Source organism: Salvia miltiorrhiza, chromosome 6 (assembly GCF_028751815.1).
Source record: "Salvia miltiorrhiza cultivar Shanhuang (shh) chromosome 6, IMPLAD_Smil_shh, whole genome shotgun sequence".
NCBI lineage: Eukaryota > Viridiplantae > Streptophyta > Magnoliopsida > Lamiales > Lamiaceae > Salvia > Salvia miltiorrhiza.
The window spans coordinates 20,744,360-20,805,307 of NC_080392.1; the positions used below are offsets into that span (position 1 = coordinate 20,744,360).

Here is a 60,948-nt window from a genome sequence, read left to right on the forward strand (position 1 = left end):
TATGACATGAGTTCAATGCTTATGGTACAAGCTGCAGCTTCAAGCATGTTCTCATGAAATCACAACCAACAATTGCAGAGTTCAATTAGCAGCGAAATACCAGAAAATAAGTAGCTTAAGTGCTCAACCAGAAAATTCTATACATCTCCCAACATAAAAGCACCAACTGCTCTTACTAAATCCTGTGAATCACATTGCTATCAAAGTTATCCACAGCTTTTGACCAGTAAGAACAAAATAAAATCAAACAACGGAATTGGTCAAAGCCGCATCATAAATAACACTTATGCTCACCACTTTAGAGCAGGCCGTAATAAGTGATCTCATCTTGGATCACAAGGTGAAAATCAAAAGAAATTTGTCTAAGAAGCATTCAAATTAACAATTAAAGCTCACCACTTCAGTGTAAAGGTTGATAAGTGACCTAACTTCCGCCTCAGCAGTATGGAGGAAACTTGTTAAGACCTGTTAAAGCCAGTTCAACAATTCCACAACTTTATACATTGGGTTTAAAACACATAAGACATCTAAATAATAATATGCAAGGTTAGTCAGGTGATCAAAACCATCATTGTGAATTGTTTGATCATGATTGCTGATTTGCAAGTTCCTACAGATGACAGAATAGATCAAGTCTCTACTGTAAATCAAACAAAACAGAACAAAGGCCATGTTGCAATACATCAAGATTTTAGATAAATTCAAGGCTTTTGATTGAGCTTGGGTCTAATCATAACGGTACCTCCTAATCTCTTTTGCAAATACACACAACCCACCTGAATTTAGAGATATCGCAGACCCCTCTTCTCCCCACTGCTATTAGATTTTACTTATTTTTAATTTCTCTCCCTAATGCTTTTAGATACTTATGATCTCATAAAAATCGCTGTTGGATTCCTCTTGCGCACTCACAGTTACTAAGTGGTCCTACAGAAACCAATCTGTTCTCTGGAGTTCTGTTCAATTCTAGTAAACCAGATTTAAGCCAATTTTAACTTAAAGAGCATTTAATTGGTTCTAATTTAGTCAATACCCAATATAAACTATATCATGTTAATGCTCACATTCAACTTTATAGTACACAATTCCTATTTAACAAAACTGCAATCAGTTTTTAATTTTAAAACGCTTATTGTCTTTAGCCCATCCCTTGACCAAGGCTGCCTCAGCAGAATTCTAATATGTTTAGTAGCTGGTGGTTTCAATTTCTCTCATGTGTTATTCTAGGAAAAGGGTTTTCATAAAATCTTGTAACAAAGATTCTGTTATTCTAATCCCTGCCATTGCTGCTCCAACCTAGCCAATCTCTAGCTGTAGGCTGTCAGGATGGCAGCCACGGTCGAACTCCCCATTCTCCAATGCTTCTTATCCCCCAATCAAATTCCACGTCTAATGTTGATTGACATTGGAATTTTAACCCAAATTTAACAAAACCCTGACCCTAGCACTATCCCACACTGCCTGCAGTTAATTTCTTCACAGGCAGAGTCAACGCTACGTTGCATAACATATAGGACAGCTGCTCTTGAATGAAAAAACTCTAAGAAATCAAACAAATTACTTCATCTCTCTTACAATCAATATCAAGGCCGAATGCCACCAAGGATGAAGGATACCAAGGGACCCAAAAACAAAAGTGGAATTTCAGTATATTTCATTATTTGAGAGAATTAACTAAAGCACTTAAGTCATATTAAATTTATCTCTATGCCGCAAAACACAATGAGGAAACTTACAATGTATTCATAAAAGATATAAGGTTAGGTTCAAGTAGCAATTTTAATAATTGAGGATGAGAATGTATCAAAACATTATGCATTCTGACCTTCCGAAAGCCTGAGGATACAACACCGTCATTCTCTGCTGCAAGTAGTTCCTGTTCGACCTTTTCAAGGCCTTTGGTAACAAAACTTCCCTCTTTACTCTTACGGGAGATGACGCGGACATAGCAGTGAGGTTCCTAACATAATAAACAACCAGATTTGCAAAGAAAAATTAAAAAAAAAAACCCCCTTCAAGGCAGATTAATACAATGCGTAGAAATCATAGAGAAAATCAAGAACCTCCGAAAACTGGTTCATCACAAACTGATTCGTGAGATGGAAATTGAAAGAGAGAAACTGAATCTCCCAATTACACAGCCGATTGTTTGAGATTTGAGGGAAGATTCGGCGCCGATTGTTTGAGAAGAAGCGAGAGAGACCAACGAATTGTTTGAGATTTGTGGAAAGATTGAGACTGGAAAGTCATATTGTGAGAGAAATTGAGACTTTGAGAGATGTAACGGCTGAAGCCATGGATGGAGATTTTGAGAGATGTAACGACTGAAGGCATGGATGGAGATTTTGAGAGGTGGCTTTGACCTTGAGAGATGTAACGGCTGCAGCAGGCTTTGTAAAATTGTGAGAATTGTGAGTAAAAAGCCTTTCAAGATAATGTAAAATAAAGCATTGTGAGTGTGCCACGTGGGAGAGAGAAACAATATGGGGGTTGGAATATGAATTGCTTTATAGAATTGATAGATACTCACTAACATTAAAGTTGGCAGTTTTTCTCTCAAAAATGATGGCAGTTTTTGTTTTCTTTTTGAATTAACAATTTCGGCAGTTTTTTATCCCAACATTTTCGGCTGTTTTTAATTACATGATTAAGCAATTTTTTCCCATAAATTCCAATTATATCCTTGTAATTGAAATTATTTACATTTACTTTGCTTTTTATATATATAAAGATAAAGATGTTGCCATCCTATCTATCATTCTTCATTTTTCTTTACTCTTTATGCTTTTACTTTGGGTAAAATAATTACTACCGCGTCCGCGTTCCTCTTAAAAATTAAAGACTTACTATTATGGAATTTATTGTGCAAATAAACGAAATTTATTCAATAATTGGTATTCACTTTTACATACTAGATTAATTATATGAGCACACCAAATGTTTCTTCGTCTATAGATTTCAGGAAAATTACACATTTCTTTCAACTTTGATCTTTTAACGCAAACTAGTACGCCCATGAAATCGAAATTAAATGACATTTTAAATAAACAAATATAAATATTAATTACAATTGAAATAAAAATAAATGAAAAATATGGTTTAAAAATAAAATATCAATCATTCAATAAAATTTCAAATTTGAAAACATAATTTTAATTATGTACGAAATGTAATGATAATTAAAGTTATGAAATAATTTTAAATTATTTGATAATGAAAATTAATATACACATTATTTTAGAGTGTTCTACATAATAATTGATAAATAAATATTTTCATACACAGACATAAATAAATAGTTGTAAAATTTAACAAAGAGAAAGAAAATAATATTTTAAATTTTGATAACTTATTTGTTTTAAATTCATTTTTGATGATTTTTATATCATTAAAGATTTTGTTACGAACTTAAACTTAAGATGCATATTGAATTTTTTTTCATAAATCAAATTAGACGTTATTTAGAAAAGAATTAAAATTGTAAAAGAAAAAAGAGATGAATAAAATAATAAAAAAAATTGATGGAAGAAGAGAGATAAAAAATGATGAAAACAAATGGAGGAGAAAACTCCTCTTATATATATATAGATGTTTCAATCTTCAATCATTTATAATTTCGTGTCCAATATTTGAATATTTTAACAAACATATAATGGAGTTTAATTTTTGGTACTCGAAAGCCGACATGGACCGTGACATTTTTTCTAACCATTTTGTTATTTTTATTAAAAGATTCAAAGTTGAGGTAGAAATATGTTATTTTTCCTACATTCTTTTAATACAAAACTAGAAGCAAAAATAACTTTTTATTTATTTTCAAAATTTGATGATCGGCATACATTGAATTTAGGGTTAATTGTAGTTTATGGCCCGAACTTTTGAGCCATTTGTAAATATGGCCCGAACTTTAAAAAATACAAAAAAAATAGTCTGAATTTTGAATTCATTTGTAAAAATGCGCCGAACTTTAAAAATAACAGAAAAATGGCATTAACTTTGTAGTCATTTGTAAAAATAGCCAAACTTTAAAGTCATTTGTAAAAATAACACGAATTTAAAAAAAATACAAAAATAATTTGAACTTTGAAAATTTGTAAAAATGGCCTGAACTTAAAAAAAATACAAAAAAAATCGTATTATCAATAATATTTTACGAGAAAAAAATTATTTGTATGAGATTAAAATTCTTATGATAAGAGAATTAATTGTCATTCTTTATTATAAATATTCCTAGTGAATTTATAATTTTCATGTCAATGTCGGACTTTCCACGTTATCATAATTCGAATCCAAAAGTGTAAGCTCATGCCATTTTTATACATTTGATAAAAATTGAGTCATTTTTTGTATTAATAATGTTCGTGCCGTTTTTACAAATGACTTCAAAGTTCATGTCATTTTATTGTATTTTTTAAAGTTAATGTCATTTTTACAAATTACTCCAAAGTTCAGGCCATCTTTACAAATGATTTCAAAGTTCAGGCTATTTTTTGGTATTTTTCAAAGTTCAAGTTATTTTTGCAAATGATTTCAAAGTTTAAGCTATTTTTTTGTATTTTTTAAAGTTTGAGTCATATTTACAAATGACTCCAAAGTTCGGCCATAAACTATAATTAACCCTTGAATTTATAAGACTAGCTAGAATCATGAGTGCGAAAAACTTTTTTTGTTTTCAAAATTAGGTATATGAAGCAATAAAACGTTAGTCGAGCAAATTCATTTAAATGCATAGCCAAGTATAGTGGAAAAGATAAAAACAAAATATTCTTCAATGATGGAGTAAAACACCAGAAACCAAGAAAAGATGATTTATTCGAAAAGCAAATGAAAATTTGAAAATTAAGAATATAGGAATTGGGAAGGTAGCGGGAAGAAGAAAAGGGGTAGTAAAAGAAATGGTGGTTTGGCGGCAACTGGAATATGGTTATGAACGCCATCTGGGAGTAGTTGTATACATGAAATGCTGCTGAGGAGTCTTACCTACTTTCAATCTCTAATGCCAACACTTATTATATGAAAAATGAAAAAACCATTCTACTCATGCACCTATTATTAATCAACTTTATATATGTGTCAGTCTCAGCTATTAAACCAGATTTTATGTCTCACACACCTACTCAGCTTCCTTTCAATTATTTGAACAAAATTCTCAGAATCCCAAGCCTTATAGATAAAAAAAAAAAAAAAAAAAAAAAAAATAGTGGCTCTTATTATTATTAAGAGGGTGTTTGGCTGAGCTTATAAGCTCCTCAAAACAGCTTATAAGCTGTTTAAGAGCTTATAAACTTCTTCAAAGTGTTTGACAAAATAAGCTCATCAACAACTTATAAGCTCCAAAAATAAGCTCTAAGAGTTTATAAGCTCCCCAAAAAATAAGTTCATCTACCTCAACTTATTTTTTTATAATCTCATATGCAACAATCTTTTTACAAATATTTTTCAACTATAATTTATTATTTTCATCATATATCATTTAAGTTCATTTTTATTCGATTTTCTCTTTCTAAAAAAACATTTTCTCTCTCTAGCTTATAAGCTCAATTATCCAAACACTTTGACAACTTAAAAGCTCTTTAAAATAAGCTTAGCCAAACACCCTCTAAATAGGATCGCTTAATAATTGTGATGTTCATTGTTTAACTTGAGGTTGCTGCTGGTGCTGTTCTGGGATCAATTACAGCAATAGTGATTCATGCAATCGGGATAAAGCTTAAAGACTTTTTTTTGAAACAGAAGCTTAAAAGACTTTGTTTAGAGTTACTAAAGTCTTGTATTTCTATTTTTAAGAGAAAAGGTAGCTCAAAGTAAAATTTGTTGTTACTAGGATTATTCACCAAAGGACAATTCCTCTGTAACACTTTTCTCCTTCCTTCTTTCTATAAACGTTATTTTTTGAGTGCTGCTTATCTAATTTCCATACATAGTTCAATTGCATCATGAATCCAATCTCAGTATAGCAGAGAAAACTTTCTTGAGCTCCGAAAGCCGATCATTTTTTATCTCCGATTTTGTTTGCCATGCAATGTGCTCGTCGGGCCTCACTAGAATAGCTCCACTATCTGTCATCTGACAGAGATCCCACCATGATGCTAAACTAGGACAAGTTTTAGCATCTACGACGTCTATGAAGTTTTTCCACGGTGAAAGTGCCCTTTCGCTGCTGCTGCTGCGAGCTGCATACGTTGCTTTGTCTTGCCACATTATGCATACTTTAAGTGGAAGTTGAAATTCCTGAGCCACCTTGAATGCAGTCTGTGCTAGTTGATAGGATTCTTTCATTGGGGATATAATAAGAAGGAACTCAACATCATTCGCAGATACAAGGTCTAGGGTTGAGCAGATTCTCTGACAAAATCAAGATGAAATCATAAGACTGAGTTTTGCCTAAAATCTTACACACATTTTTACAAGTGGTGGCATACCTCTTTTGAATTTGACAATAGTTGAATGTTCATATGGGGCAGTCTTGATCCAGGATCCGAGGATGGTACGTAGTCCCGCCTCCGTCCAGTTGGCTTTTCTTGCGCATTTGAAAAACTATCGCCATCAGAAACTAGAGCTCCTGTAGAATACCTAAGGTAAAGTCTCATTGTTAGACAAATCATCATGGAGTGGCAAAATTTAAAGACACACACACAAACACTAGATCGCGTAAACTTTGGAATGATTGTGCTTCAAAAAAGTAGACCGACAACAGCCTCTAACAGGGTTTTGATTTTGAAAGGAATACTTTGAGGCTGCAATTAGAATGAAAGTTAGTACCTGAACCCTAGGTCTTCAGCAGGAAACTGGAGTTGAAGGCTTTTTCCTCCTTCAAAGATTTGTCTTAGTTTTGAAAGCCTTGAAGATCCAAGTGGGTTGTTTTCATTGAGAATAGAGCCAGAGAGCTGCATGCGGCCTATGCTAAATATTCCATTCAGAATTGCCCTTTGTAGATCAGACGGTAAGATGGAACCAAGATTTTCATTTATGGTACGATGTACTGCAAATTGAGATGAGGTGCAGGTACCCAATAAGTTACAATAACCGTTGACAGAGTTAATTTCAGAATCATAGATTTACCTGAAGTAGCAATACTTGGATCAAGCCCAAGAGCAGCAGGAACTGCCATTGCTGCTTTAAAATTTTCGACACTCAGTGCAGTATTATAGAGGGCAATCTGATATGTATCAGGTATCCACACAATATAAGTATCACACTTTTGTAGATTGTTGCTGTAGTGATATGCTGATTAGCACAATTTAAACAAGTAATACCTGCCTACGCTCTGTTTCATAAGTCAAAAGAATTGACGGTGGTGCTATTCCCTTGAGTACAGAAGCCAACTTCCAGGCAAGATTATGAGCATCCTGAATGCCAGTGTTCATTCCTAGAAAATATATCAGAAAGTCTTTAAGCCCTTCAAAAAGACCAGAATGTACTTGGATTGAATAACTGGTCCTTTGATCAATTCTCAGTAATTTTTCATAGGTGTCAAATTAAATTTTAATAATATGAGAAAATCCATACCAAAACCACCAGCAGGGGGAAAGCGATGAGCAGCATCTCCAGCAAGTATTACCCTGTTGTTAATAGCTAAGAACGTCTCAGCAACTTCGGCATGCATCACCCAAGGCTTTACATCCAGGACATTTATGTCTGCAAGCTCTCGACCAACCAGACTGAAAATTGTTTTCTCACACATCTATGGTACAAATAAGTCTTTAGAAGAACTGATTTATCATGATTAATTTTCTGACTATTGAGAGAAAATATTCTTAGCCACCGTGTACTTAGCGAGTGTGTTAAAATCTCACAAGGAAACCCAAGCTATGCTGGTAAAAAAGTGGACTGCAGAGATAGAGAGTTACCCTCGAGCTAAAATCTTCAAATCTCTGCTGGGGGGGATAAAAAGGTACCTGCATAACATCAACATGCCAGAAATCTAAGTTACTAGTGTCATAACAGCATGAGATAATCCATAGACATGAAAACAAAGCCCTGAAGCCAAGTTGGAATATACAGCACCTGCAGCACAAATTCTCCTTGCATCAGATCATGAGCAACAAGAACGCCAATGGCTTCAGTATTGAAGATAAAAAACAGCATGCCTGGTCTTTCATTCATCAAGTACTGTCCAAGGTCCTGACTAGTAAAATGTATGCTGATAAGTTTTTGCAGATCATGCTCGCCACTCATGCCTATTCCAACTAGTTTTCTTACTGTACTACTTGCACCATCTGTACCAATAAGAAAATTACAGTGGATTTTTTTTTCTGCATGCTTCCCTTCCTTTGTTATAGAAGCGGTCACAGTTAAACCATTTTCAGTGGTGTTGATGGAAGTGCATTCATGCCCCAATAATATTTGCTGCTCTGCAGGCTTTATGTCATCAGAGTTTAGCAAGTCATCGCTTCTGACATGAAACCCTATGTGCTTGAGCTGTTCAATTAGCAACCTTGTGAGTTTATACTGAGAAAAGTGGGCAACAGAAACTGGACTCACAATTCGGTCAAAATCTGCATACAACAAAACTTGTGAACATAATCAGCATTTAAAAGCGGCTAATAGACACTCCATGGGGTTTTTGGTTCATTCGAGTTATCAGTCAAAAAAAGGAAAGGCAAGGAACAGCAGAAATGAAGATTGTTGATATGCTACCCCAAATCAGTTAAGGGAACAGAACGGCCTGACAGACAAGGTACGGGTAAGGTGATAGTTCAATGTTGCATATCCATTATTTTGTTTACTAACATATCATTCTTGGAGTTGATGAGGCCATAGCATTCAGCTTCTTACTTCCCCTATATACTGACATTGTAGATAGAGGCTTCACAAAGAAAAGCATATGGAAATAACTATTAGTAAACTAAGTGCATCACAAGCTAATGTAGCAACAATCATTAATACTTAATTATGAAAGATAAAAAGATGTCGATGCTCAAGACAGAGGCTTATAGGAATGGAATGCCCAATATGTACAGTATACTAGCTATGAGTTCTTCCATTCACAAAAAATCTCGATAAACCTATTCAAGGAACAAGAATTCTCTACATATACAAGAGCTGCAGAAATAAAGGAAACACCTTTAGGTTGCATATGGTCAACTGAACCGAGAACTTGACCGGTGAGCGAAGTGCAGTATACAAACTTCCTCCATAAGTCTACAGGCGGTTGATGCCTCAAAATCTCATCAGCCAGTCCATTTAATTTGCAAAATACCTGACATGAACTATCTACTTCAATACAAACGCCTCAATATCTCGAAATAAAACCAAATAGTTGTGGCCATATGATTAAACCATAAAAAGGGGGGAAAAGCAAAACCTCCATGGATCGGTTGTTGATGAAATGAGCTTGAGGGTGCCTTGAGAAGCCACTGTTTTTCTCCAGAACTGCACATTTAACCCCTACCAAACACCAAAACAAATACTCCTACAACTTAAGTTTGACATCAAAGCAAAACCTCTGATAACTCAATCAGCTAACCAGGATAACAATAGTATGAATGAATAAATAAATAAATAAATAAAAATCGAAAATATTTCTCCGATGGTATGTATACAATTTACAAAATGCAGATGAAGCTCGTCATATATGAAAATTAAAGCATGTTGAATTACTCCAAGCATACGCATGAAAAGCTCTTCAAAATGGAAAATAATTGGAAAAATAGGAGATGTGAGTACTGAAATTTAACCTAATTTAGTGAGAAGAATGGAGAGAACAAGGCCAACTGGGCCTGCGCCGACGATCAAGACTGGCAAGCGAGAATCGTGGCCGTCGAAAGAGCTTGACAAGTCTCTGCGAAGATTATAGGAAGAGCAGAGGATGGCATTGTTAAGTGATCGGGTACGGTAGAATCCATGGAATCTCCTCGTGAGCCTCAGAGCTTCCATTGCAGCCACTGCGCAAATTTTACAACAGCAAATGCAGCAAATTTGGCTTCCGTAATTCTTTGGTCGATAATGTTCTAAATCGATGTATGTATCAAGCGACTCCTTACAAATACTCAAAATTAGAGTATCTGTGAGGTTGCCCATTTCTCATTCCCTCTCCTCTTCTTTTTCTTTTTAATTGGGCTCTTTTCTTTAAGGCCCAGTACCCGAGCCCACTCTCCTATCTCTGGCTCATTTCCAAACCCTAGCTCATTCCCACTCAGATATATCCCACCCCAGGTTCTCACTCTCTCTCATTTTTCCCTCTGCGTCGCTCTCTCTCTCAAACCCTAATCCCTCTCTCCCCCTGACTCTCCATCTCCTCCGCCGCTCCACCGCCCATCCCCTCGGTTCCTCCATCACCATTACTGCTCCCTACTACTTACTGCTGTCCAGCTCCTCCCTCTTCCCTCTATATCTATGGTACTCTCTCATACGCTGGGGATAACGTATTATCAAGAAGTGAAGGGCTCTGCTATTCCTTTCAAGTGTGATTGTTCATTGGATAATACGGGATTCCCTGCGTGGGTGGTGGTATCACCGGGCTTTCCAGACCATCGGAGCCCTGTTTGGTGGTTACCTGAGGAGATCTGAGCCTCCGGAGTCTTGACCTTGGCTCCTGCTGTTGGTGGTTCTGTTGAGATCTGAGAAGCTGCTCCGTCTTCCGTCCCTGGCCTTTGATCATTCAGCTGCCGGAAGGGTTGCTGAGTTTAAGGGGGAAAATCTGAGCCCCCGTGTCCCGAGGACACCTTTTCCCTCGGCAGAAACCCTAACTCCTTTATATCTTCTCTTTTCTGTCTTTGTATTGTTTTCTCCCTTCTTGTCTTTTCTGTACAGATAAGAAGAAGGAAGGAAGGAGGAGCTGAGAAGAAGGAGAAGAAGAAGTGCCTGAGCACGAAGTGAGACGGACCGGAGGTTCGGGAAACAAGAGGAGTAATCCCGGCAAGGCGAAGATACCCAACAGTGGTATCAGAGCCACGGGGACCTTGCCGGGGCTCCCTCCGAACACATCCCTCTCACCCCGCCGCCCTTTGGCTGCGCCATTTCGCTCCCGACGAGCAAGGAGAAGAGTAAGTCCGGCTCTTCCTCCTGAAGAGTCCGGCTCTGGTAAAGCGGCTGTAACCTTAAGCTCCTAGATTTAGGTTTGGTTCAAGGTGCTGCTTTTCTCTTCTTTTTTTTTGGGTAATCTTGCGTTCCTGTGATCTGTGTGCTTCCGCTTTGCTTAATCAGGCTGACCCTTGGTATTCCAAACCAAGTCCGGCCCTTACTGCTACGGTCCAGTTCGTCTGGATTCTCCTTTAAAGGAGTCTCCTCGTGCGAGTACCCTGGATAGCTTTAAGGGAAGGGTCTGTCAAGATTGGTTGTGTGATTTGTGTGTTCAAATCGTGTGTTTCGCTGATCTGTGAAGTTCTGTTTATTTCTGAGATAACTCTTGTTGTTATTGAGTGGTGCTGACTTTGATAAGTCAGCAGGGACCTCTAGGGTGACCAGTGTGACCCTTGCTCCACAGATAAATCTGTGCTGAGATCTGGGCTCTCCACTACTCTTTAACCCTAAGTAGCTCCCTCTGGGTCTTCTTGGACCTATCCTCTACTCTGTGTGTTTTTCCGGCTGTGTTCCTGTCTTTTGTGTTGATCTGCCTGGTTGTTTCATCTGCATTCATCATGAACAACATGCATTTGGTGCCATTCAATGGCAGGGATGAGTTTCAAGACTGGAAAACCAAAATAGAATGCATTCTTGTTAAGGAGAAGGTTAATAAGGCTTTATTAACTAAAATTGATAAGACTGTCACTGATGAAAAATTGCATGACCTGAATGATAATGCTAGAGCAACTATTCTGTTGAATTTAAGCAGTTCTGTTGTAAGGAAAGTGTCACACCATGCATGTGCTAAAGAACTATGGGATGAACTAAACTCCATTTATGCTGCACCATCTGAAGTGTCCACTTGGTCTTTACAAAATCAGTTTATGTCTTTCCAAATGGATTCCTCTAAAGATGTTGACACAAATATGGAAATTTTCAATAAACTGCTTCATGACTTAAAGCTTGCTGGAGATGACTCAATTGAAAAATATGCACCCCAGATTTTGTTAAACTCCATACCTGAATCATTTGTTGAGGTAAAATCTGCTCTAAAATATGGTGGTGCTAAAGTTACATGTGATATGATCATTAATGGGCTTAAGTCTAAGGAGAGTAAGCTGAAATTGATAAAATCAAAACCTTTGCATGGTGAGATTCTGTATGTTAATAAAAATCAACCCCAGAACTACAATAGGGGAAAGAATTTTGAAAAACCCAAGGACATGAGATCTGATAATCAGAATGGTGAAAATAGAGGTCAAAATCAGAACTCTGACCAAAAGCCTAGGAAAGTTTGCTGGAATTGTGGGAAACCTGGACATTTTATAAACAGATGCAAACTTCCTAAGAAGAAAAAAGAATATGTCCCAGAAGAATCTAATCAGAATGCTAATAATGTGTATGAAGAAGATGGTGTGTACATGATGCATGATTATGATTTTCAGTTCATCAGCTACTCCAATGCTATTTCAAAAACTATGAGTTCCAGTGAATGGCTCATTGATTCTGGTTTCACTTTTCATGTTACCCCATTTGAGCATATGATACATAATCTCCAACCTGTTAAATCTGGACATGTTGCTTTGGCAGATGGGCAGAACTGTGAAATCATGGGAAAGGGTGATGTCTGTTTAAAATTTGAAAATGGAAAGTTTCTCACCTTAACTGAAGTCAGATTTGTGCCAAACTTGAAATTCAGTCTGTTGTCAGTTTCTCAAATTACTGATAGCATGATAACTGGTTCTGTTGATCACTTAAGCTTCCAGTTTAAAAAGGATTCTATGCCTTACTTTTCTGCACTAAGGAAAGGAAATCTGTATGCTGTGAGTGCTGAGTCTGTACCTCTACATGTTGCTAATGTGATTCATGAAGATAAGTCTGCACTTTGGCATGCTAGACTAGGTCATATGAGTAATAAGGGCATGGAAATTTTGAAAAAAGCTGGGTCTTTTGGGAATGACAAAGTGTCTGACATATCTTTCTGTGAACCCTGCATCTTTGGTAAACATCATAAATCTGCCTTTCCTGTGACTACTCCCTACCCTAGAAAACATGTCAGTTCTGAAATCCTTGAATACATTCATGCTGATGTTTGGGGCCCTGCTAAGGTACCCACCCATGGTGGAAACATATACTTCTTATCTGTTATGGATGATTTTTCAAGGAAAACTTGGGTATTTCTCATGAAAAACAAGTCTGATGTGTTTGAAAAACTTTCAAAATGGGCTAATGAAATTCAAAATCAAACCAAGAAAAGGATTAAGTGCATCAGAACTGACAATGGTCTTGAATTTTGCAATCATTCCATGGATACTTGGTGTTCTGATTTAGGTATCATTAGGCACAAGTCTGTCCCTTACACTCCACAGCAGAATGGAGTTGTTGAAAGGATGAATAGGACTCTCCTTGAGAGAGTTAGAAGTCTACTTGTTGCATCTGGTCTTTCAAAACATTTTTGGGGTGAAGCTCTTATAACTGCTGTTTATTTGATTAACAGATCCCCTTCTGTTCCCTTGCATGGCAAACTTCCTGAGTCTGTTTTCTATGACAAGCCTGTGTGTTTAAATCACTTGAAAGTGTTTGGATGTGCTGCCTATGTTCATCAAAATACTGGGAAACTAGAACCCAGAGCTAAGAAATGCATTTTTCTTGGATATCCTGAGGGTGTTAAGGGTTATAGATTGTGGGATAAGTCTGTTCCTGGATTTAAAACATGTATAAGCAGAGATGTGTCTTTCAATGAATTGAATTTTCCTTGTCTACTTGAATCCTCACAATCTGCAACTCCAAGTGAGGTGGAGAACTTGAATGCTCAAGATTTTACTAGATATGAATTTATGTTCACACATGTGGTTCCTTTTGAGGTGGAACCACAGCAAAACACTGAACCCCCTCCTGTTCCTGACCCTGTTGTTCAGCCTGTACCTCTTGTGAATGAACATGCTGTGCCTAATCATGTTGAGCCTGAACCTATTATGCATCAACCTGTCCACAATGAAGTTCTTGAAAATGATTATCAACTCACTAGGGATAGAGAAAGGAGACATGTTAGGCAGCCTGCTAGGTTTGATGACTACAGCATGTCTTTATATGCCTTTAATGTGTTTAACAATGTGGATCAATCTGAACCTTGCTCATATACTGAAGCTGTTAACTCTGAAAATTCTGATAAATGGTTGACTGCTATGGAGTCTGAGATGAACTCATTACATGATAACTCTACATGGATTCTTGTTCCTAAACCTGCTGATTGTTCCATTGTTGAGTGTAAATGGTTATTCAAGATTAAAAATGAGGTGGATCATATTAGGTACAAAGCTAGACTTGTAGCTAAGGGCTTCACTCAAAAGGAGGGCATAGATTACAATGAAATCTTTGCACCTGTTGTTAAGTTCACCACTGTGCGCATTATGCTTGCTTTGTGTGCTCATTTTAACTGAGAACTAAAGCAAATGGATGTTACTACAGCTTTTCTTCATGGTGATCTTGAAAATAACATTTATATGAAACAACCTGAGGGTTTTGTGAGCAAAGAATTTCCTGATCATGTGTGTTTGCTAAAAAAGTCTCTGTATGGTCTTAAACAGTCTCCAAGACAATGGAATCTCAAATTTGATAAATGCATGCAGAACTTGAACTTTTCTAGAAGTCAATTTGATCATTGCTTGTATTACTCAAATTCTGAACCTCCTGTGTTTCTGTTATTATATGTGGATGACATGCTACTGCTTGGTCCATATTTGAAAACTATTGAGAATGTGCAGAAAAGATTGTGTGAAAATTTTGACATGAAAAATCTTGGTGATGCCAAGAAAATTTTGGGCATGAGCATAGAAAGAAATAGGGAGAAATCCACTTTGTTGCTGCATCAATCTGATTATGTGAAACAAGTCTTATTGAAATTCAACATGGATAATAGCAGATCTGTCAATGTGCCTCTCGGCTCTCATTTTGAATTAAGTAAAAAGCAATGCCCTAAAAATGATTCTGAACTTGAAGAAATGAGAAACATTCCATATGCTAATGCTATAGGTTCTGTCATGTACTTGATGATTAGTACTAGGCCTGATATTGCTTATGCTGTTTCTTGTCTAAGTAGATATATGGCAAATCCTAGTGCTTCTCATTGGGAAGCTTTGAAATGGTTGCTCAGATACTTGAAGTCTACTGTGCTTTATGGTCTGAATTTTGCTAAGGCTCAAGATGGCATTAAATTTGTTGGATATGTTGATTCTAACTATGCAAATGATAGGGATAGTAGGAAGTCATCTACTTCTTATGTGTTCACTTTGTGTAATGCTTGCATCAGTTAAACGTAATTGCCTTGTCTACTACTGAATCTGAGTATATTGTTGCAACTGAGGCTGTGAAAGAAGCTCTTTGGCTTGATGGTTTGCTATCTGAAATTAGATACATTGATGATAAACCCATTGTTTTCTCTGATAGTCAATCTGCCATTCAACTATGCAAAAACCCTGTGTTTCATGATAGAACTAAGCATATTGCTGTTAAATATCACTTCATTAGGGATGTAGTTGAAAAAGGAGATGTTTTGCTTGATAAGATTCCCTCTGAATTCAATCCTGCTGATATGGGCACCAAGTGTCTTCCAGTTGCAAAGCTGGAATCTTGCATGGAAACTCTGAATATTGGTCCTGGTTAATTCCTTTTGAGTCTTGGTGTGATAAGTTCAGCCTATGTGGCTGCTTATCTATTCTTTATCCTTGTTTTTTCTTTCCTTCTTTGCATGTTGAGTGTTGTTTTTATGCTGCATGTTGTACTATGTATGTGTGCCTGTTGTTGTCTCATGTTTGTTTTTTTTCTTTTTGTCTCTTTGCTCTGTTGGTATGTGCTTGCCTGGTTCTGCTTTGTTTTTTCTTGTTGCTTGCTCTGTGTGTGTGTCTTGTTGAGTCTTCAATGATAACCCTTTGGGTTTGAGAAAGGTGATTTACCCTGGGTTGGTCTCTGTGGATTGAGATTGAGATAAATATGCTTAATATTTTTCTCACCCTCTCTTGTCTTGACTTTGTGGCAGATAAGAGTAAAAATTTGGGCTGTGATGATAACTCCAACTCAATTGATGGCCCTTCCCTGGTGACAGAATGATCAATGTGCCAAAGGTGGAAATGTGAGGTTGGCTCATTTCTCATTCCCTCTCCTCTTCTTTTTCTTTTTAACTGGGCTCTTTTCTTTAAGGCCCAGTACCCGAGCCCACTCTCCTATCTCTGGCCCATTTCCAAACCCTAGCCCATTCCCACTCAGATATATCCCACCCCAGGTTCTCACTCTCTCTCATTTTTCCCTCTGCGCCGCTCTCTCTCTCAAACCCTAATCCCTCTCTCCCCCTGACTCTCCATCTCCTCCGCCGCTCCACCGCCCATCCCCTCGGTTCCTCCATCACCATTACTGCTCCCTACTCCTTACTGCTGTCCAGCTCCTCCCTCTTCCCTCTATATCTATGGTACTCTCTCATACGCTGGGGATAACGTATTATCAAGAAGTGAAGGGCTCTGCTATTCCTTTCAAGTGTGATTGTTCATTGGATAATACGGGATTCCCTGCGTGGGTGGTGGTATCACCGGGCTTTCCAGACCATCGGAGCCCTGTTTGGTGGTTACCTGAGGAGATCTGAGCCTCCGGAGTCCTGACCTTGGCTCCTGCTGTTGGTGGTTCTGTTGAGATCTGAGAAGCTGCTCCGTCTTCCGTCCCTGGCCTTTGATCATTCAGCTGCCGGAAGGGTTGCTGAGTTTAAAGGGGAAAATCTGAGCCCCCGTGTCCCGAGGACACCTTTTCCCTCGGCAGAAACCCTAACTCCTTTATATCTTCTCTTTTCTGTCTTTGTATTGTTTTCTCCCTTCTTGTCTTTTCTGTGCAGATAAGAAGAAGGAAGGAAGGAGGAGCTGAGAAGAAGGAGAAGAAGAAGTGCCTGAGCACGAAGTGAGACGGACCGGAGGTTCGGGAAACAAGAGGAGTAATCCCGGCAAGGCGAAGATACCCAACAGTATCTATTTTAAATGTTACTAAAAAAGCGAGTTACTAATCTATATCTATATACATATATAAAAGCTCAATACATCCACACCAATCCATTTTCCAGCCCAAACAAACCCCCATCTTTTAACCAATGTGTAATCTGAAAGTTGGCTAAATTTTGGTTAATACCCATTGTTAACATTATCCATGAATTAAAGCAATGAATATCAAAACTTTGGCTCCAAGAAAAATAAAGCAAGACACGAATTTGTTGGCCAAATATCACTTCATTTATACAGATTCTACAGCAATATATAACATTTCTCAACCTGAAGCTTCTGACACATAATAAGGAAATTAAGTTAATGTTTACGGTAAATAATTTAAATGGTGGTGGATCTAAAATAACTTCTAAAACACCCAAATAGCCTACCATCTTACCTTTTGTTGGAAACGGCTGCTGCAGCGGAGTCGCCGGACGGAGGCACCGAGGACAAAGGAGGCGGGGCGAGCCGGCGAGGGAGACGGGGCGGGGCGGCGCACTGCTGCTGTGCTGCCTGCTTGGCGCTTGCAAATCGCAGCGCTTAACAGAGATGTCCGAGGCGGTGAGGCCGTGGCCACGGGCGACCGGCGGCTGCAGAGAGACCGAGAGAGAGTGAAAAGGAAGAGGGCGGTGAGAGAGAGAGAGAGCGAACGGTGGCGAGTTCTGTTTTTCTGATAGTATTTTTATTATTTACTAGCTTCTTCCCGTCCAAAGTGGACGGAAATTATTTTATTTTATGTCATCATTTATAATTATTTTATATTATTTTTATTACTATAGTATATAAAATAATTTATATATAAATTATTTCTTTAATTAATTTGATATAATCAAATTAAATTAGTAATACAATATTTGAAATATTATTAATATTAATCACTTTCGCTAATTAAATATAGGTTGTGATTATAGAAATACATTTTTGTATAAATATTCATTTGATGAAGTTTATAAAAAGTTGATGTGGGATTGAAGATTTTAGAAGAAAAAAATATGTAAATTTAAAATATGATATGATGTATGATTGATGTGTTGCATCTGTTGTTAATCGTATATCGATAATATTTACTCTTTCCATCCCTCAAACATTTTCCTTTTTTTTCTCTCTATTTTGGTTCGTTCCCAAAACATCTTCTTAATCTATTTTTGGAAACAATTTCACTAATTATTATTCTTACAATTTCACTTTTTGTGGGACTCGTTCTCTACTTTCACTAACTATCACTCTTATAATTTCACTTTTTGTGGGACACATTCTCCACTTATCAAATAAATAACTAACTTTTATTAAAACTCGTGTCATCGTCTCTTAGGAAGATGTTTGGAGGACAGAGGGAGTATTAAGTTTGTTCAAATTCTTTAAATTTGACGGATAAGAAATAATTTAACTAAAGCATGTATTTTATTTATTTATAACATTTAGTTGAAGAATATCTTTTCTAAAAAATGAATTGACATTTGAATTGATTGCTTTTCGTGGATTAATTTATTGGTATACTTTATTTAAGTTTTAGTCACACTTGGAACAATCTCAATTAAGTGGGTATAAGGATTCCTATTCTGAATGCCATCATTTTATTAAGTTAAAATTTTCAAGTGAAAAAAAGGTGGATTATGAGGCATGATGAGTTCTTGTTGGTCATTGAGTTTATATATATAAGAAAAGTTGGTATGAGATTGGGAGGGATTTCAGGCGTTTGAAAATAGACGAATGGACCCTCGAAGTGCTAATGTGTTTTAATTTGGCTGAGTTCCGATAATCAGATGGATATGTAGGATTTATAATTAAATGAATATGTTGGATTTATCTAATAGTTTTATACAATTATTTAATAGTACAGACTTTATCTAATAGTTTTATACGATTATTTAATAGTATAGAATTTATCTATAAATTTATATGATTATTTAATAGTTTTTAAATGTAAAATTGATTAGAAATGTATAAATAAATAAAAATGAATGAGAATTGAGGAAAATTAGAATGAAGTGATTATACGATGCCACGTAGGATAAAATTTATTTTACTATAATGTAAAAATTGATTAGAAATATATAAATAAATAAGAATAAATGAGAATTGAGGAAAATTAGAATGAAGTGATTATACGATGTCACGTAGGATAAGATTTATTTTGCTACTATAATATATATGTAGGATTTTATTAAAAGTAATTTACTTGTAGATGTAAATGAAGTCCACAACGATTTACATGTATGAGACGTGTAAACTTTTTATAAATAGTAAGCAATCCTATAAATCTAAAAAGGTTAGCCTACAAGTTGTGACTCATCAAAGCTATGAAATTTGATACTTATAAATAAGGTCGTTTGGTTATAAAAGAATTACACAGAATCAAAACTAATTTAAGCAAGTAACATACCATTGTTGAAGGTAAGTTGCTAGTTATATATATTATTTACACACAAAACACATATATATTATTATTATTATTAAATATTGTTTTTTTTCACATATATATTATTATTATTATTATTAAATATTGTTTTTTTAACTATTATTAAATTATATTTAATTTCATAGAATTAGGTGTTGCACGACTAAGACGTTGACTTTGATTTGAATTACTCAAGTTAATTTTCAAAGCTCAAATATCAGGTGTGTGATTTATTTAAACACATGCCGTGGTTATTTATTGTCCATTTTAATATTATGTGTTTACCATATGTGTTATGACATATATTTTGAGGATATCGCTAGGGGCCCGTTGAATGAGTCCAGGATGGAAAGATCCATGGTATGCCACAATGCGATATAAATGTAAAAGTTAAGGTTGCAACCATTTAATTATCGCCAGGGGCCTGTTGAATGAGTCCAGGACGGAAAGGTCCTTGGTATGCCACCGTGCGAGCAAATGTTATGAAATGTTATGATCATATGTGTTACCATTTTATTAACGTGGACAATGATTGCATGTTCCCACACTGAGTGTACACTGTATACTCATCACATATTTAACATTTTCAGGTTTTAAAGGCTGGAGGCGCGTGGAAGGTCGAATGGCGAGTCAAATATTTTGAATTTAGCTATACTTAAAGATGTTATGTTGATTAAAGTATTTCAAATAAAATATTTATTTCTTTATTTTCACATTAAATATTTATTTATAGTCATGATTTTTCGCGTGCGTATTCTTTTAAATTTAAATTGGATTTGGGTGTCACACTCCGGCCATGACATCTGTTTACGGGGTGACAGCTCCCTGACCCACCGTAGGTGTGATCCTCGCAGGCCTCACGAACTCACCTCTGGGGACACTTGTTGGATATTATGGTTGTTGGATGGCGAACAAATTTCTGGCGTCTTGCCCAACCTCTCTGCTGATGCCCAGCGTGCATTAGCTGATCTCTTGGCGAAATTTCCCGAAGTCAGTACACCTGCCACGACCCTTCCTCCACTGTGAGCTCATGACCATCGCATCACCTTGCAGGCTGGTTCCCAACCGGTATCAGTACGACCTTACCGTTACAACCATACTCAAAAAGATGAAATGGAGCGCTTGGTCACCGAGATGTTAGCCGCGGGCATTATCCAACCCAGCAGTAGCCCGTATTCAAGCCCTGCACTTTTGGTTCATAAGAAAGATGGCTATTGGCGGTTCTGCGTTGACTATCGGGCGCTCAACAAACTGACTGTGCCTGACAAGTATCCTATCCCGGTCATCTAAGAATTATTAGATGAACTTCATGGGGCGCGATGGTACAACAAACTGGACCTTCGGGCTGGTTATCATCAAATCCGAGTTGCTACTGAGGATATCCCAAAAATAGCTTTTCGCACTCACTCGGGCCATTACGAATTTCTGGTCATGCCTTTCAGTCTTACGAATGCACCGGCAACCTTCCAGGGCCTCATGAATGATATCTTTCGACCCCATTTACGGAAGTTTGTGTTAGTTTTATTTGACGACATTCTTGTCTATAGTCGCTCCTGGACTGAGCATGTGGATCACCTCCGGGCTTCGGCAGGTTCTGCGTCTACTTAGCTCACATTCGTTAGTGATTAACCCAAAAAAATGTTTCTTGGCCAACAAGAAGTTGAATACCTCGGACATATTGTGTCCAGCGACGACGTGCGCATGGATCCAACAAAGATATCAGCAGTTTTACGTTGGCCAGTACCTTCTTCTCTGTGTGGGCTGCGGGGGTTCTTGGGCCTCACGGGCTATTACCGCTGTTTTATTCAGAACTACGGTAAGATAGCAGCCCCACTAACTGCATTACTTAAAAAGGACAGCCGTACTCGATTTTGGTGGACGGTGGAAGCTGAGGCTGCCTTTTAGACACTTAAATTTGCCCATACAACGACACCCCTTTTGCATACGCCAAATTTCTCCCAAGACTTCGTCGTGGAGTGTGATGCCTCTGGCCGAGGTCTCGGCGCGTATTAATGCAGAATAAGCAACCTATTGCCTATTTCAGCAAAGGTTTGTCTGATCGGGTATTATCCAAATCGGCTTATGAAAAAGAGCTTATGGCTCTTGTACTCGCGGTTCAACATTGGCGACCGTATTTATTGGGACGCCCTTTCATCGTGTGCACCGATCAACGTAGCCTGAAACATCTTTTGTCCCAAGCTCTCACCACACCTGCGCAACAGAATTGGGCCGCGAAACTCTTGGGCTATGATTTCTCTATAGTATACAAGGAAGGCTGCCTTAACCGAGCTGCGGATGCTTTGTCTCGACGCGATGAAGAGGTTGAGTTCTCCGCCATCTCACTGCCGCGATGGATTGATTAGTCAGATTTGCAAGCACAGCTGAAAGCCGACCCTTCTATATCAAAGATAATCAATGCACTGGAAGCTGGACAACCTGGTCCTAAGCATTATACTTTGATTTGAGGCGTGTTGTTTTATAAGGGACGCCTAATCCTACCCTCAGTTTCTGACTGGATTCTTAAGCTGCTGGTTGAGTTTCACTCCACCCCATCCGGGGGTCACTCCGGTGCTTTTCGGACATACCGACGTCTCGCCGCCAATGTTAACTGGTCGGGCATGTTGCGTCGCGTGACACAGTTTGTGGCAGCATGTGAGGTCTGCCAACGCAATAAGTATGAAATTAAGTCTTCGACCGGACTCCTAAACCCGTTGCCAATTTCAACCGTCGTCTGGGAAAACATTAGCCTCGACTTTATTACTGGGTTACCACTAGGGATGGCAATCTACCAGCGGGTAACGGATATCCGCGAAAATCCGAACCTATTAGGGTGGGTTTGGATACTATTTGATATCCACAGATAGTTTCGTGGTTGCAATTCACTATCCATTTAGTTCGTGGGTATGGGTTTGGATACTTACTATCCATACCCGCGAAACCCGTTTACCCGCGAAAAAATTCTATAAAATATGGGCTTTGAATATATATTTTGAGATTATGGGCTAGCATATTATATCTTAAAATAGGCCCAAACAGAAACTGAACTAAGGCCCAAATTCTAATAGTCTAATTTAAATTTGAATTTTGTTGAGCAAATATAGAATTTTGTTGGATCTTATATTTTAGTTGATGAATTTGAATTTAAACATGGTTCTTTGTGGATTTCAACATATGGATTTGAACTATGTTATTTGTGTTGATTTTTTTTTCTATTAAATTTGTTGTAAATTTATATTTAAATTTTGTTTTGTGAGTATCCGGTGGATAGTAGGTGGCGGGTATCCAGTGGATAGTGGGTATCCGGCGAATAGCGGGTGACGGATACCCGCCGGATAGCGAGTTCGTGGATTCCCGACGGGTAGCGGGTTTGGATACCATTTGATATCCATGGATAATTTTGTGGTTAAAAACCACTATCCATTTAGTTCGTGGGTATGGGTATGGATAGTCACTATCCGTACCCGATTGCCATCCCTAGTTACCACGTTCGGGAGGCATTGACTGTATATTGGTGGTGGTTTATCAATTTTCCAAGTACGGACATTTCCTCCCGTTACGTCATCCTTTCTCTGCCAAGAGTGTGGCTGACCTTTTTACTAAAGAGATTGTCCGCCTTCATGGAATTCCGGGATCAATCGTATCGGACAGGGATCCCATATTCATCAGCTCGTTTTGGCGCGAGCTTTTCAAACTGGCGGGTACTACCCTGCGAATGAGCTCGGCATATCACCCTGAGACGGATGGCCAAAACGGAAGTCCTTAACCGATGCTTAGAGACGTACTTGCGTTGATTCTCTTGTGAACGACCCAGGCATTGGAGCAAGTGGTTATCCTGGGTTGAGTTTTGTTATAATACGGAATTCCAATCCGCTGCCAGCACTACACCATTTGAAGTAGTTTATGGCCGGCCACCTCCAACCATCTCCCGAATTCTACCAGGGGAGGTGCGCGTGCAAGCTTTGGCTGAAACTCTACGTGATTGCGACGAAGTTCTTTCGCACATATCTTACCATCTCCAACGTGCGCAGCAACGTATGCTTCGCGAGGCTAATAAACATCGCCGCGTAGTGGATTTTGCTATCGGTGACCTAGTATATTTGAAGTTCAGTCCGTATCGGTAGTCCACCCTATACTCTGCAACTAATAGGTTGCTGGCCCCCAGATTTTTTAATCCTTTTCAAGTGGAGGGTCGAATAGGATTGGTTGCCTACCGTTTGAAGTTACCACTGCAATCTCGGGTTCACCCGGTGTTCCATGTGTCCTTACTGATGAAAGCTATTGGCGCAGCGCAAGCAGTCCCTACTTTGCCGCAGGATCTCTTGTATGTGGATCCCCCTTTTGTTCCAGAATCGGTGTTGGAGAGGCGTTCTATTTCTCGTGACGGGCAGCAGGTAGATCAAGTGTTGGTGAAATGGGATGGTTTGGCAGTAGAAGAGGCAACTTGGATGGATGTGGCGGATGTCAAAGGGCAGTTCCCTCACTTCAGCCTTGCGGACAAGGCTGTTCCGCCGGGGGAAGCTATTGATAGCGCACGACCTTGGCGCACGTATGCGCGCGGGCCGCGGGCTGTGGTCGATTGGATGGCTGATTAAAGTTTATCTTTATTTCTTTTATCTTGTTAAGTAATTTCTTTGTGTTGGGTTGTTATTATTATTATTAGGCCTTAAGCCCGTACATGTTGCATGGGCTTAGTAGATTAGGGTTTCCCTTCCTTATTATATATAGTGCGTATCATGGCAGTAGAGTTTTATCCAGAGATTAAAGATTGTAACAGCATGTTTGCTGTAGGCCTCCGTTGTGGAGGAGTTCATCTTGTTCAGTGAATTATATTATTAGTGTCATCTCCACCTTTACTCTATCAATGTTCTTATCAATTTTTTCTGAGTTTATTGATCCAAATCTCAGAATTGGATGATATTTCTTTTTATCAATTCAAGACTTGTAACAAAAGTTTTAGATATTTAAACATTGTTAAAAATTATCATTAAGCAGCTCATAAATTACTTTGTATTTCCATATACTAGTTCATTACAATTAAATTATGATGATCCTATAATCCATTATGCAGCTCATAAATTACACTAGTCTAGATATTTTTCAGGTCAAGTAAAGAATTAGAGTTTGGATAGAGGCACTCCAAAAGCTGTTCTACAGTACACATCAAAGATTATTCAGTAACACATAATTATGGATCATCACAAGGAAGATAATGAGAAAGCATACAACTGATCAAGTCATGCCATTATAAAACATTCGAGCAGAAGAGAGATATAACACCACATACGTCCAAGAGTCTGTAGCCATTCTACCTTGTAATATGCATACAGTAATTATGTGAAGCTTACATAAGTCAAGGGTTTCGATGTTCCCATGGGTTCATTAGCTCATCAGAACAAAAGAAGACTTGTTACTTAGATAAGAGCACAAATGCATTAAGAGTCTAGCCATAATGGAAATTAAAGGAAAATAATACTAACAATAACTGGTAGGAACTAAGGTGCAGGTATGCCCATGCCCATTGACAGCCAGACAACAAAGATAAAAATAAATAAACACTATGTATGCCCATTAAAATTAAAATGTTGGGAGGACATTTTTTCACTCAAGTCAGAAGAAATAGATAAAAAAACCTTAAGCCCAAGTACATAATAGTTGCTTAAATAATTCAATTGAACAATAAAGTTGGTGTGTACCTAGAGCTTCAGGAGATAGAAAAAAAATTTGACATTTAGAGAGGCAACCTACATGACTGAACTCACGAGCCTGCTTGCTTGGATACTGCAGATGAATGTCATAAAAGATCAAAAGTTAATGTCGGCCGCATACTATTAGTGCTACAATGAGGGACAAGATGAGGAAAAAGATAGGTGTAAAAATAGGTTATCCTAACGAAAATCTACTATCTAAATGAGCCAAGAAACAACACAATCTTACAGACCCCGTTTTCATCTTGGATGACAAACTGATCTAATTCAAAGCTAAAAAATGGTCAACAATCATATAGTGTTACCTTGGAAGGAACACAAATTCTTGATGTTGGTAGTACAATGTACAAGCAAGTGAAGATTATTAATTATATTAAACTTGTAATAACAAGAGAAAAAAAATCCTCAGCAACAAAAGAACCATCTTAATTAGTCAATAAAAATTAAATTTATTTATCTACGGATCAACGGTGTTTTGATCCTTATGCTCACCACATGAACTGATTACATCCAATAGAAAGAAATCAAGAATAAGGAAAACCACCGATAAGGAAAAGACTAAGACAATAATAGAGCCAAATTTTCGACTGCTGCAACAAACATGCATTTCAGATTACGCAGGGTTAAGTTAAAGCAAACAAATTAACTTACGACATTTCAAACTATTAGGTAGACCAAACAAATTATCCTGCAATTTATTAATGCAGGACTGTAGCATAAGAAGCACCAAGATGATTCCAACAAATAATCTATTAAAGAGAAAGCATGTAATGCGAGCTAGTTTTTCTCTTATTCTTATAAGCTTGCTCCATAACATCCAACGAAACACATTGATCTGGGTATGTAATCTACAGGTTGGAATGTCATACAATACAAGATCCAAGATGACATAACACCACTGCACAAATATAAAACAAATTTCAATCCTTAATTACATCCATGTAATTAGTTCTAATATTTACCCCCTCCAGAGTTAAACTTGGGGTCAAATTCTTCAGCAATGAAAAGGTAAGAATCTCTCCTCCACTTTACATCACCATCTCTTGCAAACACATTACAAAAAGTAAAGTAGATAGCACGCTAGGAGTGTACAAGTATACCATAGCTTTGTTATTCAGAATCAATTTCAAGAAAATCTATATCTATATATATTATATGAAAGAGACGTTAAAATTTTCTCGGCAAAATTTAAACAGTTTTTCTTCAAAATTTTAGATACATTTAAAAAAACGTGAATTTCAAGTTTTTCCTCCATAAACACCATGTTTCATAAATGAACTACCCAGATAAACTGTAGCAACCCACTACTTAAAGTTTTGACAAACTACTATAAAAAACGTCCAATTTACAATTTATAAATACCACATCACATTCATTTTCCATTTCAACTTCTTTCTGCACTTCTTTTTTCTGAAAAAATCACGCAAATTCGAAGCAACCCGCTGTTTAATGCTCTCAAAGTATCAAAGATTGCTCCTTTAAATCGGTGTTCCAAGGAATTACAGCCAAATTAAAACTCAAAAATTCAAGAACCCATGAGATTATAGCTTCATGGATAGTGAAGGAGAAGGCAAATGGGATGTTTGAAGGCATAAATGAGTTACATGTTTGCTAATGCTTTTAAGGTGGAGTCGAGGGGGAGCTACAAAGGCTGGAGAGACAGACTTTTGTGTGCCTGAGTGGTGCTACAGCTGCGGTTGTATAAGGTAGGGTGGTCCATACGACGATGAGTGATAGGCGAGAGAGATGCGACACTACGAGAGAGACAGGCAGTGAAAGAGATGCAGAGAGGGCGAAGAGGTGCCAGAGTAGTCGGGGTCGGGCTGTCGTGCAGTGCTAAAAAATGGAGGTGATGAGTGGAGGAGAAGAAGAAGAATAGAAAGCAGAGCGACGCTCTGGTTTAGGGAGGTGTATTGGTTCAGGACTTTAATAGATTTCTACAGACTTTTAAAATTTGGGTGTATTCGTTCAAGACTTTTAAAAGTCTATGAAAATTTGGGTGTATTCGTTCAAGACTTTTAAAAGTCTATAATAATCCAGAGGTATTCGTTTCAGACTTTTAAAAGTCTATAAAAATTTAGGGGTATTCAAAAATCTATGGATTTTAAAATTGGAATGACTTTCATTGATTTTGTTCAAAAAATATACATGAACAAATCCGACCTCAAACCACGAGAATTCGAAAGTCTTTAGATTATCCTGCGCCGACTGACACCCACCGATCGCTGGCCAAGAATCCAGCGCTGGCTGGGGCCACACGGCCGCTGGAACAATCCAACACCCAGCGGCCGCTGGAACAATCCAACGATCTCTGAAGATTATGACATATTGACATTACTACCTCAATACAGTCATGTAATTATACCATGTTTTATGGTAGTTGTGAGTAATAAACTGAATAGTTAATGAAAGGAGAGACAAGAGTTTCATGTATTTCACTAGCACTTTCAAAATGTTTAGTAGACATACTTGTATAGCCAACATGTTGTGGGATAGTCGACTCCCATTAACCCTGTGTGTTGGCCGACTTCATTTATGAACCGCATGTTAATCATCTCACAGAGAGCACATAAAACAGTCTGTCCGAAGAAAAAAGAGACATGTTATTATCTGATATTTTGGCTATTGTGGTACCTCGAAAGGAGAAAGCAAAAGAAGAGGGAGAGTTGTCAATATAGACCCCAAAACAAAAACCTACAGTCTGGTAAATATTTGAACATTTATACCTCACAAAGCCAGCGGCTGCTGGACCCTAGCGGTCGCTGGGTGTCCAGAGCTCGCTGGCACCCAGTGGGCGCTGGGACTCAGTCCCACGCTCACAGGCTCACAACGACTGCTTGTTTTTTGGTTTCAAATCCAAAAAAATCACGAGCAATTCTTGTTAAAATCCGTCCAAAATCTTTGCAGATTCCTGTTTAGAATTCTAAAAATCATGAAGACTCTGTGTGAAATAGGTAGATTTCTAAAATCCAGATATTTTAGAAATCTACAGAAATCCTGAACGAATACACCCCCCTTAGATTAGCTTTTTCTTTAACTCGAGGGATTTTTTCCTTTATTATTGTTGTATTTTACAATTTTCACTCAACTTAATTGTTATATTTAGTACTATAATTATTGTGTTGAGCTTATCATTGTATTCTTCTCTTTTGGGCTAAATTAATTCTTTAACTGAATTTAAATTTATGTGGTTCGTCCATATATTTGATGTATTTTAATTTTTAAGTAGTGTATAATACAACCCTAAAAAAAAGTAGTGTATAATACATAATAAATTCAATATATTTTTAGTTATTAATAATTAATTTTGGTATTAATATGTATTTTTATATGAAATTAATAATTGAAATATATTTTTTGATGGTGAATGAATAATTTAAAATAAATTTATAATTGAAGAAGTATAAAAAGTAAGAGAAAAAAAAATATTATCCATTTAGTTGATCTATGATCTCCATATTATCACCTTTAACATAGTATAGTCGATTTATCCATGTTATCTCCTTTATTTGAGGTGTGTATTAAATAAAAATTTTCACATACAATATTATTTTTGTTTCATTAATTTTTTTAATATTTTACAATAAATATTAAAATATAATTTATACATAATTTTTCTATTTTGTCCTTAGTATTGCTTCATATATTATCTTTAGAAATATTAAGTTTTAGGAATAGAAATTTAAGATATTTAAAATTAGAAAAGTAACTATAATTTAAAACATTTAAAAGACTAATTTCACATATTATAGTTTAAAACAATTTTTTGATAAAAAATTTAATAGTTTTTTCCCCCAAAATTTATAGGCATGTTCAAATAAATGTGGAGTTCAAACATCTATATCAACAAACTTCATTTTTTTTTTATCTTCAAATCGATGATTTTGTTCAAATCTCATTTTTTTCAATCATAAGATGCTTAATCTCCACAATATTTTCATGCACAATATCTGAACATTTATGTATATAATAATAGAGATTAACATCAACAATCATCAACACATAACAATGAAATTAGTACAATATTAAATAAAATTACATGATATATTATGAGTATTACACTTTGGTTGGGCACATGTTTCTATAAAATTGTTGGTGAATATTATTTTAATAGATAAAAGGTATGTGTATCAGTAATTTTGGAATTGGATTTGCTGTCAACTTATTAAAGGGAATCCATCAGTGCTATTCTGATGTGTTTGGTTTGTTTACGTCTGAAAAATGTCCCAATTGTTCCTAGTTATGTTATAAAACGTGTTATTGAATAGATTTGTCTAAGATAGGGCGTGGACTGTTTGTGTGATCTCTCGTAAAACAGAGTTTTAGATTCTATAAACAAGTGTTGAAGGTATGAAATATTTTGCTATAAATCGACTGCTTGTTGAGAAAATGCCATTAATATAGTATGATTGAAGGTTTGAAATTGAAGTAACATTGTTGCGAGATTGATTCAGTTGGGATATTGTCCTTTAATAGTAATCTCCTCGAATAAACTCGTTTAGTCGCTTCATTTCACCATGTTGTTGCTCCTGCCCTTTATCAGTCAATTTGGAATTGCATTTGTTGTCTTATGTTAAATATTAATTGGGGGTTTGATGATAAATAATGTTCTGTTGTTGTTGGAGTTTTTTGTTCAGTTACTCAGAATTTCATCAGCCCTTTATCAGTAAATCTGAATTGGATTTGTTGCCTTATGTTAAATATTAATTGGGGGTTTGATGATAGATAATGTTCTATTGTTGTTGGAGTTTTTTGTTGAGTTGCTCGAAACATTTTTCTGTTGTGAATAATTTGCAACTTCTGTCATTGAATTTAGAAAATGCCTGGAAGGGAAGACATTCGGGCGCGTGACATGCAATTTGTTTTGATGCAAGAAATTTTGCGAGTACATGTCATAAAAGTGGGTTTGTTATTCGCGTATTATTATAAGACCAGATTAGGAAAGAGACGACGTGATTCAGGGCCCCTAAAATGGGAGATAATCAGTAAAATGCCTGACCAAAACAAACACTTAAACCGATTATGTGGTATTAGCGATGTTGACTGTATATCGAACCTTCGAATGGATCGTAGGACGTTTGCACGCCTTTGTGTTATTCTACAGGACCGGGGGGTTTAGTTGACGGTCGATTCGTTACTGTGCCTGAACAAGTAGCCATGTTTCTTTCAGTCTTAGCACACCATAAAAAAATCGTGTTGTTAGGTTTGATTTTTGGCGCTCAGGCCAAACAATATCGCACTATGATTTTTGGCACTCAGGCCAAACAATATCGCACTATGTGCATACTTTTTTTCGACAAACAATATTATTTGATAGATTAATTTTCCTTCCTGCATTATATAAGAAAAGAACTTTGACGTCGGAATGGATCGGGATGAATACCTGTTGTTGCTTGACTCATTTTCGAGTTGCAGAAAATGGCGCTGAAAGAATGGAGCGATAACTGATACTTCGCCTTGCTCGTCGACGGCTGCGGTGCCGGGTGTATGAGCGACTGTTTGTTTTCCACGCGATGAAGATCGAAGGCTGCTCGTCGACGGCTGCAGCGATGAAGGATGTATACACCTCTATGAGCGACTGTTTGTTTTCCACGCGATGAAGATGGAAAGGGCCGAAAAGAGTGGTTTGTGAATAGATTATGGGCTTTGATGGAGGCAAATTTCGGTATTGTTAAAATTTTATGAGGTTAGTTTTGGTATTATAAAATATAATCCAACTTAATCCTATGGATATCAAACACCATATAGGTTTAAGTAGCCATGATATCAAACACCTATGGAATAATAAAAACCCACACTAATCCATACTAATTTCTCAGGATAATTTTAATCCTAATCAATCCTAAACAGGAAATCAAACGGGCCCTAAGTGGTTGTGGTTGAATTAAGTGTGGCGGAGAGGTAATTTTTTTTTTTTATTTTATATAGATAAGAGTATCTGTAAGAATAAAGTATAAAGGTAGATGGTGGAGACCATATCCTAAAAAGAAATTACTATACTTTTGGCGTGGACACCAAAAATAACAAAAATATTATATTTTTTGTTGGTGGACGGATGGAGTACATGATATACTACATGATATACTCCATCTGCTCATAAAATTATGACAATTTGATTTGGTAAAAATTTCAATGCAAATTTTGGTGCATTCTATATAGTAGAGAAAGAGTCCCACCACATATGAGAACGGTAGTTGAAGTTGAATTAAGTGTGAGTTACATGTGATTTGTTTTTTCTAAATAAAGATTATTTGTAAGGATTAAAAAAAAAGATAAATCATGGGTCATGTTCTAAAAAGAATAATGCTAAACTTTTGGCGAACGCCAAAAATGACTAAAATACCACAATTTTGGTGGATGGACAGAGTGAAAAATTAATCATATGAAATTAATAATTGAAAAGTTTTGTCACTGAATGTATAATTTAGAAAAATATATCAATATGAATGAGAAATGGAAAAAGTAATAGAGAGAAAATATATAAAAAGTATTTTCTTTTATTTGTAGTACATATTTTCTGTATAGCTATGGGATTTGAAGTTACATACAAAAATATGGATCACATAAATAAAATAGCTATTTTTTTTTCAATTAAATATACAATTCTTATCTATTATCTTAATGCTATATATAAAACGTTAAATTATTCAAGAACTATAATTATCATTACAGTTTATATTAAAGTTGAAAACTTATATGTTTTCATATTCAAGTTCTTTATTAAGCAATTGATATAAATTATTTTATGTTAAAAAATACATTTATTTATATTTTAATTAATTATATTTATTTTTATAACATACTATTATTCAATTTCGATGTTTTCCGTCCATCGCGCGGGCGGACGTATTAGTTTAATTACTATGACCCTGCCGGCAAATCCAGCCAATCAGAAAGCCTCACTCAGGCCCGATCTGCTTTAGTGGGCCATTTTGATCCGCCTGTCATTTGGGCCAATCCAACCCATTTGATAATTATACGTAGAGAAAAATTTTGTGCGCGGTTTTAATAAAATAACTAAAATATGGATAATTTTAAATATAGCCTCCATTTTTCTCAGCATAGCCCCTTATTAAAATTATTAATAATAATAATAACAAAGATACTATAATGCCCTTATACCCTTAAATTAAAATTCTAATAGTTAAAGTTACAAAATAAATTCTAAAGAATATTCATCGGTATAGCCCCCAAAAAACTGAAGAAAAAAACTTTGGAAGGGGGATGAAGAAAGAAATCAATCACAATTCACGAGGAAGAACAATCATGCCCCAAAGAAACGATTGATCATTCTGAATAAATTCAGTACCCAATTTCTTGTTTTTGGTGGAATATAAATGTTTTTGTATTGATTTCTCTTTATAAATCTGGTTCATTGGCATATATCTATAGGGTTGTAATAGTTCGATTGAGTTCATGGTTGACTATCTGTAAAACCCCGCTTTTTCCTAGCTAAATTTAGAGTAATTTTGAACTTAGAAGTCATGATGATTCACGCCGGATATAAAGAAAATGAATTTATTTTAATTCCAACAAAAATGTTTTTTAAAAAAAACATTTGTAAATTTAGTTATTAAATTTATATGCATTTCATATTTATTTATATTAAGCATTTAGCATCTACACGAGATATTTATTTAAGCAAACATTGAACGATTATAGTACAACCCGGAAGATATTTTTTTATTTATTTATTTTATATACTCCCACTACACCCACAACATACCTAATTGATCCAACTCAATCACAAGTGGGTCCACGGATCAATTAATCATAAGTGGCTCCACACCAAGCCTCTTAAACAAAGATTCCACCTCAGAAGAGTACCTTTACACCACAACATTCAATAAACACACTTGAAAGCAAAAAGAAAAATTCCACTCGAAATAAACAAATGCAAGTCGATCATTAAAAAGCAGGAGTCGATTTACTCCCTTCTCATCCCCATTCTCGGCCTCCCCTCTCTCTCTCTCTATACTCTCTTTTCCTCCATTGATGTCCATTGAAGAAAGCTTAGAGAAGCTTCATCAAACACTACTATGAGATAATCCACCATCCAATCCAATCAAATACTATCATATCTCATCAAATTCAAGAAGCTAGAGCTAAGATCAAAGTTGGAGCAAAGTCTTGATCACCTTTTAAATCCTTGAGTAAGTGATCTTAGATTATTTATTTGATCATATTAATGATATGTGAGTGAGTATATGATCATGATTGAGCAAGAAAATCACCCAATTTATTTTTATGAAACTTTCGAAAATTAGGAGCTTGAAACCTTACGAATTTTGTTGTTTATTTTCTTGACTTGGCTTGAGTTATATGATGATGGATTTGAGTTTATGAGATGATCTAGATGATTAATGATGGATGAGATTGAAGCTTGAGGTTGAGAAGTGAAAAATGAAAAATGTTAGTTTGAGGAAGAAGATGATATATATGTGTTTCTATATGTGATTTTGTTATATGATGTTGATTTGAAGATTTGAGTGGGTATATGAGTTCTTGAGCATGCTATGATGTTAAGTGATGGTTTAGATTGATGATTAGAAGTGATGAAATGAGTTTTGGGATGAGTTGTTGTTGAGAATTATGATGTTATATTCAAGTTAGAGATATTATTAAGATATATAAGTTTTAAATACAAATTGGAGAATTTCGTAGGCCTACTGACCTACTGTGATCGATGGTTTGTCGATGTCTAATAGCTTTGAAAATTTTATAGAAAGTTTCTACATGAGTCTTGAGTACCCTGGTAAAATTTCAAGCTATTTCAATTTCGTTTGATATTTCTTTAAAATGCAAAACCTAAACTGCACATTACCACCGAGAATTTCAGAGAACAGGGGAAAGAGTTATTCATTTAAATATCTTCCTATGTGATCTAGCTTTCCAACTTTTTATGGTATCAACCTTATTGTGTTAGCTAGATATCCACCAAAGTTGAGCCCAGTTTGACAACGTTTACTATTTTTCAAAAATTGTAACCTTCGGTTGCACAAAACTGCCAGAAATGGCAGATCGTGGTAAAAACGTCATATCTCTCAAACCACTTGGAGCTTTCGACTCTATTTTTTTTTAAATGAAACTAGACTCGAAGAAATTTCTTTCAGTATGAGTCTCGAGTCCAGGAGATGTCGGAGTCAGAACAGTTTAAATTTTGAAGTTGAGTCAGTGTGAAAACAGAGCATATTTTAATGATGTTTGATTGTGATTCTTATGTGCCTTATGTGATTGTGTTGCCTATGTGTTTGAATTTTCACTAAATTATTTTAGTGAATTTAAATCTCTTGATTTAAATTTTAATATTTAAGGTTGGGACTATTTATTTTAAATGAGGTCCGTTATTTTATTTAATTTATTGATGGACTTTAAAAATGAAAACAAATTTTGGGATTAAACCCTCATTTTTATAATATTTCAAGGCTTTTTGAGTATGTATTTTAAATGGTTAAAATGTTTTATTTCATCTCAATGGATTTTAAAATGTTTTATTATTTATAAATGAATAATGGAATTTCTTATTTATTTACATGAAAAAAAAATGAAATGTATAGAATGTTATAAAAATGGTGCATGATTTCTTTTATGTTCATATGAACTTGTGATTTTAATGATACTAAACTTAAGGATTTTATTTCTTTCTGTTTATTGTTTACGTGATTACGTGATATTATGTGGTTAGTCACGAGGTTATGTTGGTTTTCGATTGTCTTTAATGGAACGAATTATGGATGCTAGAACCCTAAAACACTAAAAGAAAATCGAGTAAGGATATTGTTGGTGTCCTTAACTCAAGAAATTTAGTTTTCAAGTATTTATTCATTAAATTTGAAAACCCGGCGTGATGAATCAAGTATGTTTAGTACATCCATAAATACATTAAGATTAGTTTCATGAGACCTATTAAGAATAGAATTTCTTGTAGGCTTTGTGACCAGGGGAATTAGCGCTGCTTTCCCAAGACAGGTTTATATGTGATTATGATCTTCAGGCTTTGCCTAACCAGGTGGGCTTACTTTCCAAATGTACAAAGTATGATTGAGTTATTAAGCTCTAAATGTTTCAATGAAATGCAAACTGTTTATTTAATGAAATGAAAACTGTTTATCCAATAAAATGTTTATGTGCACTCTGCTCTGTTTAAGGCTCGCAATTCATGGATCGATCGAGGTTCTCTTATGGCCTAACACGCTATTTGAGAATTGTGTACACTTGTTAGTTGTTTCGGTGGGTTGATCTCCATCGGGCACTAATTCATGTAAGAGGCGTTATAAGGGTGCTTGGCTGGATGTGTTCCGGAGCATGTATCATGTAAGGCCTGCCTGGGTAGCGTCCCGAGGTCAATTCAACTTGTCTGAGTTACGTCCTCAGGGCAAGTGCAATGGGAGAAATGGATCCGTCGGTGGCTAGAGGTCCGGGATCACAGCGAGTAACAGAAAGGGAGTGTGACATGTGCGCACAAATGAAAGAAAATGTTTTAACATGCTTAGAAGTACTTCTTTCAATTTAAAACCTTCTAAGTCATGTCAAGTATGATTGGATAAACTGCTCTTTACGAAAATATGAAATGTTTCAGAAAATGCATGCCCACTAAGTACATTAGTACTTAGCCCAAAATTACTTTCAAATGTTTTCAGGTTGGCTGGCTGGTGCTGACGGGACGGAGCTGAGGCTAGAGTTAAAATTTCTATGTTAGACTTCCGCTGTAGCAATTACTCATATCAGTCTTTTGTTTTTACAACTTAAGATCTTCATGTTAAATTTCAAATGATATACATGACCGAGCTTAGACTCTTCACTACTAAATTTATGCTAATGAATGTCGGTTGTCAGAAGCATGAAACAAAACTTGTGATCCAAAGGGGCATAGCCCGAATTTCAAATCCTATTTCGGTTTTAACAAGGTTGTTCCTTGTTTATTTCTATGAATTATTCATACCTCGATCATATTTATTCCTTCAAGAATTGGGGTGTGACACTATCTCTAAAACCACAAATTCTTGAACTATGTGACCTGCAATTTTGTTGATCTATTTTTTTATGAGTATTATGTTGCGGAAAGCAATGTAGACAGTTATGGCGGTATAAGGCAGAAGTCTACAAGTTCAAGGAGACATGATTTTTTTCAAACTCAGATTTTTACTCCAAAATTAGTCGCAAGGAAAAGCTTAAGATATAAAAGTGTTGTGATTTCTTCCTTGCTCCATTCCTTCCAACGTGTTCTTCTTCTGTTTTGGGGGGTATATCATTTCTCCATTCCTTCCAACGAGTTCTTCTTTTGTTTTGAGGGCTATATTTCTTAGGATTTAATTGTTATTTTTTATTAAAATTTTAATTAGGGATATAAGGATATAATAGTACATTTAATATTATTTTTATTATTAATTTTAATGGGGGGCTATAATGAAAGAAAAGGGGGCTATGTTTAAAATCACCCCTAAAATATATATTAATCCCAGTTTGAATTTAACACTAATTAAGCGTGCAATCAAGACAATGTAGAAATCAAAGTCAACAGGGGTATAAAATCATCCTTAATTATCCTTAATTAAATAGCTAGAATGATCTCCCGTGCGATGCACGGCGAGTATCGAAATTAAACGACATCAATTACTCAATAAAATTTTGGATTTGAAAACGTAAATTTTCAACTTTGTATAAAGTGTAATGACAATTATAGTTATTAAATAATTAATAATCATTTGATAATGAAAATTGGCATTATAGTATTTTATTATAATTATAAAGTATGATGCATCATAATAAATAAATAATTCGCAAATATAAAAAGAATAATTTGAAATTATATATTTTTAATATATATACTAATTTCATCTACAAAGTTAAATTAACATTAATACAAAAAAATTATTTTAAAAAAACAGTTATAAAATGAACCAATATGTATTCCTTCACCTCTATTACATTTAAACTATTATAATTAAAAAAATATATGTAAACACAAACACATGATATTTACTTATTTTTATCTAAAAATACAAAAAAAAATTAATTAATACTATAATAGAAAAACATGTCATTAAAGAGAAAATTAACACTCATTAAAGTAGAGAGGAAAGAACAAAATACTAATATTTTAAAACTTTAAATTATCATAACTTATTCATTCTAAATTATTTTTTTTAATCAAAAGATGAAAGATAAGAGATAAATTTTGTAGTAAAGACTAAAGAGAGAGAGAGAGAAAATATATATATATATATATATATAATAACAACAATTATTAAATTACAATAAAACAATTTCGATATAATATTAATAACAACAATAATAATAGTGCAAAAAAAGGAAGAGATAAAAATATAAAAGAATAGAGAAAAAGAAATAGGAGAGAGAGAAATAATTACCATAAATTTTTTAATTACAATAACTTATTTGTTTCAAATTCATATTTTATGATTTTTATACCAAATTAAAGATATTGTCATTATCTTTAATTTAAGATACATATAGAATATCTTTCCATATATCAATTTTAATTTTTTTTAAGAAAATCACTAAAGTATGAAAGAGAGAGTAGAAGAGAGAGAAATTGTATGAAAAAAATAGTAAAAAAATTCATAGTGGAATGAAAGAGAAAAATTGGCGGAAACAAAGAGACTGGTGTTTCATATATATATATATATATATATATATATAGGGAGAGGTTCAAGAAAGAACCATAAATAAAAGAAGACCGGAGAACCATTTTCAGCCATTCGATCATCAAGATCTACGGTGGATGCATCATCTTGTTGGATGAATACAGATCCTGAGTTCGAATCGTGAAGGGAGCATTTTTTTTAATTTTTTAGTGCATTAATTTTAACAGCGAATGCATTAATTTTTACAGTGGATGCATTAGATTTGATGGTTCTCCCGTTCTCACAAATAATGTAGTTCTCTCTAGAACCACACCCTATATATATATATATATATATATATATAGGGAGAGGTTCAGGAAAGAACCATAAATAAAAGAAGACCGGAGAACCATTTTCAACCATTCGATCATCAAGATCTACGGTGGATGCATCATCTTGTTGGATGAATGCAGATCCTGGGTTCGAATCCTGAAGGGAGCATTTTTTTTTATTTTTTTGAGTGCATTAATTTTAACAGCGGATGCATTAATTTTTACAGTGAATGCATTAGATTTGATGGTTCTCCCGTTCTCACAAATAATGTAGTTCTCTCTAGAACCACACCCTATATATATATATATATATATATAGATATGTAGATTTTGATGTCTTAACTTCCGCTGAAAGAAATAAGAAAAGAAATGGGAGAAAATGAATTAAGCAGACAGGAGGGGAGGGGCATAATTGTGAATACGAATTGTGACGACGGTGAGAAAATGCGAAAAAGCTTTAATTTAGTTATTGAAAAAATGAATCTTCCATTGCACACCTCCTTCGAGTAAGAGTCGACCGTTTTTCTTGCCTGAAACACATTTATGAAGCCCAAAGCTTGAGAGCATAGTTGAGTTTAGAGAGAAGATGTTTTACTCGCAGTTGCTGCTGTCGAAGAAGGGCGCGTTGGGCATCATTTGGATGGCCGCTCATTGCCACAAACGCCTTAAGAAGAATCAAGTCCAGCAAACCGACATTCCTTCTTCTGTGGGTCTGTCTCTCTCTCTCTTCATGTTTTATTAGAATGTTAGTGAGAAAGGTATTGTTTGTTTGTTTGATTTTTATTTTATTTTGTTTTATGTTTTTCTCCCCGCGCGGTAGTGATATGATCTTCTTCCAGTCTAGGTTGCGGTTGATTTTCTGTGATTTTTACTAGTGTGGGTTTAAAATGTTAAGTTGGGCGCCCCCTGTCATTAAAAAGAGTAGGTAGTTGTTTAGGCAATTGGTGGTTTTAAGCATAAACAATGATTACAAGTATGTGTGTGTGTGTGTCTTTCACTAGTGTAATTGCAGCAAATGTTCTATGGGCTTTTGCAGCATGTGTTGATGCAGCGCATGCATACATTTGTTTTGTGCCTTTTCTAGCTGAGCATTCAAGATGACAAATACAGCTTCTACTCCTGGTTTAAGAAGGGGTGGTTGTGGTTATTGGCTTATTGTTTTGATAAAAGAAAATGATGTATTATGGTTTAGAAAAGAAAGTTGAATAATTGTGTATATTCTTGAATTTTCAATTTTCCTTTCCTTACTTTGCATAGAAGTTGAGGAGCAGAAGATGTTTAACTGCCCTAATATTCTTTATCTGATGAGTGTCTAATGTTTCGTATGAAAATACAATTTCTATGTTTTGTCCATGTATTTGTCTACCATTATTCTCAAAGTTCATTTTGCTGGGTTTCATAGATACAAAAAAAAGGTGAATTGAAGTTTTCTTCTTCTAGTTGCTTAACTTTTTATAAGATTTGATGCATCTAACCTATTTTACTACAATTGTCTTCTTCAGATAAGATCATGGATGATGAAGTTCCGGTAGTCACTCATAGAATTTTAGCCTTCCTTCTTCTAGGCATCGTGAGAATTTACTCGAAGAAAGTTGAGTATCTATTTGATGACTGCCATGAAATTCTGAACAGACTATGTAGCGTTAAGACCAGGAAAACTGCACGAGCAGGCATAGGTGTCTCTAACTCTCAGAGGCATTATCACTCTATTACTCTACCCAAGAGATTTGAACTTGATACATTTGATCTAGGTCTAGGTTTAGATCGAGATGCAATGGGGTGAGCTTCATATTCTCATGGCATTGCTTTATATAAGCTGTATGTTTATGTGGGCATCTGCAACTTTATATTTAACTATTTCTTCTTGGTGTGTATGCTTATGCAGTTGGAATGTAAGATCACGTGAACAAGAGACACGTGCTGGTATTTTGTTTTTGATATTGCTACAATGGTTTTATGCATGTGTTTTGGCATAACTTGGCATGTACTAATTTCAGATGGGCGCAAAAAAGACTATCGTAGATGTGGCTCAATTTGCAAGGTGTGTATTTTTAGTTTTGCTCTTTTTCCTTTTGTCCCTTTACTTCCTGTGGAAGTGAAGCAGCAATATCACATAGAAATTTTTTATTACTGTCATTTTCACTGCAAACAATGAATTAGTTGTAGCAATTCAACATGAAAGTAGAAAATATTACTGTGGATGTATTCATCAAATAGGGAAGTTCATGGCTTCAAACAAGTTACTAATGTTAGATTCAATCTTGTTCCAAATTGTTTTGTTGTATAGTTCTTGAAATGCTAATAATGAAGATGTTGCCATCTTTTATCACCTAGATAAATCTATGTATGAAAACTCATTAACTTACAACTGGCAGGCTGCTCAATCGTATCTTGGTACATTCTTAATTGTATTTGCCATTCATCTCAAGTTCTTGGGGGGGGGGGGATTTTGTTCTGTAAAGAAACTGTGATTGCCTCTTTTACTTTTTTACTTCCCTACGCTTAATGAATTGATTCAGTGTCTTTTTATTATGAAATGTTGTGGCTGACAGTCTTCCGGCAATTTTTTAACAGGCTATTGTTCCAATTTCTTGCACACCACCTCGAGAGTACGTATGCAAGATCTGTTACTTATACATACATACACATATATATGCGAAAACCTAGTAACATACTTTATCTGTTGACTATTGAACCAACATGGTGCAGTGTGTTTGAAGCCTATCAGGAACAGGACTTGTTGGTTAAGCCATCCAGTAATGCGACCATTTCTTTAGCTGGTGTGGAGGAACTCCGTCGAACACGTCGTTCTTTAGAAGATTGTATTGATCTTGTTCAGTTGGATGAGACTGAAAATGAACAAATGCATAATAAGCTACCCAACAGGGATTGGAGGAATTGTCCAATAAATGAGGCTGATTCTGATTCTGATTCTGCTGTGCGTCTATCAAATACTAATAGACATCCTTCTTTACCAAGTTCAGGTCTTGAACTCATGGTGTTAGATGAAGCTGAAAATGAGCAACTGAACAATAGGCCATCTCATGATAAGGCCAATCCAAATTTCAGGGGGCGGATTCAAGAAGAACAAATGCATGATAATCTATCTGACAATGATCTGAGGATTAATATCCAAGGGTCGACCAACAATATGGAGTCTGATTTTGTTTTACGTCTATCCAATAATGCAATTCTTTCGTTACCAAGTTTAGAGATGCTTCGTGGAACTGTGTTTACTTTGGAAGATCGTCTTGAACCAATGGTGTTGGATGAAGCTGAAAAGGAGCAACTCTATGTTAGGCCATCTAATAAAATTACAAGTTCAAATTTCCTGGGGCCAATTCAAGATGTGGAGTTGAACTCTGTTATGAACCAATCTCATGAAGGAACCGATCCTGTAGAAAACTTGGAAATGCTTCATGAAGGCAATTTCTCTTTGGAGCATTTATCCACTTTCAACTTATTGAAATCGGCTGAAAAGAGAGATGGGCATGATAAGCCAACCCATGAAGAGCATGAAGTTGAAGAGAAGCACATGGACCATCTGCTTACTCAGACTCGGTCGAGTTTTCAAGAGGGTTTAGACCAAGTTTTTAGTGAAGCAGTTGATAATGCAGGGAAAGTGGGTCCGGAACTAGAGGTGATTCCCCTGGAAAGCGTAAAATGCCAGAAACCAGAAAATGTTCATGTGTCTATTCAAAATCCTCACTCAAAGCTTCCAGGTAATTTCTGTTGCATCTACATTTAAAACAATATTCTTCTCTTACAGATGCTCAATTTGTTTTTGAATAATAAGTATTATACTGTGACATTTTCCCCTTCCTCTGTGGTGGCGTATGCTTGACATAATTTCACTAAAGACTAGTATGGTAGTCATCTAACCACTCAGGCACTTGTTTACTATGATTCTGTTTGTTGAGGTGGGGAAATTGCATGATTTTGTTGGTGCAATCAACTTGCAGATTTGGCACTTATCAAATTTAGTACACTAGGTTTGGTCTTCTTTTAGGGTAATGAGAACTAATGTTTGACTCTCAGAAGGCATCTCATTGTTTCTTAAAATATTTTAAGAAGTCGAATCCTTGATTTGTTATCTATATATTTCAGTTATTCTGTATATTGATATATAAAGCATATCAGAGTCAATTATTTCAATGAAAACATCTCATTTATTGAGTCATTGAGTCTTCATATCAACGTTCTAGCAGGCCATAAGTTACAAATAAGGATCTCTCTTTGAGAAAAGGGAAAAGCTAGAAAGAACAAGAAAAAGTAATCGAATATCACACTCTGACTACATTACACTTCCCATTGTTGTGTGCCAATGTACTCTTGGTCTTTCTGATGACACTCCCTGAATCTGACTGATATATTATTCCATGCCTATTAAGAACTCCATGACATTTCTGGCATGATAAAGTTTCTGGTTGTAATTTGTATCATGAGTGACTTGTATTCGTGTTTCATTTGTATAGCAGCAGATGTTGGCCCCATGGAAGTTGCAGCTATTCAGACTCCTGGCAGAAAGGAGCGTGCAATGATTCTTAAAAAGCGGAAGGCATTGGTGGATGTGGCCACAGTGGTGCCAAATAAGTATGTGATTGATTTTTTCTCAAGTCGGTATTTTGACTCTTTGGGATTACTGTCATACAACATATATCATATGTGTAAGTGTAAGAAGAGTCTTTGTTGACTTGGTGGCTCTTAATTAACATGAATTTCTTGAAGTCGTAAAAATTTGATGTGTGTATATCATCAATTCATCTTGAAGGATATTGAAGAGCTGGATAGAAGAAGATCCGATTGACCTAAAACGACAAAGAAAGGAAATTCCTCGTACTCGGTTACAAGCCTGGAGAACTCATAAACATTGCCATGCACCTAGTAGTTTCCTTGAGCCTTCGATTCCTGGTGAGTATACTCATAGTCATCTAGGATTCAGCTTCAGCAAGTAAAAGATTTTCTGCCACCTTGAATATTGTTTTCTTTCCTACTCAGGTGTCTCAGTAAATCTATGTTATAATGGCTGCTGGGAAAGTTCTGCACCTGAAACTATATCTGCCGAACCATCTGTTGGCCAAGATGGTCTCCAAGCTTCTACCGGGCATGGTGCTCAAGAACATATCCAAGAAGACATCAGATATCCTATTACAGAAGAGTCTCCCCGACAAACTCCAGTTGTCAGTTCTCCACTTGCAGACAAACCGAGTGGGCAAATTTCTGATGTCACTTCCCTGGTTTTAGAAAAGCCTTCCGGACAAGCTCCAGCTGTCAGATCTCCTGTTGCAGAAAATTGTCCTGACCAAATTCCGATTGCTCCTGGAACACCCGTTGCTTATTTGAACTCATTAAGATCACATGAAGCTGAAACAGTCGCTGATTCAGACATCTTGGAACCTTCCTCGTCACTTGAAAGTATAGAGACGACATTTTCAAACAAACAACTTGGACTGGATTATTTGCTTCAGGAGGTAGTAGTTTATTCTGTACCATGGTCTGCATTCTGGTGCCTGATCTTATATAGACTTTAATTTTGGTTGTTGAATTTAAATGCAAAACAATACTCGGCAGTGTAGTGTATATATCGATTGATGGCTAAACTGTTTCTTATCAGGAAACGAGCTCATACAAAGGTGATAGCTTGGAGAAAGGTAATTAGTTGCTCAACTTTTATTTTGTTCACTAGTTTGATAGCAAAATTCTTGTACTTCGATTGTTTAACTTCACATTTTGCCAACTTTGTCTTTCCAGATGCATTCACTGCTAGAACAAGGTATACCTAACTTACATTTCTGTCTGGCAAAGTTGATACCGTCAAACAGTCGCTAGGAAGTTCTGATGAATTCTCTCTATGCAGAATAATTGGAAGTTATCTCGGTAGGAAGATCCTGCATAAAAAGATACGGACAGATGAAGAAGTATTGAGCTTGTCGCGTTTATTGGCAGGGAAAACAAAGAAAGAAAGCACGATCATGTTCTACGAGATATTGGTAATTCTTTGGTCTATTCAAGTATTATATTTGTATAGCTATATTTAGTATTAATCTATGCCCGTAAACTTGAAGGTTCTGAAAACGCGAGACTGCATAGATGTGCAACAGGAGAGTGCTTACCGCGATATCCTTGTGCGCGAGACCCCCAAACTGAGGCAGTATTTCGAATGAGCATGGAGTAGTTGAAGCATTTAGATGTAAATATTGTAGAGAGAGAGATGTAGCTTTAGCAAAACTAGGAGCTTAGAACTATTTCCATGAGGCAACGGCTTTTGCCGACTCCTTCCTTCTGTTATGTAACTTAAAAGGTTCAATATTATGTGTTTAAGATTGCCATGCTCTCCTTATGCGTGTATTCTGCAGCTCTTCCGTAATCCACACTTATTCTTTTAGAGAGAGAGAGAGAACTTCAGCCACTTTGAAACAAAACTTGCATAATTACTGCTTAAACACTCACATAAATTCCCATCCTTACAACATATGGATAAGTGGATACAAGAAGTTTCCCTACACAATAGAGTGATTGTCATGCAGAATTACATTGAGAGAGCAAAAACGAAACCCCTCTGCAGAGTGAACATGCAAATCAATCACCTGAAGATGGAGAATTACGTTTCTACTGAGAGCCAAAAAGAAGCTCCTCTGCAGAGCAAACATGGTAAATCAATCGCTTGAAGATCCATCGTCATCTTCGCGCTCTCTAACAACCCTCTCCAGAAACTTCTTCCTCACCCCGTCAAGAACAGCATCTCTCGATTGCTCTCCACCATGCCCGTCATTGAGCACGGGATCCGACTGACATAGAACTAAGGCTACACCTAAAGATAGATAATGTTCAACAAAATCCATTATGCATGTCAAATGCTGCAATCAAGAATATATACATATAAAATCTTGCCCATTGGCATGTAATGTAATCATAAAAGGGGTTACTCAGCATAGAATGACTAGGATTAGAATGGCTGGCATACTTATAAATTGAATGGACAACTACGTCACAGAATATAATTTGCTCAAGAGTAAACTTTTGGGAAGTGATTGCTCACACCCTACTGGGGCATCCAAAGCAATATCCTTGTTACTAATTTTCTTCACTTTTACATTTTTTCATTTGTACTAAGGCAGTCTTCGTGTACAGTTTTTATTTCTAGATGTTGTTTCGAAAAACTGAGATGTCCAGCTGCAGTTATCTCATGTCAAAATGATGCTACATGCAAGATAAACTGCTAAAATTGTGGGGAACGAAACTCATATGTACCACAACGAAAGATGACTAACAAGTAAACCATAACTCAGTGTCGGTAAGAGATGACATACTTTCAGAAGTGCACCTCCGCCCAAAACTGTGTATCCCCGTGTGAGTTGCCTTAACAGCACTATTATTGTACACCAGAACAGTGGGAAGATTACGATCAGGATAGTTGGGAATGCACTCTGTTGATATAATTTTTACGAACTTTGTTGCAGGGTATCTTTTCGCCAAATCTTCAAGACATTGCAAAAGCACCCTGCACTCTGGGAATCTGTATAAAAGCACTCAGGAATAAGAAAATCTGCGCTATGAACACTCAATCAAGACACGAGTATTACTGCTGTCAACAAGAAGTACTAATTACCCATCTTTGTAGAGCAACACAACAACCCAAACGTCTTGAGGAGCTTGTGAAACTTCACGGACAAAATCAGATCCTGAAATTGGAATCACTGAACCAAACTTTGCTATCTTAGCTGCTTCCCTCATCTCAACCAACCTTTTCTTCCTATCACAATCAAAATGAAAGAACATTTATAGCTACTGACAAAAATAATAAGAGCTAAGTATGTAGTTATATCCCTCTCAGTTATACTGTCTTATAAATGAATTGAAACACAAATTTATTGTATCCGTACAATAACAGGCGAAAAGCTAACACAAATTTACTGTATTTACCCCGGTGGAAGAAATTGTTATTGGCAAAATTATAGTGTAAAGGTGTTCTTATGAAGGTATTGTTTTTTCTTTAGAAGGCACTTTGTAACAAAGTTTCTACAAAAAATAATTTGGTGAAAAAGGTGACTGCAATCGATGATCAGGAAAAAGATTGTATTTTATGCTTGTTGTGGCGCGTTTCGAATTTGATAAAATGGTAAAAATCGAGCATAAAATTGAAAAGAACTTAAATTTGAATAGCTTTGAATGTATATAGTTTACATTTTGAGTAGGTGAATAATGAAATTTCTAGATTAACTCCTTCTAAATCAGTTACCCACAAATCCAATCACAAACAGACATTGATGTTCTATATCAGCGAATTTCGGAGATGCATTCAATACCTGTACTCCTCGAGGAAGCGATCATCGTCGAGATCATCTTCGAGATCTTCAAGCTCCTCCTCGGTTTTGCCGTCGATCCAGGTCCTATTCTTGGGCTTGGAATCCTCGTCCTCGGCCGGGGTGAAAGACGGCGGCTTGAATACCGGCGCCTTCTCCGGCAGATTTCCGAGTTTCCTCTGAATATCGTCCCATTGCGTGGAAGCCCCTTCCAAATCCTTGTACACGAAATGGTAATCCGCCATTGATGTGGATCTTCGCAGCTCCCCCGCCCACTTTATTCAGCAGTTGTATAAGATTTTAATTTTCTTTACCACCTCACCTGAGTCTGAGTGTGGCCCAATCTTTTTAAATGCCCCAAATTTTCGAAACCACTACATAACTCCATCCGTTATGTATATTTTTTTCAAAGCGTTCCACGAGTTTTGATGTATTTTTAAATATAGAATAATTAGTTAAAAAAATAAAATTTTTTAATTATCTATTTTATCACTTTATAACCTATGCACTTTTATTTTAGGGTAAATATCATATTAAACCTTGAACTGTTCCCGCTTTATCAAAAATATCCTGGAAGTTTTGAAATGCTCTCTAAACCCTCAAAGTATCAGCATTTTATCAAATATATCTCACGTCTATTTTCCGGTCACCAGAAACATGACGTGGCTCGCCGGATGACACAGTGTAATTTAAATTCTATTTTTGTAAAATCCATGTCATTTTATATTCTATTTTTTTTAAATCGATCTCATCCATACTCTCTTCCTCTCTCTCTGCGTTTCCTCTACCCCTCTCTCTACTGTCTCTCTCTTTTCTCCGGTGAGTGTCGTCGGTTTTCGCTGCCTCCGGCGCGGCGAGGCCAGCTCATCTTCTTCCCTTCCTCTTTCTTTCCTCTCTTTCCTACATCTAATTCCCCAAATTCTAAAATCCATTTCCTAGGTTTCGATGTAGAATTAAAAGGAATTGAAATTAAAACCTTTCTTCCTTTCCCGGCTGGAAGAAGAGCCAGCAACGGAGTCTTCAGACGCGTAGCAGTCGGCGGCGACGGAGCCAGCAGAGGGGTGGTCGGGGGTGTCCGCCGGAGAGTCATGAGCAGCGCCGCTTACTGGCGTGGCGCTCCCGCCGCCGCCACCCATGTAATGGGTCAAATTACCCATACTAGCGCTCTTCCGAATCGAACATCAGTCAATCGGACCCCAAAAAGCTTCACTCCTCGATTCGGACACGTGCGGGAATTGTGCCCGTTGTGGCTGCAATACGAGCACCTCCTCGTCATTGCCGCAGCAGCAATCAAATTGAAGCAGGCTGAGTTCGGTTGAGTTTTAAATTTTTTTTACAAGATTCTAGAGAACATGGGATTTGTTGTTTTGGGGTTGTGTTTTTTTTTATGTTTACGTTGGTTTTGGTGCCTAAACTGAAGCTCTGGTGTGTGTGGATACAGATATAGATATAGAGAGAGAAAGTCTCATCCGAAGACGAGAGTCTTAAATCCAATTCCTAGGTTTTTGATGTAGAATTTGGGGAATTAGATGTAGGAAAGAAATGGAAGAAAGAGAAAAGGAAGAAGAAGAGCCGACCTCGCCGGCGTCGAAGGCGGCGAAAATCGGCGACACTCACCGGAGAAAAAAGAGAGAGAGAGAGAGACGGTAGAGAGAGGGGAAGAGGAAACGCAGAGAGAAAGGGGAAGAGAGTATGGATGACATGGATTTAAAAAATAGAATATAAAATTACATGGATTTTAAAAAAATAGTATTTAAATTACACTGTGTCATCCGGCGAGCCACGTCACGTTTCTGGTGACCGAAAAATAGATGTGGGATATATTTGATAAAACCCTGATACTTTGAGGGTTTAGAGAGCGTTTCAAAACTTCGAGGGTATTTTTGATAAAGCGAAAATAGTTTAAGGTTTAATATGATATTTACCATTTATTTTATCACTTTTCTACTTTATTACTTACACACTAATCTACAACTACTTAATTTACGTGTAAAAAATAAATGCATCAAGATTCGTGGGACGAAGGGAGTACTATATCATTATTAAAAAAGTTGAGGGGTTCTTATTAAAAATAATTACTTAATTAAACTTTTTATATTATTTTTTTTAAACGAACTTTTTATATATCTTAAATTAAGTACTCCATCTGTCTCACGAATTTTGACACATTTCCAAATAAGGTAATAATTATTATCTTCTCTATCCTATTTTATCACATTTATTACCTTATCTCTCCTACTTTATCACTTTTATACTTTATTAATTACACACTTAAAACACTAATCTACAACTCCTTAATTCTCGTGCCGAAACCAAACGTGTCAAGATTTGTGGGATGGAGGGAGTATAATCTAGACTTAATATATAAAACTAGCTTATTTCTTATACTCCCTCCGTCCACAATTTAATGCTCTATTATGCTTTTGTACTCTTTTACTCTTCTTCTTTTCCTATATTTACTATCATTTGTCACCAATGGACCTACCTTAAAACACCTTTATCATTTTTATATTCTATATTTACTACACGTTATCACTAGTGTACCCACTCACAACACCTTTATCAACTATCTTTATCACATTAGTCAACTACCCTTATATTTCATCTACATCATCTTTTTCAGCTTTCTTAGTCTCCATGTCCACACCCAAATAGGGCATTAAATCATGGACGGAGAGAGTAGTAAATTAAAACTTTACCCACTCAAACAAAAAATTTAAATAATAATTAGTTTTTGTGTTAAATGCCCCTAAAATTAAAATTAAAAAAATTACCCACAAATAGACTACACATTTTCAAAAAAAAATATCACAACGAATCTCCTCTCTCTCTCATCTCTCTTTCTCTTTTATCTCTCTCCACTCTCTTTCTCTGTACGCACTCTCCTCTTTCTCACACAATCTCTCTTTCTCTCCTCTCTTTCTTTTCTCTCTCTGCACGCACGCTCTCTCCCTCTTCTCGCTCTCTCTCATCGCGCGCACACACACAGGGAGACAAAAATGGAACCATGAAAGGTAAGATCGAGTAGATCGAAGGCGAACAATGCAGCGGCCTGCAAGAAGCACCCCAAGCACAGGCAATCTCTCAAAGTTTGCTCTATCTGTCTACGCGAGAAGCTCTCATAGCTCTCCAATTGCGATAGATCGCAAATCTCTCTTCTCTCTCTTCCTACGTCTCTTCTCTCTCCTCCACGAATGCCTCGCCTGCGCAGGAAACCATCGCTTTTTTTAGGAAAAGTAGATCCATGGCGCTGGTGGTGCCGCAGAGACGAAAACAAGAGCCGATCAAAATGATAAGGACATTCAGATTGTTAAAGGAGGGTTTTAGTCCAAATTTTTTGTTTTTACCCAGACTAGTTGTGCCCGCGCGCGGAATCATACATATTATTTCTTCCGTTTTAATTCAATACACCATTTTTTATTATTTTGATATTTTAATTTAATAAGTTACTTTTTCTAAAATGAAAAATTATCACATAACAAACACCCTTACTCAACTCATTATTCATATAAAATATTATTATGACCCATAATAATTGTCTCTCTTTTTACTTAAAAAAATATTTTTATTTTCTATACTACTTTTTTTGATAAATGTACCTTCAAAAACATATTTTTTCTCACTCATATTTTACTATAAACTAATTAGTTTCTTAGCATCTGTGTGCAATCTCGGTGACCTATTAAATTGGGATGGATGAAGTATTTTTTTATACATAAATTTAAAAATAATTTAATTTTTATTACAACTTAATATTTATAATTTGTATTTAGTCACATTTACAATATAATCTTTTATTATTAATTAATTTTCATGAAAATAATTATTTTTTTGAGGAATAATTATAAATCTTATATAGAGAATAATAAATTTGGTTGCATACAAATTTCAAAGAAAAACCATTCTTCGACTTTTTCATTCTATATTTATGTTGTGTGTTATTTGAAAAGGTGTATAAATATTCTTTATACACGCACATTTTTTATTATAAGAAAAAAAATCATATTATATTGTTGACTTTATATCTATTAATGATATAACAAAAATATTAACACATTACTAATAATTTATCCCTTGACACCTAATTACTTTTAAAATAAAACATTTGCATGGTTATTTAGGTAAAAAGAAAATGATTTAAGAGTAATTAATTATAACTAATTTCTACAATATCTTTTGTTAAAAAATAACTTATCATTTGTGTATATATATTTTTTAAAACAAACATCCAAAGGGTGAGAGAATAGACACAGACTCCCAAAGTGATTTCAAATTAATTGTCCAAACTAAATTTTCATTAAAAAAAATACATTTTCTAAACTAAATAATAAATTTAAATCAATACAAAAACTTAATTACTAATGACACACTATTTACTTATAATAAATTAGGAATATTAAATTTACTGTCTATTAAATAAGTGAAAATTAAAGTACACAACTTGAAATTTTAATTTTTTTTGGAGCCATCAGTAAATTAAATAAAATTAATAGCCCCAACTTAACAATATTGAGCCCATAAAACTTTAAACTACATTAATGATAAAAGTTCAATTTAAATACCCCAAATTAAATATTCATAGATTAAACATAACGTGCAAAAACAAAAATTTTAAAAAATAAAAACTAATAAAAATGAATACAAACAATATATTAAAAAGGAAAATAGTGGAAGGGAGGTTTTCTATACTACCCAACTCCTCCAAAATACATTTCAAAACTACCCACTTTTTTGAGCTAATTTAGTCCATGACCATTTCATTTGTTTATTATTATTTGAGTTGCTACCTTTGTTGTGTACTGTCAGACAAGTACACCAATTATTGGTTATTGGTAGTTTGAGTGATATTGTTTTCCGTGTTTTGTCCACTGATTGGAAAATGTTGTGACATGTATCTTTGCGCATTTAATTATTTCTTTGCGGAAATTTAGTGCGCATAGTCCATATCGATGCGCATGAATTTTCTTTGCGGAAATTTAGTAATTATTTCTTTGCGGAAATTATTTCTTTGCGGAAAGTCCATATCGATGCGCATAGTCCATATCGATGCGCATAGTTAATTATTTCTTTGCGAAAATTTAGTGCGCATTTAATTAGATCTATGCGCATGAATTTTCTTTTCCTTGCCTAAATCGATGCGCACACTTCTTTGCGCATAGAATTATATGCGCAATTTTAATTTTTATTCTGTTTCACGTGAAAATATGGTATAGCTGTAAGGGTAATGGTAGATTTCATGTGAACGATTTGTCAACATCAAGAAGGTACACTTAGTTCACGGGAAATTATTTCATACGATGAAGGTACACTTAGTTCACGAGAAATTATTTGATGCGATGATATTTGGTTTGTTGGTTTGTTTGTGGGCAGGGAACACAAATAATTGTGAAACCTTGTAAATGAACAAAAAAAATGTCGTGGAGAGCTGGAGAACTCACAAATTGAAAGTTTCTTTGCCCCAGGATCTAGGAACTGAAGCGACCTACAAGAGGTTCATATTTCTCATATGTAGATTATTATGTAATATTTAATTGCTACATTATGCGATATTTTTTATTTTGTTGAGGATAATTATGAAATGAAACTTAGTTTAGATTTATTAATTATTATTATGCATCTATGTATGCGTAATACATTATGTTGCTAAATTATTTTTTTTAGATGTAAAAAATTTGGTGTATCGTAGATGATAGTTTGTATTATGTGATATATCATCATGAAAAATTTGTTGTTTAATATTTCGGATGTTGATGTTGATTGTTTTATTATTTGGTGGATAATATCCTCATGAAAAATTTGGTGTTTAATATTGTCATGAAAAATTTGGTGTATAATATTTCGGATGTTTATGTGATATACCCTCATGAAGGCGAAAATTTATTATTGAGTTATAATGGTATTTGTCGTTGTCTCTTCGTAGATGGCGGAGTGGAAGAATATTATCTTAAATTATGGAGGATATTAGAATGATAATCTTTATAATGGTGGCAGTGCTACCTTTTGCTATGTTCGAGCCGATAATATAAATATTCTAGAGTTGCGGCAAAGTATTAATTATTATTTGGTGGCAAACTCCTTGAATCCAAACTATGATCTTTATTATTTGTCAAGAACTCGCAGTGGTCGGCTGATTCGTTCCTTGTTAATTAATGATGATCAACTTCGGGTGTTATGCACCAATGAGGTCGAGCCACAAGTTTTTGTGACTGACAATGGAAGGAATTATCCGTCGCAGCGTGATGTATACCGACCTTCCATGGATATACCTAGTGCATCCACTTATGAGCAGAATCCATCGCATGTTTCGTTGGATGAGTCCATTGCACATCAAAATTCGACGAACTTGATTGGTCTAAAAAAATTTTAAGTTCCGACGTAATGCCCAATGATGATCAACTTCGGGTGTTATGCCCAACTTTAAGTTCCGATGTAATGCAACAAAATTCGACGATGAAACATATTATAAAAAAAGCATAAGTCTAAAGCAAATCCGTTGTTCCTAAAGTTTAAGAATACACACTAATCAACACCATACATACTAAATACACCGGCAGCGATAAAATCCCTGTATTTTTTCACTCGAGTGTTCCCCCAAGTAATACTAGGAGCACCGGAAATAATGCGCTCGATCTCCATGCAAGCGAAAACACCCGACGAGAATGAATCCTTCTGAGAGAACTGCTCATCCGGTCCAAGGATATAGAGATCCAATGGCCGCGTCTTCTTGTCCCATCCATGCACGTTGCCTGTCCAATAGCCGGCATCTTCCAAAATTTTGCCAAACAAACTCAACAATGGTTGGATTTCGGATACTCTCTCTGCTTTAGATTTTTCATCCATGCCATAAAACAGTGGATCGTGTAGCTCGGCTTCCCAACTTCCCGAACATATTCTAACAATCACATAATGATTTTTTATCCGACATGGAACAATAATCTACAAAAATAAGATAAAGCAAAAGAAATTAGGGACAATCTACAAAAATAAGGACCACGATTGTTTAAAATATTTGGACAATCTACATAAATAAGATTCTACCAAAATAAGGACAAAAACACAGAAATAAGATTCAACAAAATTAATTAAGGCCAATCTACAAAAATTAAGGACAATCTACCAAAACAAGATAAAGCAAAATAAGATAAGATAACTTCAAAATTGTAAAAAATTCTACAACGATTAGGTGCAAAAAAAAAAAAACACTACCTGAGTGGCACTAAACCAATTTTGTGATGTTGACGACCCGTCCTCTCCTTTAATCATATCTATTATTGAATTTGGGATATTCCAACCATGAAATGCATCATATGTACCGGGAATAGCAAGGTTCAACTTGGGACTAAAGAAACACATAGCCCAATAATCGGGACAAACTCGCTGTGTCACGACCGGACTTAACTAAGGATAGGTAAGCCGGGAAACCGTGACTAGGGAAGGGAAATTAGGAGAGGGGACAGAAAAGGGGTGATAAATAATAAAGGAATTGAACTAAGATTGAGACATCATATGAGAAAAAAAAAAAAAAAAAAAAAAAAAAAAAAAACACACATAAATAGATAAGAGCGAGTAATCGGTCAAGAGTATCCGATTTAAGTGTTTATACAATAACTTGATTTGACAATCCAACATAATAGGATAATATGCATCATAACTGAGTGTTCGCAGCGGAAATAGAACGTGATACATGTATGAAGACATGTATCGCCAAGAGTTTATTTAGTAAATATGACAAAGCTCCGCACGACACCCCATCATCACTCATCACTGCTCAACCTGCACATTTAGAAATACATGCAGGGCTGAGTACAAAGTACTCAGTAGACATATGCCGAAAATCATATACATACATAATAAATGTAAATTGTCATGCCATTTCAATAGTATAACCAAGGGTTTTTACTTTAAAAAGGCCCTAAGCATACTAAATTCATTTGTGATTCTAAAGTTCGTCTGATCAGACTAAGTTCTTTTGTAATCTATCATATCTGAATCTGTATGCCGGAGAGGTGGCCACCTCTCACGGTCACTTGACCGGCCAACCCGCTAGATGACTCACGGTCACTGGTGTACACTAGCCAAGGCAGGATAGCTATCAACTGCTCAAGACCCGAATTCGATTACATGATAACTGGCAAAGCCATATCAGATAGATATCATACTGAAATTAAAACATTTTATGGCAAGACAATACTTGAAATAACTTAAACTCAAAGATTTTGTCATGAAATAACTTGCTTGAATGTAACATTTTAAGCTCATTTGATATATACGAAAGTAATGCCTACCTGATTGCAGTGTTTTGCTACTTAAGACAATGATTCTCTTTCCTTAGCGCGATAGGTTACTCAGGCGCTTTTGTTTATTTGAACCTTTGATAACACGAAACATGTGTTCGAGTGAATAATAGAAAAGATAACAACAAATGCAGTGAATCACTATTCACTCATTTCTCTAACTACCCATATTTCCTTAAACGACTGTATCTAACTCATATACAATCGTTCTTCTTTTATCGAAATACTTCATGTACCTTTGAGGATGTAGGAAAGCCCATTTTATATTATTCCTTTATTTATCCATTATAAATAAAGAATAATTTATAAAATATTTTCCTTTTCCCCATTTAATAATGCCAATCAATATATATATATTGCTACTATTAAAAGAACTAATAAGTCATTAATAAATTCTAAATATTAATTCCTGATGAAAATTTCATTGTGAGATTTTAGGAACATTTGTAAAAATATTTTAAAATAATAATAGGAGTTAACTATAAAAGAAATTTTCGAGAAGATCTAATAATTTTAATATTTTAACCATTTAATTAATAAATCTTTAATATTTCATTTATCAACTATTCCATCTAATATAATTTTACCAACAAGTTCTCATGAAATCTTTCTCAGAATATTTATATATCTCAATAGCTCATTTATAAACTAAAAGTGATATTTTATCAACAATAAAACTTTAAAATCCTTAATAAGAATTATTTTGAATCATTTCCATCTCAACAAAACTGTATATATTCAACTTCAACTAATAAACTGCTTTTACTCCGAACTCGTATGGAGTCTAATTTTATATCAATAGAAACCTCTTTGAGTCTAGTTTAATTAAAAAAAAAGTATGTTGAAAAACTCCAAGTAGTTTAAGAGATATAGCGATTTTCCCATCGCCTACCAGATTCGGCAGTTTCTGCCAACTGAAAGTCCAGATTTTTGAAAAATAGCAAACGTTACCTGAATGAGCTCAAATTTTATATGCAGATAGCTAACACATATATCTTCATAGAATAAAAATTTGAGAGCTAAATATCAACATATGGTTACTGAAATAATTAACCTAATCATCTGCCTCACAACAGTTTTAGCAGATACGGGCAGTAGACTTCTCGAATTTTAAAAGGGTAGTAAACGAAGTTCAAATGATATGAAACTTTGTACGAATATTTACCACACTCCCATCTATACCCCAGAAATTTCTCATAATATAATAGAAACGGGAATGCATCGAAATAAGGGCGTCAACTTACCCTTGTCCAAGTGAGCACTAATGGAAGTTGTTCGCCGGGGTTTTTTTCTGGTCGTCGTTCCGCGATGGGGTTTAGCCGCGAAGGTCTACGACTTAGTTTTCCTCGTGCGAGATAGATCAGGCTACACAACGGTGGTTTCTCGATCCTTTTTCGTCGTAAGGATAGTGAGAAACGAAGGCCGTAAGTTGGCCGGTGGCTAAGTCGGGAATTCGACGTTGGCCTCCGAAGGATATTGTGGCCTTTGGTCGGGAAAATATAGAGAAGGTTTCGGCCTTTCGATTGTTGGGTTTGGTAGCCTAAAGATGGAGGAACGAGTACACGTTCTCGGTTCAGAGCCTAGTGGCCGGTCGACGAAGAAATGGCCCGGCGAAGGGAGCTCACTTGAGCTCTTGCAAGTAAAAGAAACAAATCTCCTAAACTCTCTGTTGCTCGCTGCACTTCTTCCTTCTGCAGAACTCTCCTCAATTTATAGAGGAGTTTCTGCAGACAACAGAATCAAAATGGTGGAAATTTTGGTACCTGGAGTTGCAACTTTTGAAGATTTGATCGTTGAAATTTACATCCTTTGACAATTGTGATCTTGCCGTGAAATTTCTTTCTCGGCGTGCTGAAGCTTTTGAAAATTGTGGATATTGGCGTGATTTTCTTCTCCTACAGGAGACTTTGGGGTGTGATGGAGTTCAGATATACTACAGGAAGAAATCTGCAATCTTTACAATCTCCTTCTGCAGTAATGGTGTATTGGAGGGGAAGATGAATAGTATAGGGAATAGTGTAGGGAATAGTGTAGGAAATAGTGTAGGAATTGATGTGTTGGATGAAAAATCGAGACATACGTGTAGTGCCGTGATCTAGTTTCTCCTAGTTCCTGTAATAATTCTCCAATTCTCGTTTAATAAATACTCGTCGTATTTATATAAATTAAATCCTCAATCTTGAGATTTAATACGTGAAAGTCGGAATTAATTCGCGACTTAATACCTTAACTCATATAATGCGAAATAATAAAATTATTATGCATATGATCTCAAGTTATAATTCTAGCAATTTGATTTAAATAACACGATTTATAAAATCGGTTATAAATCTAAATTTTCTAATAATATTGATTAAATCAATAAACTGGTAAAACAAAGTCTCAAACGTATAGTTAAACCAATAAATTTAATTATTGGTTTCATTCATGACTGAATATTAAATCGCAGCTCTGTATCTCTTATACAGACTTTTGCTGAAATAATATTATCTGAACAAAATAATCACCATAAATAATTAAAAGAATTTTATAACTAATGCACATATTTAATCTAATATGTATTTAAAAGAGCGGGGCATCACACGCTGTTCACAAAAGAAATTAGAATTGGAAACGTGAACATTAGAAATTAAAAATGGAAAAATTTGAGGAAATCACTAAAGTACAAGCTCAGAAATAGATAGTAGCCCATAATTACTTACATATAAATCAAAAGAGGATATGACCGTGTTTTCGGATGTTACGAACGAACGAAGAGAGACACGACGTAACAACTTCGATTGGCAGCAAAATATGAACAATTCCAACACCTAAAAGACAAGATAGCCAACATAAAACAAATTCCACGAGAACCATCGCGGGACGATGAACCCCCAGCCGTCTATCAGTCCCTGTCCAGGGGATATCTTCCACACCAATAGGTGTATCATGTAGAGTTGATACTTCATGTGTTTCAATTGGGGCATCAAACAACAAATCAGGCGTTTTTTCATGCCGTGCCCTATAGATATCATTCAAAGAGCCAGATGGATGAGGCTCTTCCTCCTGGTTATCATCTTCTTCACCCGGTCGACCCAAATCAAATCCAAGTGTAGATAAGTAGTACATGGTCGTCAGTTCAAATTCATCTGGTTGAAGCTCCAATATTTGTTGCTCCTAAAAATAAATAAAATAAAAAGACCAGTGTAACATTTTATCAAAATGACATGCTAAACACATTAATTATCAAAAGATTAGTATAACATTAAAACTGAAACACCAAAAATAACAAAATCCAAGTACCTCTTTCTCGAAGAATGGGTGTAACTCATTTGTAGAAGGTCGACTCCGAAACTTCCACTTTAAGCATCGGGGGTGCGCAAACTCCGCCACACATTTACCGACAACCTGCCCTAAGTCGGGCATTACCTCAAGCGACCACACATGCAATGCCCACACAGGTCCATAAAATTTATACTGTTTCTTAGATGTGAAAATTTTACCGGCATGATGACATAACAAATTATAACTATACGCCCCCCACGGAAATCGGTTAAATTTATCGAGATCATCCACTAATGCCCAAACCCAATGCTCAACAGTTTTATCAGTCTCATAGCCTACGAGAAGTCCATATAAGACTATAATATAGGCAATCTTCAAGTGCAAACTCCCATCCTCATCATTAATCTTAAAATTATAAAAAAGATCAACGAGAAACGACACTTTCACATGAGACTGACCACCACTAAATCTTCTAAACACTTCCACTTCATCCAAATTATGATTACGTGACATATCATAATTAAAATCACCAAATTGAAGACCGGTCACTAAAGCATAATCCCTCCTCGATAAATAAACCTTAGTATTATTCAATTTAAAACAGAGATCATTATTATCTGATTTTATTTGGCGGGATACCACATGATGCACGGCCATTGCACATTTCGGACTAGGATTCCAATCCAAAAAATGTCCAAAACAACCCCCTATAAATCTATCTAATAACTGTTGACCACCTTTTTCCTTCAAAACAGATTTTACCTTGCTAAGATACTTTATTTTATAATATGTGCCAACGTCCCACGTTGAATTAATTGTGTCCGGTCTCAACAAAATAGGAGGACCCTGTAACAACAGGTAAATAATTATTAAAATTCAACCAAAACAATGCAAATATCAAACAATGAGTCCAACTATGCGCATGTAATTTGCATACTATGAGTCCATCTATGCGCAAATTATATACTCCCTCCGTCCACCAAAAATATGCCACTTTACTTTCGGCACGGGTTTTAATAAAATGTGAGTGAAATTGGTAGTGGAGTAAGGGTCCCACTTCAAATGTGAGTGGAATGGTGTGGACCCTACTACTAAAAATGGATGTGGCATATTTTTTGTGGACGGACGAAAAAGGAAATTGTGGCATATCTTTGGTGGACGGAGGGAGTACTACTTTGCGCACAAAATCTTTTAGCGCATACTAACAATTCCAAAATATATTTCCTTTCACAATAAACAAACAAATATAGGCGTAACACTAAATTGATAACAATAGGGGCCAAGAATTAGGGCAACTTTCAAAATTTCGAAAAAAAATAATACCAAATTAGGGGGGCAAATTTTTTTCATTTAGGGCGAGCCAAAAACCTCTTAAATCAGGTAACAACACCAAAGCAAAAAAATTGGAATTTCAATCTTAAATAATCGAAGTTACAAAAGAAAATAAATTGAGCACCAACAAACATATACTCCAAACAAAATAGGATAGATATTAAAAAAATTGCAGAAAAAAAATAACAATACGCATCAAAACCAAACCTCATCCGGTTGGTCCATCTTCTCCGACGCCGACCAATTTACGGTGAAAATAAATGAAGCTTCGGTCGAGAGAGGGAGAGGGAGAATTTCCGCAGAGAGAGAGAGATTTGTTCTGCAGAGAGAGAGAGAATTTCCGCAGAGAGAGAATTGGGGTGGGGCGCATCAATTTTTTTTTAAAAAAGGGTTGGACAGAGAGAGAGATTTGTTCCGTAGAGAGAGAATTGGGGAGGGGCGCATAGAGAGATTTGTTCCGCAGAGAGAGAGAGAATTTCCGCATAGGTAGAATTGGGGAGGGGCGCATAATTGGAGAGAATTGGTTGGACATAATAAAGACAATTCTACCAACCTATTTCTAAACCCAATAAATTTGGTCATAAATTTCCTACCTGACACGCATGATACTCCCTGCCACTTCAGTGTACCTTTTATTATTGTTTAAGGGGAATGGATATGGGGTGAATTAGTTTGAAAAAGTGGATAGTTTTGAAATGTAGGTTGAGACAGTTGGGTACTATCAGCTATTCTCACATAGTGGAATCCCTAATACATATCTTTTCTATCGCCGTTTTATGTGACTTCTTCTTCTACATCTCTTTATGCATGCATCTTCTGTCAATAATTCATCACTGAATATTTATTTATGCTTCGTCATCTTACATCTCCTTCTCTCCATTATATTCATAATTCTATATTCTTCTTTGCTCTGCAGATTCATTTTTTATAAATCATTCTTCTTCTCATTTTTATTCTTCTCATTCATCATATATGATAGAAAACGTGCAGTCTGTGAAGACGAAGAAAATCAATCTACCGTAACTCGTAAGTAATAGAATAAGAAAATGAATGTGAAAGATTGGTTAATCTATTTCATCATGTATCTTCTTTTTTACATTAATCATTTGTCTGTTTGTGATACAAACCGTGCCTATTTGCATTGGTGATGTGAAGAGACATATATTTATTGGAAATAGGAAGAGGACCTCAAAAATTGAATAGCTTTCTTAAACAAAAAAATATTAATAAAAAATTGGCATACATTTTGGTACCTCAAAAATTGAACAGCTTTCTTAAACAAAAAAATATTAATAAAAAATAAGCATACATTTTGGCGGGAAATTTTAGATCCACAACTTTCCTTTAGTATAGTATATAGATTTTGTTGATTTTTCTATCAATTAAATCTATGAATTCACAACTAATCTATGAATTTATAACTTAATATTCTTGAATTCACAATCAGATCCATTAATTCACAACTAAAATTAGAATTCACAATCAATTCGATGAATTCACAATTAAAAATAATGCTAGTTGTGAATTTAAGTTTTAAAGCTTGATCACTAATTTCTTAGCAACAAATACTGCAACTAACACAGGCAATTGTAGCAAGTAAAAAGTAACCGAGTATCGTATCCACAGGGACTGAAAAATCGAAATCACTCTAGCTATCTCCTAAACAAACTAAAATAGTAGACAGGCAAACGAAAATAAAGATTGATTTA

The 60,948-nt window shown here is 35.6% G+C and overlaps 5 protein-coding genes and 1 long non-coding RNA gene across 12 annotated transcripts in view; 2 read left to right on the plus strand and 4 right to left on the minus strand.

Moving 5' to 3' along the window:
• LOC130987443 (formin-like protein 3) overlaps positions 1-2,525 on the minus strand; it is a 3,819-nt gene extending 1,294 nt beyond the window's left edge. The window contains exons 1-4 of one of the 3 annotated variants that reach the window (XM_057910985.1): positions 2,064-2,457; positions 1,826-1,960; positions 397-465; positions 1-182 (exon numbers count right to left, since the gene is read on the minus strand). The exon at positions 1-182 is cut by the window's left edge and continues 917 nt beyond it. In XM_057910985.1, coding sequence (XP_057766968.1) covers positions 138-182; positions 397-465; positions 1,826-1,960; positions 2,064-2,081 — 267 coding nt within the window. In that variant the 5' untranslated portion in view covers positions 2,082-2,457 and the 3' untranslated portion in view covers positions 1-137. Of the gene's footprint in view, positions 611-1,825; positions 1,961-2,063 lie in introns of all 3 variants that reach the window. The other 2 variants (XR_009089736.1, XR_009089735.1) reach the window with 2 other exon arrangements.
• A 3,270-nt stretch (positions 2,526-5,795) lies between these two features.
• On the minus strand, positions 5,796-17,693 carry LOC130987413 (uncharacterized). Its single transcript, XM_057910939.1, has 12 exons — positions 17,422-17,693; positions 9,681-9,887; positions 9,308-9,390; positions 9,067-9,202; positions 8,008-8,498; positions 7,851-7,898; positions 7,510-7,684; positions 7,257-7,369; positions 7,063-7,159; positions 6,763-6,982; positions 6,423-6,573; positions 5,796-6,345 (listed from the first exon to the last, which is right to left on the minus strand). The coding sequence occupies exons 2-12, from the start codon at positions 9,877-9,879 to the stop codon at positions 5,935-5,937; spliced, it is 2,124 nt and encodes a 707-aa protein (XP_057766922.1). The 5' UTR covers positions 9,880-9,887; positions 17,422-17,693; the 3' UTR covers positions 5,796-5,934.
• Positions 17,694-32,948: 15,255 nt separating this feature from the next.
• Positions 32,949-35,978, plus strand: LOC130987448 (uncharacterized). Its single transcript, XR_009089744.1, has 3 exons — positions 32,949-33,280; positions 35,056-35,136; positions 35,768-35,978. It is a non-coding gene; the product is annotated as an uncharacterized LOC130987448 (long non-coding RNA).
• Positions 35,979-38,403: 2,425 nt separating this feature from the next.
• LOC130987406 (sister chromatid cohesion 1 protein 2-like) lies at positions 38,404-44,386 on the plus strand. Of its 3 annotated transcripts, none has more exons than XM_057910930.1 (13): positions 38,404-38,756; positions 39,549-39,825; positions 39,932-39,969; positions 40,044-40,087; positions 40,621-40,655; positions 40,756-41,768; positions 42,525-42,639; positions 42,818-42,957; positions 43,045-43,517; positions 43,661-43,697; positions 43,798-43,819; positions 43,904-44,036; positions 44,112-44,386. In XM_057910930.1, the coding sequence occupies exons 1-13, from the start codon at positions 38,633-38,635 to the stop codon at positions 44,208-44,210; spliced, it is 2,550 nt and encodes an 849-aa protein (XP_057766913.1). In that variant the 5' UTR covers positions 38,404-38,632; the 3' UTR covers positions 44,211-44,386. The 3 variants fall into 3 exon arrangements, with proteins under 3 accessions (XP_057766913.1, XP_057766912.1, XP_057766914.1); XM_057910929.1 differs by having other exon boundaries at positions 38,438-38,756; positions 42,522-42,639; XM_057910931.1 differs by having other exon boundaries at positions 38,501-38,756; positions 42,528-42,639.
• Positions 44,387-44,456: 70 nt separating this feature from the next.
• On the minus strand, positions 44,457-46,757 carry LOC130987432 (uncharacterized). The gene is made up of 4 exons (XM_057910973.1): positions 46,353-46,757; positions 45,656-45,799; positions 45,357-45,562; positions 44,457-44,857 (listed from the first exon to the last, which is right to left on the minus strand). Exons 1-4 carry the CDS (start codon positions 46,592-46,594, stop codon positions 44,703-44,705), a joined length of 747 nt encoding a protein of 248 aa, XP_057766956.1. The 5' UTR covers positions 46,595-46,757; the 3' UTR covers positions 44,457-44,702.
• Positions 46,758-52,735: 5,978 nt separating this feature from the next.
• Positions 52,736-59,891, minus strand: LOC130987424 (uncharacterized). 3 transcript variants are annotated; one of them, XM_057910956.1, is made up of 6 exons: positions 59,447-59,891; positions 58,670-58,753; positions 57,926-58,030; positions 57,346-57,799; positions 53,556-53,726; positions 52,736-53,285 (listed from the first exon to the last, which is right to left on the minus strand). In XM_057910956.1, the coding sequence occupies exons 1-4, from the start codon at positions 59,462-59,464 to the stop codon at positions 57,353-57,355; spliced, it is 654 nt and encodes a 217-aa protein (XP_057766939.1). In that variant the 5' UTR covers positions 59,465-59,891; the 3' UTR covers positions 52,736-53,285; positions 53,556-53,726; positions 57,346-57,352. The 3 variants fall into 3 exon arrangements, 2 of the variants coding, with proteins under 2 accessions (XP_057766939.1, XP_057766938.1); XR_009089727.1 differs by lacking the exon at positions 57,926-58,030 and having other exon boundaries at positions 59,447-59,882; XM_057910955.1 differs by having other exon boundaries at positions 57,926-58,753; positions 59,447-59,889.
• Positions 59,892-60,948: the final 1,057 nt, after the last annotated feature.

Coding starts and splice junctions, on each gene's coding strand:
- LOC130987413 (XM_057910939.1), bottom strand. CDS start 9,879: ATGGAAGCTCTGAGGCTCACGAGGAGATTCCATGGATTCTACCGTACC. Junction 9,391..9,680: donor CATTCTTCTCACTAAATTAG/GTTAAATTTCAG, acceptor GGTGTTTGGTAG/GGGTTAAATGTGCAGTTCTG. Junction 7,160..7,256: donor ATGAAACAGAGCGTAGGCAG/GTATTACTTGTT, acceptor GATACATATCAG/ATTGCCCTCTATAATACTGC.
- LOC130987406 (XM_057910929.1), top strand. CDS start 38,633: ATGTTTTACTCGCAGTTGCTGCTGTCGAAGAAGGGCGCGTTGGGCATC. Junction 40,088..40,620: donor GATGTGGCTCAATTTGCAAG/GTGTGTATTTTT, acceptor ATTTTTTAACAG/GCTATTGTTCCAATTTCTTG. Junction 43,698..43,797: donor AGGTGATAGCTTGGAGAAAG/GTAATTAGTTGC, acceptor TTGTCTTTCCAG/ATGCATTCACTGCTAGAACA.
- LOC130987432 (XM_057910973.1), bottom strand. CDS start 46,594: ATGGCGGATTACCATTTCGTGTACAAGGATTTGGAAGGGGCTTCCACG. Junction 45,800..46,352: donor CGCTTCCTCGAGGAGTACAG/GTATTGAATGCA, acceptor TGATTGTGATAG/GAAGAAAAGGTTGGTTGAGA. Junction 45,563..45,655: donor GTGTTGCTCTACAAAGATGG/GTAATTAGTACT, acceptor GCTTTTATACAG/ATTCCCAGAGTGCAGGGTGC.
- LOC130987424 (XM_057910955.1), bottom strand. Junction 57,800..57,925: donor ACCCATTCTTCGAGAAAGAG/GTACTTGGATTT, acceptor ATTTATTTTTAG/GAGCAACAAATATTGGAGCT.